At 39.4% G+C, this 69,371-nt stretch overlaps 1 protein-coding gene and 2 pseudogenes across 1 annotated transcript; 1 reads left to right on the plus strand and 2 right to left on the minus strand.

Annotated features, from left to right (window-relative positions):
• Positions 1-5,917: 5,917 nt before the first annotated feature.
• Positions 5,918-6,818, minus strand: LOC126071085 (olfactory receptor 7E24-like; annotated as a pseudogene).
• A 48,430-nt stretch (positions 6,819-55,248) lies between these two features.
• Positions 55,249-56,208, minus strand: LOC126071086 (olfactory receptor 7D4-like). Its single transcript, XM_049875377.1, has one exon. It carries the CDS (start codon positions 56,206-56,208, stop codon positions 55,249-55,251), a length of 960 nt encoding a protein of 319 aa, XP_049731334.1.
• Positions 56,209-67,456: 11,248 nt separating this feature from the next.
• LOC126071087 (olfactory receptor 7D4-like) lies at positions 67,457-68,390 on the plus strand (annotated as a pseudogene).
• Positions 68,391-69,371: the final 981 nt, after the last annotated feature.

Below are 69,371 nucleotides of genomic sequence, written 5' to 3' on the forward strand. Positions count from 1 at the left end.
AATAATAATAATATACGCATCTATTTCTTGGGGTGATTGTGCAGATGAAATGAAAAAACTACATAACACATAGCGCAGAGCCTGGTACCAGGATACCCTCCATAAAGTTTGCTGATATAGTAGTTATTGTCATCATCACCACCACTATCAACATCCTCAACTTCATGATCATTTAGAAGTACTTAAGGGACAGCTATAGTCTCTGTGGCGCAATTGGTTAGCAAGTTTTTGGGTTAACCGAAAGGTTGCCATGCAACTCAGGTTGGAAACTCTGGTGGCGTAACAGTTAAGAGCTATGGCTGCTAACCAAACGGTCAGCAATTCGAATCCACCAGGCACTCTTAGGAAACTGTATGGGGCAGTTCTACTCAGTCCTATAGGGTCACTAAGGGTCGAGACTGACTCGATGGCAATGGGTTTTTTTTTTGGTAATGGACAGTTTATTTCCTGCTCTTATAGGGACAATGCCTATGGAAGCTAAAAATGGTGTTAGAGAAGAGCAGAAGTCTGAAAGTGAGTTTTCAGACACCCGCAGTATAAAAGCATAAACTTCATAAGCCACTTAGCTGAAACTTTTTTTCTGAGCCCTCAATTCTGGCTATCCCAACTGTGCTGTTGGTCCTGATGATGAATAACAATGCTCTTGACAGTACCACATATGTTTCTATCTCCCTCAGCACTTACTGGGCTGCGTGGCATTGCCACTGGGGCATGGCAAAAGAGTGTGAATCCATTCTTCCTCCCCTGCCTGGTGGGAAATGAGGGCTGAGGCTGCTTCATTAAGACTGGCAGGAAAAGAGACTCAGGCGTGGGTGTCCAGATGTGGATGATGACTCTGGGTGGACGAGACACATGTATGTAGACTACTGGTCTGGGATGGGGACTCTGAATGGCTATATACAAAGGCTAATAATTTATAGCTGAATGGCATTGAGAATGCAACTCACAGAGCTCATAATTAGCCTAAGTGATCTGTTTCCCAATCTCTGAGGGCTCATTAACAGATGAGGGAGGAAGAAAATGAATGCCCTAGAATGGCCAGGGGAACACTTCTGTCTGGTAAATTGCAGGGACTTTAATATGAAATTCAGAGTCTTTTAATTTTTTTCTAGTTTGAAGAGTCAGTGAGTAACTTGATATTAACAAATGCAGTGAATTAATCAAATGATTTAGGGGGAATGAGGATTTCTATACTGAGAATCCAATACTATTCCCATATCTCATTTAAAATTTCTGTCTCTAAATAGACCATCCTAGCTGAGACAGCTTTTGCAAAAGAAAAGAAATATACAGGAATCCAGAACTGGGTATACATTTTGGATTCAAGCAATTCAGAAACAAATCCCTCAAATTTGATGACCATAATCTCCTTCAGCAATATTTTACAGTTGTGACAAGCCCACTGTTCTCAGAACTCTTTCCTCATTGGTTTCTGTGCTATTCTTCTGTTTTGATCCACATCCACTATAGGGACACTGGGCCAAAGACTCTTAGAATACTAAGGGCAATTTAAGATGACAAATCCAGAAAGACTGCAAAATATCTTTATGAAGGCAACATATGTAATATTTAATATCCTTCTCTCTTTAAGAAAAAAATCACTTGAATTAGAGGACATTATGAGGCACTCAAGGAGGGCAGTGGTAGAACTATCACTTCCCATGTGGCAGACCTGGGTGAAATTCCCGGCCAATGCACCCTATGTGCGGCCCCCTCCCAGCTGTAAGGTAAGGCTTGCGTGTGGCTATGATGCTGAACAGGTTTCACTGAAGCTTCTAGACTAAGACAGAGGAAGTAGAAAGGCCTGGCAATCTACATCTGAAAATCAGTCATTGAAAATCCTATGGATCACGGGAGTCAAGTAAATTAGGTCCAGAAGTTTTAACCAAAGGTACATCAAAAGTACACCTTTTAATTGATTCCAGTATTCTGACTAGAAATGGAATCCAAGACTCTGAGTTACGTCTCTCTTTGAGATTGAGAGGAATTAAATTACAAGAATAGATGAGGAAGTGGACAGCTGAGACAAAAGCCAGTATAGGCATGAGAGAAATCTGCCCATGATTATTAACTAGCAATTCTTTCTGTAATTCTCATCTGTGATCTCAGCTATCCTCCCAGTACTTGATGCAGCAATGGTCATCCTCTGGAAGAGCACAATGAATAGTTTGCAGTGATCAGGGAAGAGAAATGACAAGGTGGGTTGTCAGGAACGAATACCGGATAGATGTCCTGTGTCTGGAGTCAGACTGCCCACATTCAAAACTGGCTTCATTCCTTTCTAGTCCATGACCTAGTATAAGTTACATAAAAAGCTTTGCTCCAGTCCTCATCTGTAAAACAACAATAATGTGTGTTGCTTTTTTTGGAAGTTGATGGCACAGATGCAGGAAAACAAGTTATGTAGAACTTTTAGCTTGTATACTGGCAACAGGAGGCCTTCAATAAAGATTTGCTAAGAATGTATTTACATCATAATTCTTACCGTTATCTTCACAAATTATCATTATCACCCCCTTATGATCATTTTGGAGTTTGTGGGTGGTGCAAACGGTTGACGTGTTTGACTGGTAATCAAAAGATTGGAAGTTCTAGTTCATCCAGCAGTGCCTTGGGAGAGAGATCTGGTGATCTACTTCTGAAAAATCAGCCACTGAAAACTCTATGGATCACGGTTCTACTCTCACGCACAGGGTTTCATCTTGAGTTGGATACACATGGGTTCCTCATGAGTTGGAATAAACACATTGACGACTGATAGTGGTGGTGGTATTATTTGTACAACTTATCAAAATTCACCATTATTCTTAATCTTACATATTCTATTAAATAGAAAAAAATTGATGACACTGAATGTTCATAATAATAAAAACAAACAAAGCATACACTTATTCTCTCAGGAGTTGATAGAGATCTATATAGAAGGTCTAGTAGTGCCTCTGATACTTGATGTATTGATAACAAAATATCCTCATTTTTTCTTGAGTCGGTGAGTTATATATTTAACTTTATACAAAGTGGAGCTGTACCAAATCTAAGGTATATTTTCAGTATATAGACAAATGATATTCAGTTCCTGCCTGTAAACTGCATAAGGACCCATTTTGTAAGGATAAAATTGTACGGCCTTCTGTCAGGCATTTAGGTTAAATCACACTTTGGGTATCAAAGTTCCTCATCAGTGAAGTTGGTTTGAAGATTAAGCTTAGGCGTAAAAGGGAGAGTAATTTAAACTAGTTACCACCCAGGTTTTCAGAGCACACATTGCTGCATCAAGAACCATATGTACTATTTCTAAAGGGAAGGTGGATATCCATGTAGTGAAAGACAGAAGGATCCCCAAAACAGATTCCTCATGACAGAAGACAAAGAAGTATGGTTACAAAGTGGATTCCCAATGAGGCTCTTACTAGAGAAAGGAACAAGCCTCCCTTTGCTTAGGACGTGGCTTCTTGCTATCCTAGAATAATGAAAAGAAAAATGTTGAATTTATTCATAATGACTCGAGTAACTTTTAATGATCTTCAGGCATTAGAGTCACACAACAACTGGAAATATGCTACCATCACCTTAAGCTCCAACTTTACACACTTGACTGAAGCATATGATTGGCAACTACCCTTTTTTGGAGCACATTTGTAATCTTCTCATTGCAGACAGAAGATTTAAAAAGTTAGCTCAACAAGAGAAAGTAAAGTATTATAATAAAATGTGCAAAGACCTGAAATTAGAACACTAAAGGGGAAGAACACATTGGTTATTTATCAAGATGAAAGTATGGAATAAAAACTTCAAGCCCTCAAGTTGCAATATTGAAAGATTCTATGGGCAAAATATTGAAGGACGCATGAAGCATCACAAGAAGATGCAAGGAATACACAGATTCACTGTACCAAGAAGAATTTGTCAACTTTCATACATTTCAGGAGGTAACATATGATCAAAAACCAACGATACTGAAGGAAGAAGTCCAAGATGCACTGAAGGCACTGGTGAAAATCAAGGCTCCAGGAACTGATGGAATACCACCTGAGATATTTCAAAAACTGGTTGTAACACTGGTGAGCCCACTCATCTATGCCAAGAAATTTGAAATACAGCTACCTAACTGAGTGGAAGAAATCCATGTTTGTGCCCATCCCAAATAAAGGTGATCCAAGAGAACACAGGTATTACTGAACAATGTCATTCATATGACACAGAAGTAAAATTTTGCTAAACATAATTCAAAAGTGGTTGCAGCAGTACATTGCCAGGGAACAGCCAAAATTCAAACTGGATTCAGAAGGATACATGAAATGAGGAATCTCCTTGCTGATGTCAGACGGAACTTGCATGAAAGCAGAGTATACCAAAAATATGTTTATCAGTGTTTTATTGACTGTGCAAAGGCATTTAACTGTGCGGATCATCACAAATTGTGAATAACATTGCGAAGAATGGGAATTCCAGAACACTTAATTGTGCTCATGTGGAAGCTGTGCATAGACCAAGAGGCAGTCTCACTTACTTTGGACATATTATTAGGAGGGACTAGTCTATGAAGGACATCATGCTTGATAAAGTAGAGGGTCAGAGAAAAAAAGGAAGACCTATCAATGAGAATGATTGACATAGTGGCTGCAACAATGGGCTCAAACATAGCAAAGACTGTAAGGATGGTGCATGATCCAGTAGTGTTTTGGTCTGTTGTGCATAAGGTCAACAGGAGTCGGAACTGACTTAGTGGCATCCAACTACAACAACAATTGCAGATTTGATAACATACCTTGTTTCCCCATGTTAAAATTTACAGGTCCAATCACAATCAAGAAGAAAGAAAACACACTAGTAATTTTAAAGAACATTATTTAATATAGGAATTAGGTAAATAAGAATTAAAAGACTGAAAGGCATAAAAAAATGGGGGGGTGGGTAACAGTGAGCTAGTACCTACAGGAAGTAGTGACCATGCCAACGGATAAGAGTATAGTGAAAAGTTTGGCTTATTGGGGTTGGTGATCTCTATGGACAACTATTGGATGAACTCTTCAACTGAGTGAAATGGAAAACCAGAGTAAGTTTGGGAAGATTCTACTCTGGTAAAACAAAGCATAGTATAGAAAGATGACTTTGAAGCAGAGAGACAAAAGCTTATGTTACCAGCTCTATGGTATGGTGGGGGAAAATATTTGAAGAAGTATTACCAAGAACATTGAAAAAAATCACATCACCTGAAGTTCTTTCACATCTTCCCCCTTGTGACCTCTGATTGTTTTAAGATCTTCTGTATCTGCTCATGAGGAATAAAGCAACCAATTCATATTAGTCCTTTTTGAAGAATGATCTTATTTAGATAAGTAGTCTCCATCTTTGCCTGCCCACTTTTACATCTTGGGGTGCTTTGAAAAATCTTCTGGCTTACCACACAGCTCAGTGTAAATAAATCAGAATTTCTGGTGGTACAGCTCAGGTGTGAGTATCTTTAAAGTTAACCAGATAATTCCAATAGGAAGTCAAGTTTCAGGACTAATAACAAGAATTATTACACCTAAACTGCATAAATAGATAGATAAAAACATTGTATGGACAATAGGCACGAACTGTGGAAAGGGTGGTAGATTTTATTTTAATTTAAAGTAAGTTGTGCATTTCACCAGGATGCCTGTGTCATAGACAACAAACACAGAAGACTCCGTAGGTGTTATTAGGACTCAATTTGGGCATATATTATGATGTACCCCGGATTCCAGAATATCCCTCAATTCCTCCCAAAATGGACCAAATAATGAACATTCTGATATTAAACATAAAGGGAATTGGAAACAATGAGATCTACAAAAATTAAGGTACCAAAGGAGCATACTTTCCAGCTCCACATATTTGGTTTTCTGCCTTTTCTAATCTATAAACCAAAAAAATGGCACAGGTATTGACATTATACTGGTCTGCTGAGGAGCCTCTGCAGGGTCCTCTTGATATCCCTGTTCCTCAAACTATAGATGAAGGGGTTCAACATGGGGGTGACCACAGAGTACATCACTGAGGCCGCTGCACCACTCCTGAGAGAAGGTGAGATAGCTGAACTCAGGTATGCTCCAATGCCTGTTCCATAAAATAAGCAAACTACAGACAAGTGAGAGCCACAGGTGGAAAAGGCTTTATACTTCCCACCTGATGATGGGACTCTCAGAATGGAGGAAACACTTCGAGTATAAGAGAAAAGAATCACTGAGACAGGAACACCACCAAAGATGACACCAATAAAATACACTAGTATGTTTTTGATGGTGGTGTCAGAACAGGCAAGGTTGATGAGCTGAGAAGGATCACAGAAGAAATGAGGAATTTCTACTTCCCTGCAGAAGCTGAGTTGTGACACCATCAAGCAGTGCAGCTGGGAGTCCAAAAGGCTGAGAAAAAAAGACACCAAAACCAACAAGCAACAGAGGCGGGGGTTCTTGATGACTGGGTAATGAAGTGGGTGACAGATGGCCACGAACCCGTCATAGGCCATCACCATCAGGAGTAGATTGTCCATACATCCAAAAAAAAATAAAAAAAGACAAATGAATCAAGCAGTTGACATAGGATATAATTCTATGGTGTGTATGGATATCCATAAGCATCTTTGGGGTTGTGGCAGATGTGAAACCAATGTCAGCCAAGGAAAGATGGGAGAGGAAGAAGTACATGGGGGTGTGCAGCTGGGGGTCAGAGCTCACAGCCAGGATGAAGAGCAGGTTCCCCAGCACTGTGAGCAGGTACATGGACAGGAACATTCCAAAGAGGAGGGGCTGCAGTTCTGGATCCTGTGACAGGCCCAAAAGTAGGAATTTAGATATATGTGTTAGATTCTCTGGGTCCATGTTGCAGAGACACCTTTGGGAAAATAAAGAAAGATCAGTAAAAGGAAACAAGAAAACATGTGCCCAGCCCTCTGTTTGTATTTTGAATTCAGGAAATTTACAAGTAAAGCATTCACCCTTAACACCATACACCCCCTTCAGCAATATTTCTCAACTGTGGCAAAACTTTTCTCCCTAGAACTCTTTTCCTCATTGGTTTCTGTGATATTCACCCTTTTATAAACAAACCCACTTTGGGAACACTCAACTGAAGAATGTTGAAGAATATTAGAGGATCAAAGACTTTTACAAATAACATCACAAAGAAAGCAAAATAATAACTCTAGAAGAAATACAAGACTTCAACAGACACTTAACAAGTGAAGAGATCAAAGCAATATCAAAAGCTTCCCAACTCAGAAAAGTCCAGGACCAGATAGCTTCACTGGGAAATCTATCAAATATTTGTAGAACAAGTGATGCCAATCCTTCTTAAGCATTTCCAAAAAATAAAGAAGAAAGAACTGCCATAACTTGTTCTGTGAGGCTAACATCACACTGTTGCCAGAACCAAAGACCCCACAAGAAAACTGCAGACCAATACAAAAACTGCAACCATACCCATTGCTTTCGAGTCCATTCTAACTCAGAGCAACCCTATAAGACAGAGTAAAACTGCTCCTTAGGGTTCACAAGGAGTGTTTGGTGCTGTCAAGTCGATTTTGACTCTTAGAGATTCCATGGAACAGAGTAGAACTCTCCCTTAGGTTTTCTAGGCTGTAATATTTCTAGGAGTATATTTTCATATATTTTCTAGCTTGGAGCCACAAGGTAGGTTCGAACTGCCATCCTTTATGTTAGCAGCTGAGCACCTAACTATTTCATGACCAGAGCACCTTTCATTAGCCACTAAATCAAAAAAACCAAACCCATTGCTGTTGAGTCAATTCTGACTTACAGTGACCCTATCAGACAAAGAAGAATTGTCCTATCATGTTTCTAAGGAGTGCCTGGTTGATCTGAACAGCTGATATTTTGGTTAGCAGCCGTAGCTCTTAAACCAAAACCAAACCCAACCTGTTGCTGTTGAGTCGATTCTGACTCATAGTGGCCCTATAGGGCAGAGCAGAACTGCCTCATAGGGTTTCCAATAGCACCTGGTTGATTTGAACTGCCGATCTTTTGGTTAGCATTTGTGGCGCTTAACCACTATGCCACCAGGTTTTCCAAGCTGTAGCACTTAGGGAAATGCAAATTAAAACCACAAAGAGATACCACTTCACTGCCACTTGGATGACTAATATTAAAAAAATATATATATTGTTGTCAGGTGCCATCAAGTTGATTCTGATTCATAGCGACCCTATGTACAACAGAACTGAACACTATCTGGTCTTGTGCTATCCTCACTATCATGGCTACACTGAGCCCATCCTTATAGACACCTGGTCAATCCATCTTGTTAGGCGTCTTCCTCTCTTTCCCTCACCTTCTGCTTTACCAAGCATGATGTTCTTCCCCAGGGACTGGTGCCTCCTGAAAATATGTCCAAAGTACATAAGATAAAATCTCATCATTCTCACTTCTAAGAAGCATTCTGACTATACATCATCCAAGAAAGATTTGTTCATTCTTTTCTTAGTCCATAGTATATTCAATATTCTTCACCAACACTGTAATTCAAAGGCATCAATTCTTCTTTGGTCTTCCTTATTCATTGTCCACGTTTCACATGCATATGATGAGATTGAAAACACCGTGGCTTGGGTCAGGCACACCTCAGTCTTGAAGGTGACATCTTTGCTTTTTAACACTTTAAAGAGGTCTTTTACAGCAGATTTACCCAATTCAATGCATCCTTTGGTTCTTGACTACTGCTTCCACAGGTGTTGATTGTGGATACAAGGAAAATGAAATCCTTTACAACTTCAATCTTTTTTTTCATTTATCACGATGTTCCTACTGGTCCAGCTGTAAGGATTTTTGTTTTCTTTATGTTGAAGAATAATCCATACTGAGGGCTGTAGTCTTTGATCTTCATCAATAAGAACTTAAAGTCCTCTTGCTTTCAGCAAGCAAGGTTATGTCATCTGCATAACGCAGGTGGTTAATGAGCATCCCTCCAATCCTGGCGCCGCCTTCTTCTTCATACAATCCAGCCTACCAGATTATTTCCTCAGAATGCATATTTAATAAGCATGGTGAAAGGACACTACCTTGATGCAAACCTTCCTGACTTTAAACCATGTTCTTTTCAAATGATTGCCTCTTGGTCTATGTCTAGGTTCCACATGGGTACAATTAAGTGTTCTATAATTCCCATTCTTAGAAATGTCACCCATAATCCGTTATGACCTGTGTGGTCATATGCCTTTGCATAGTCAATAAAACACAGGTAAACATCTTTCTGGTATTGCCTGCTTTCAGCCAGGATCTATCTGACATCAGCAATTGTATCCTTTGTTCCACATCTTCTTCTGAATCCCACTTGAATTTGTTGCAGTTCCCTGTTGATGTACTACTCCAATCACTTTTGAATGATCTTCAGCAAAATTTTACTTTTGTGTAGTATTAGTAATATTTTCAGTAATTTCCACATTCTTTTGGCTCACCTTTCTTTGAAGTGGGCACAAGTATGGATCTCTTCCAGTCGGTTGGCCAGTCAGTTCCAAATTTTGTGGCATAGATGAGTGAGCACTTCAAGCATTAATTCTGTTTGTTTTAACATTAAAATTGACATGCCATCAATTCCTGGAGCCTTGCTTGTCACCAATACCTTTACTGCAGCTTGGGCTTCTTTCCTTAATACCATTCATCCCTGATCATATGCTACCTCCTGAAATGGTTGAACATCGACCATTTCTTTTGGGCACAGTGATTCTGTGTGTTCCTTTTTTTTTTTTTTAAGCTTTGTGCATCCTTCAATATTTTGCCCATAGAATCCTTCAATACTGCAACTCAAGGCTTGAATTTTTTCTTCAGTTCTTTCAGCTTGAGAAAGACCAAATGTGTTATGCCCTTTAGAAATAACAATTTGAAGCCCTGTCCATTTCAGGTGGCAATGCAAAATGGTACCGCTGCCATGGAAAACTGGTGTTTCCTTAAATATTGAAAAATAGAGCCACCAGATGAGCCAGCAATTTCACTCCTAGGCACATACCCAAGAGACTGAAAGCAGCAATGCAAACAGACACATGTCCACAAATGATCTTTGAAGTACTATTCATAGTAGCCAAAACGTGGAGATAATAAATATATATCAATAAATGAATGGAGAAAAAATGTTATTGCATACAATGGAAATACTCAGTCATAAAGAGAAATGAAGTCCTGTTACATGCTATAACATGAATGAACCTTGAAAACATTATACTTACTGAAGTAAGTCAGTCACAAAAGGACAGGTATTGTAGGGTCTCATTTATATGAAATAGGTGTTCCAGACTCAAGCCATGGTATCTTCAATCTCCTCATATGCATGCAGAATCTGAAAGCTAGACAATGAATAAGGAACACCAAAGAAGAATTGATGCCTTTGAATTATGGTGTTGGTGCAGAATATTGAATATACCATGGACTGCCAGAAGAACAAACAAATCTGTTTTGGAAGAAGCACAGTCAGAATGTTCATTAGAAGCAAGGATGAGGAGACTTGGTTTCCCATACTTCAGCATGTTATCGGGGGGACCATTACCTAGAGAAGAACATCATACTCGATAAAGTAGAGGGTCAGTGAAAAAGAGGAAGGTCCTCAACAAAATGGATTGACACAGTGACTACAACAATGGGCTCAAGTGTAACAAGAACTGTGAGGATGGTGAAGGATGGGGCAATGTTTCATTCCATAGTACATAGGGTTGCCATAAGTTGGACCTGACTTGATGGTACCTAAAAATAACAACAACAGAATAGACAAATGTATAGAGATGGAAATCAACTCGATGGCAATGGGTTTTCATTTTTTGGTTGTTGTTGTTTTGTTTTTTGGTTTTAGGCCAGAAGTGGGAGGAAAGAGAAAAGTGGAAATCATTGATTGAGAAACATTGAGTTTCTCTTTACAGTGTTGAAAATTTGGCAACATATATTAGTGATGGTTACACAAAATGAATGATGTAATTGATGTCACTGATTTGTACATGGGAAAATGTTGAATTAGCAAATGTTGTCTTATGTATATTTTCACAACAATAAAAAAGGGTAATATATATTCCTGCTCTTTTTGAAGGAAGCATGGAATAAGAAATGTCCTTCCCCGTTTAACAGAAAAAAAAAAAAAAAAAAACAGTCTAATTAAAGGAACTGATGGCAACCCCATGTGTTACAGAGTAGAACTGCTCCATAGGCTTTTCTTGGTTGTAGTCTTTACAGAAAGACATCACCAGACCTCTCTTCTGAGGTGCTGCTGGGTAGGTTCAAACTGCCAACTTTTCAGTTAGTTGTTGTTTTGTGCCATAGAGTTCATCCTGACTCATAGGGACCTCATGTGCTAGAGTAGAACTGTCCCATATGATTTCCTAGGCTGTTAACATTACAAGAGCAGATCACCAGGTCTTTCTCTCCTGGAGTCACTGGGTAAGTTTGAACCACCAACCTTTCAGGTTAGCACCCGAGAGCCTAGCCATTTGTACCACTCAAGGACTTTCTTAATCTAATAGCATTTTACATGCCTTTTATTAGAAGCATTTTATTTTACATGAGTTTTCATCATTGTTTTCTATTCTGACATACATCCTCCTTGGAAGTAAATGCTCACTTGAATGTGTGGGTTGTCTCTGAAAAGACTTTTCAAGTATTAATCCTAACCTTAGGCTTTAGTGGCCTTCAGGTTTTGATAAATATTTTTTGGTTAAATGCACAAAATCATACAACACGGCTGATTCAAAATGATATGTGGTCAACTTCCCTGTCAATGATTAAACAGTAACTAACTGCTAATGAACACTCTGTTCTCATTTTTTCATTTAATGTTCATTTTATGCAGGGCTATTTGTATTAATCCCACACCATCTCAGGAAATCATCTCATCTTTGAGGCAACTCTTTGCTCTCATTTTCACCATTTTTAGAAGCTTGATAAAAGTGCTTAACTATGTTTCTAATCTTAAATATTGAAAGCATTTGTTTTTCATCAAATTCAACTCAAAATATTTACAGTTGAGGAATTCAAGACCTAAAGACACCCCAAAGCCAATCTGAAACCCAACCATCTCCTGTCTAGTTCAGAGCTTTCCAAGTTAATCCTTCCTGGTAGGGGGATTGCAATTCTAAATTCAGATCTCTGAAAGTTCTTCAAGTCCTCAATTCTCTACTCAGGTAACAAAAGTGATATAATTTGGGGAAAATGAAAAACACAAAGGTTTGGAAAATAATATCACGAACACCTGGGCAGTTGTCTCATATGTAAAATAGGGATATTAATGGAACCAGGGTTGTTGTAAGAAAATAAATCAAATAATATACTTTTATCATTGGATGGTGCGAAACATTAATATTCTCAGCTACTAACTGCAAGATTGAAGTTTCGAATCTACCCAGAGGTGCTGCAGAAGAAAAATCCAATTTTACTTCTAAAAAATCAGCCATTGAAAACCTGTGGAGCATAGTTCTACTCTGACACACACGAAGTCACCATGAATTGGAGTCAATTTGGCAGCAACTGGTACTGGTTTATGTGTGTGTGCGTGTGGTAGTTTCTCAATCCCGGTCGATCGTTATAATTACTTGTGGAACTCTTAAAATATGTTGTTACCCTAACTACAGTCTAGAATGAATTAAATAAGAATCCCAATACATGAGGCCCAAGGTGATCCTAACATTCACCAAGTGTGAATCACTGCCTTAGAATATTGCTGTGCACTGAGTAAATACTCCGTTAAGTTTACCTATTGTTATTATCATTGGTACTCACTGCCATATTAAATATGTAAATGTTTAATAATATCTGCTTCAGAACTCATACTTTACAGAGATTTAAATTATTCCCATTAGCATTTAAGTTTCTTCTTATCTCTGCTGATCCCATTCTTCAGAACATTTGTCCGCAAAGGCAGTCACTGACATCACTTTAGGGGGGAATATTTACCTGACAACATTTCCATAATGTTAGCATTGATTTATATATTCATAAAGAGTTTTCTTAAAAACTTAACTAGTCTATCATACCATGCATGTTGCCCTTAAAATGTCCTTTACCACGACATTGTATTTTAAGTCTCTCTGTGAAGCACTTTCATCTGGTTAAAACCTAGTTTAAATAATACATCGTATTACCCGGGGGATGAACATCATTTTGTTTTTCAGTTTCTTATTAGGACAATCCTATGAAAATTCTTACGCCTCTCTCCATTCACACAGGTGAGAATATCTATAAGATATACTGATGAAGGATAGTTGTTTGAGTTGTGACAATCAATGCATGTTCAATTTTTCTATTAATTGGCAACATTTGCTTGCCCAATAGAAAAACCAACTACATGATCTTATTGTCAAGTTATAATCCGTTGCTCTTGAGTTGATTCCAACTCATAGCAACCCTATAGAACAGAGTAGAACTGCCCCATATGGTTTCCAAAGCTATAATCTTTATGAAAACAGACTACCGGAACTTTCTCATGCAGAGTTGCTAGTGGGTTGGAACCATTAATCTTTTGGTTAGCAGCTGAGCGTATAACCACTGCACCACAAAGTGTAGAATCACAAATATCCCTGAAATCAAGGTAGTAATAGTCATCATTCCAGGATAGCTCCACATGAAATCCCTATCTCTATAGGGAATAACATTTCCATCTCTCAGGTTTCCAAAGTGGACTGTAAAATGAATTGCTACTCATAGAAAAATCTGTGATCCACAATATCCATACTGCAAAGACTCCTATAAACCATGACCTCATTCAACTAATTCCTGATGAACTCACCAAATCCGAAGAGGAGGAATTGATGCTTCTGTCTCTGTTTGCTATTTTGAACCAAAGCAGGTGCAACAAGAAAAACACTCATTCAGCTAGGTGGAGGGGACAGGGCTTGGGAACAAGGTCTTTCATTCACTGGAAGTTTGGCACTTAATATTCAATCATGGTTTTCTAACAAGAGACGGAATCACTATCAGAGTAGCTGGTTTATTGATGAAATGCAGTGCCATGAAAGATTCAGTCACTTTATTGTCAATCATATGGCAGACAGGTTAAAGCCTATCTTATCTCAAGAAACCCAAGCAAGAATAAATAGAAATCCTAAAACGTGTCTCAGTCCACGTAGTAAGATTTTTCTTCCCCTTCTTTTTCTGTTTTTATTCTTATGAAAATCTACCCAGTTATTAAATGTAATGTTGTTGATCCTATTAAATGGAAAATAATAGATGCCATAGAAAATTCATCACATAGACACACACAAACCCTATTTTATCTTATTTATGTACCTGAGCAATGAGGCTCCATTTACAGACACCTAGCCAGTAGATATTCTAACCTTCCATTTCTCTTTCCTGGTGACTCCAGACAAAGAGCTTAGAGGGACACCACTAAGTCCCATTCATCTGTCTAGTCCTACTGGACATCCTAGAAAGGGAGGAAAGCACAAGCAGAAAGGCAGCCAGTACATAGAAGCCATGGTGACTATGCTTTGTTCCTATGAACTAAAAACAACAATCAATATTTAACAGAGATATTTTGTTTTGGTGGCCTATGCTGTGCCAAGTTGGTTTAGGTTCTAAGGAATGGAAATCAATGCAACTCAATCATTTTTCCTCTGAGCACTTCAACCGGAGTGACCCAGGAAGAGAAATAGCAGGTGGGGCTGACAGGTTAGAATAGTGGTTAGGTGCCCAGTGGTAAGTAGCCTGAGATCACAGGGGTTGAGCACTTGGGTACTAATCAAAAGTTTGGCAGTTTAAACCCATCAGCAACTCTGCAAGAGAAAGCTGTGGCAGTCTGCTTCCACAAAGATTACAGCCTTGGGAACCCTATGGGACAGCTCTACTCTGTCCTATAGTGTCACTATGAGTTGAAATCAACTTGATAGCAATGGGTTTGGTTTTTGGCCCAGTCAGTGATAAGGAGCAGTGGTGGTTCCATGGTAGAATTCTTACTTGTCGTGCAGGAAACTGGGTTTGATTCTCAGTCAATGCACCTCATGTACAAACTACCACCCATCACCAGGTGGAGCCTTGTGTGTGGCTATGATGTTGAACAGGTTTCAGTGGAGGTTCCAAAAATCAGCCAGCAAAAACCCTGTGGATCACTGTGGTCTGATCCACAACTGATTGTGGCACCCTGTGAATGGAATCTCGCTGCACAGATTCAAACCTGAATTCACCCCTTCCTCCACCAAAACATGATTAAAACACATAAAATTCTGTTCTCCATTCCTCACCTATAAAATAATAATAATCTCTGCACCTGTATCTTGGGGATGATTTTGCAGATGAAATGAAAAAAAGATACATAACATGTAGCTCAGAGCTTCACACCAGGAAACCCTCAATACAGTTTGGTGATATTGTAGTTATTGTCATCATCAACACCATTATCATCATCCTTAACTTCATGATCATTTAGGAGTACTTAGGAGTATGTACTTTGGACATGTTGTCAGGAGGGATCAGCCCCTGGAGAAGGACATCATGCTTGGCAGAGTACAGGGTCAATGGAAAAGAGGAAGACCCTCAATGAGGTGGATTGACACAGTGGCTGCAACAATGAGTTCAAGCATAACAATGATTGTAAGGATGGCTCAGGACCGGGCAGTGTTTTGTTCTGTTGTGCACAGGGTCGCTATGAATCGGAACCAACTCGATGGCACCTAACAACAACATTCCCTGCACTGATGATGGCAATGCCTATGGAAGCTAGAAATGGTCACAGAGAAGAGCAGAAATCTGAATGAAAGTCCTCAGGTACCCACAGTATGAAAAACGTAAACTTCATAAGCCACTTAGCTGAACATTTTATTCTGGGTCCTCCATCCTGACTATTCCAACCGTGTTGTTGGTCCTGATGTTGAAGGATAATGCCCTTGACAGCCTCTTTACACTTCCTGTCTCCCTTAGCACTCACCAGGCTGCATGATGTCTCCACTGGGGCATGGCCAAGGAGTGTGAATCCATTGCTCCTCCCATGACTGGTGCACGATGAGGGCTGAGGCTTCTTCTTCAGGGATGGCAAGAAGACAGACTCAGGCGTGGGCATCCTGATGTGGATGACAACTCTGGGAGGAAGAAACATACATATTTAGCCCACTGGACTGGGATGGGCGCTCTGAAAGGCTGTAGGAGACACAAGCTAATAATTTATACTCAAATGGTATCGAGAATGCAACTCGTAAAGCTCCTAATTAACCTGGCTGATTTATTTTCACCCAATCTCTGAGGGCTTGTTAACGGATGAGGGAGGAAAAAAGTGAATGTCCTGGATGGGTCAGGGCCCTTCCTCTTCTCAGGAGGAATCAAACCTGTATTCTCACTACTGTTTGGTAAATTGCAGGAATCTTAATATGAAGTTCATTCTCGTTCTTTTTTTTTTTTCTTGTTTGAAGAATAAGTGAGTGACTTTGATGTCAACAAATGCAGTGAACTGATCAAATGATTCAGGGAGAATGAGGGTTTCTATACCAAAAACCTGATACTATTTCCATATCTCATTTAAGATTTATATTTCTAAAGAGAACATCCTAGCTGAGATAGCTTTAGGGAAAGAAAATAGAGTTGTAAAAAAAGGAAGCAAATATTCAGGAACCCAGCAGTGGGTCTATATTTTGGATTCAAGCAATTGACAAGTAAAGCACCCAAATTTGATGACCAAAATCTCCTTCATCAATATTTCTCAGTTGTGACAAACTCATTCTTCTCAGAACTCTTTCCTTATTGGTTTCGGCACTGGTCTGTTTCGATACACATCCACCAGAGAAACATGGGGCCAAAGAATAGTAGAATACTAAGAACATATTCAGATAACAAATCCATAAAGACCGTAAAATATCTTTATGAAGGAAACTTAGAGAATATTTAATACCCTTTTCTCTTTAAGAAAAAAAAATCAATAGAGGACACTATGAAGCAGTAAGGGAGGCCACCGGTGTTTCAGCGGTCAAATTCTCACTTCTGATGTGGGAGACCCAGCTGAAATTCTTATCCAATACCTAACATGAGATGCCACCACCCAAATGAAAGTGAAGGCTTGCGTGTTGCTACGATGCTGAACAGATTTCCCTGGGCTTCCAGACTAAGACAGAGGAGGAAGGAAATCCAGGCAATCAACTTCCAAATCAGTCAATAGAAGTCCTATGGATCACAGCAGTCTGATCTGCAACTGATCATAGGGATGATGCAGGAGTAGGCAGTATTCCCTTCTGTTGTGGGTGGGATTTCCATGAGTCAGGAGCTAACAACAACTATACAGTCCAGTGGGTTTTATTTTATCCAAATGCAGTACAATATATTTTCTGGTTTGGAATATTTATAAACAATAAGAGATAGTACCACATTAACTGGACTCAATTAAAATAAAGTGTTCCTAATCAGAAATCATTTCTGTATGACAATTATATTCATAGGTTGTGAGTAGACAGCCCTTTGGATGAGCCTAGCACATATGGTCTTCCCTGTTCCTCCCCTATTAGCATCTTTGGGCTTCAGGAAAAAAACATCATACCACCATCCCCCAAGCAAAAAGCTTTGTCTAAATGTCAGCAGGATTAAAGAGATGCAATCCTGGGTGAGGCACCAAGGTGTCTGAGCACCTCCTCCTTGAGTGGTCAGGCAGGAAAAATCACCTTGTAACTGGCCATATAGGCTGGGGCTTTAAAATAGCCAGGGGAGGGGTTTTTTCTGTCTCCTCAGCTATGATGCTAATGGGCAGCATGTGGAGCTTTGAGCTTACAGCCCACCTAAGTGGACATAACTGTCTAAGGGGAGACTGGTAGGCTTCCAACACATTCCTCAGCTATGATGCCAAGTTGGTGGGCAGGTGGAGGGTAGGCATGGGAGAATGTATAGCCACTGGGTCAATTTCCAGAAGCCAGGGGGAATAGGCATGTCAAATTACATTCTGTTTATTTGTCTCACCCACGACACAAAATGGAGTGTGCATCGAAAAGTTGTCATCTCTGCCTGGACAGCTTTTGAGCCAAGGAGGACTGCATTCCTGTTGTATACTGTCCCCTTCTTATTGTATGTAATAATATCTACTTTCCATGTGCTATCATGTGTTCAGGCTCTGATAGGAAACGTGACGTTTATGGAGCAAACCATATTAGTTATTGGTGCCCTTTCTATAATGGCCTCCTGGCTCTCTAGAAATCAGGTACAACCTGGGAGTGCATTGCAGATTTGCCATGTTGTGACCCTAATACCTTGCAACATGTTTTCTCCTTTCCAAAATTAGCAATTGGGAGCTTGGCATAACTAACACCATAATGATTCTCTAAGTAACCTATAAGTTCTTTTTTTTGGCTTAGTATTTTGTACACTCTCACTTTCAGTGTCCTTTTATTTTATTACACCAGCTGCACTGGTCTCTTTCCAAAGGAGTGCAGGGACTTCTCACCCACTGCAGCCTTGGTCTCCCTCCTTTTCTTTGTTCTCTTGGGAGATGGCTTTCAGCCCTCAAGATGGCCGCTATGAAGTCTGCCTGGTACCTTTGGTTTGCAACTTTCTTTCTTGCTCATTATCTCCATCAGAGTAAACTTGGCAGGCCAGTTCCTCCAGCAGACAGATTTTTATGGTTTTTTTTTTTTTCTGCCTATTAGAAGCATAAAGATTAGAGTCCAGTTGTCCAGCAACCATATCTTTAATTTAATAAGGAGTTTCTTGCAGTTATTTTGTAATGTATACTCATCCGACTATCTGTGGGTTACGTGCTTGAAGACGTGTAATCCTTGCAAAAATCATACATAAGCTCTGATGTTGGAATTGCTTTTTGGACCCCAAAAAAACAGCCTGCATTGCTGCCACACTCTCCATTGGTGTCACCATCTAATAACCTTTCTCTCTCTTTCTGACTTAGAACACATTTCATTGGCTCAACTGCTCCAGGACACAGACCCCAATCAGGTAATAAATTTTGGTGCCAAATGTGGGGTTCACATTACTCTGGCCCTGGTTCCATCTCCCTAAGGACTGAGCCTGGGAAGGACACGGGAAGAGAGAGCGTCACCCCTCCTCAGGTTGTGGAGGTCTCTTGACTTGCGGTAGCCTGGAGGTTCAGTGACAGGAGGACTCCACAGCAATGAGCTCTAGACAGGAGGAGAAATTTTCTGTCTGCCAAGGTAGGTAACTGAGTACTGGGTGGTAAATCCTCTGTTAAAGCTGCAGGTGGCATTTGTTCTCATAGACTCCTTTCAAGAATGGGTGGCTAGGTCCTGTGAGGTTGGACAAGAAACCAGTGAGATTCCCCATTGCAAATGGGTACCCAGGGAAGTAAGATCCTGGCTGATAGTCCACTTATTCTTTCTAACTGGACTTATTTCAGAGGGGGCCCTCTAACTAAGAGATGGCTTAAAATTTTGTGTAAGCTAGTGTGGTCTCAATACAAACTTCCTGTTGGGGTCAGATGGTTCATGGATAGTTCCAGGGGTTTTGACACTATTCTGCAGTTTGATCTACTTTGTATCATACTAACAAGTGGGATGAAAAGCTGTATGTAGAATGTTTTATGATGTTTAAGGAAAAGAATAAACCTCTGTTTTAGCCCCTCTTGTGCAGACCAAAGGAAAGGGATGAAGAAGCTTTGGATGTTCTTCTAATTCTCCCATCTCGAAAAACCCTTTCAGCACCCATTCATGACCCCTCCCAGGTGGCCAGGGGATGAGGATGGAAAGGCAGTAAAGGAGTTATAAGAGATGGGGCAAATTTGGTTTCCGTGCCTCACACTAGAAGTCGGGCTCAATTGAGCCTGGCTCTTCTGGGAGGGCTTTACCCACTCTGGGAGGTGCCAGATTCCACAGCTGAAGGGCCACTTCAGATGATGTGAGTCCATAATCCATTCCAGCTTTTGATTTGTACAGTTGAAAATGAACCCTCTATGGGTATCGGTCGAACCTGCACGCCATGACTAAGCATTTTTCCCACATTTTTTGCTACCCACCATCCTACATGGGCTGATTGTCAGACTTTATTAGATGCACTCCTCATAGCAGAATAAAGACAAATGGTCTTAGCAGAAGAAAAATACAATGAGGAAGGGGTTATAGATGGAATATCAGCAGATGAAGCTAAGGAGCCAACGTGGGACCCGAATACAGCAGAAAGCAAATAGAGTCTCATGGCTTACCGAGGGTCCTTTCTGTATGGGCTAAAGCATGGGGTGCCTAGACAGATAAATTTCAGTAAGATCAAAGAGATTGCTCAGGGATCAGAAGAAAACCCATCAGCCTTTCTGGAACGGGTCAGGACAGGATTCCGCAAGTATACAAACATTGATCCGGGAATGCTTCAGAATGGTCCACTGATCAGTATGACTTTTATTGGGCAGAATGCTCTTGGCATTCAAAGAAAATTGCAGAAGGTAAAAGGAGGGCTAGGGACCCTGTCTTTAACTCAGCTAGCTGAAATTTCATTAAAGGTCTTTACCAACAGAGATCAGGTAAAAGAGGCTGAGAAAAGGAAAGAAAAAGATGAGGACATGAAGAAACAGGCCAACCTACTGGCAGCTGCTCTGTGATCATCTGGAGAAAGACGATGAGACCCAGGTAAGGATGGGCACCAACTAAAGAAAAACGAATGTGTACTTTGCAAGGAGGGACACTGGAAAAATGAGTGTACCAAATAAAAGAATGGAAAAGGGCCAGGCCAGATTGAAAGGGAGGAGAAGATTTTTCACGGAGTTAGGAAAGAGCAGGAGGAGGGCTCTGAATGATGGGGACTGGGGGAGACAACTTTTAACTTCCCTGCTACCAATCCCCTAGTAAAAGTTATGGTAGGAATTCAGCCAGTAAACTTTTCGATTGATACCAGAGCAGCCTTCTCAGTAATCACCCAGAAGCCTAAACGGACTGCCTCAATCAAGTTGTCTGGGTTACTGGAGAAGAGGTGACCAGGCCATTTTGTAGTCAATGGACTGTGAGAGAGGAGAAACCAAACTGTCCCACCAGTTTCTATAGTGCTTGAATGCCCCATCCCCCTTTTGGGGTGGGATTTCCTAAGTAAAGTGCATGCTGAAATCTCTTTTGATGAAAAAGGCTTGTCTCTGACAGTACTGCCAGCAAACACCTGGAAAGTGCAAGCAGCTCCGTTAGCCCTCACCCAACAGTGCTATCCCTGGTGTCTGTCTCTATCCACGCACGGTTCAAAGAGTGGTTGATGCCGTAGTCCTGTGAGTTTCGGCCAGTAGCCAGCCAGAATGAACTCAGACTCTCCTCCCTGTTGTCATGGAGCCGTTACCCAATGTCATGCCTCCTCGGATTAAACAGTATCCACTGAGAGTTGAGGCTTATCGGGGACTTGAGGAATTAATCACTTGATACCTGGAGTGCGCCTGTTGTGAGAGTGCTGATCCCCATTTAACACTCCTGTTCTGCTAGTGAAGAAGGCATCAACAGGTGAGTACCACTTTGTTTAAGATCTGTGGGCTGTTAACAAAGTTTTGAAGACCCTACAGCTGGTAGTCCCAAACTCATGTACCTTACAATCAGCCCTCCCACCTTCCTGTTACTCATATTACTGTTTTGGACTTAAAAGATGTTTCTTTTGTATCCTGCTGATCACTGAGAGCCAGCTGATCTTTGCTTTCAAATGGGAAGGGGGCAAAGGAAAGAAACAGCTCTGTTGGACTGTGCTACCCAAGGGTTTAAGAATTCCCCCACCAGTTTTGGAACAGTGCTGGCCCAAGATCTAGAGTGGTTACCTCCCCCAACTGAGGGGTGGTCCTACAGTGTGGACGACCTCCTAATAGGAAGCGAGTCTGAAGAAGACTCTGTTACAAATACTGTGACTGTCTTAAATGTCTTGGCTGGGTACCAAGTGCCCCTCGGAAAGTTATAAGCTAACCTCACGGAAGTAAAAGACCTAAGTTTCTTCATTTCCTAAAGACAAAAGCATTTACTACTTGAAAAGATAGAAGCCACCTGCTGCCTAGCTCCTTCTAAGGCACATAAACAACTCAGAGGATCCCTAGAAATGGCAGATTTCTGTCACATCTGGATCCCTCATTTTGGGGTCTTGGCACAACCCCTCTATCAGGCTCCTCAGGGGGCAGAGAGCTATCCTTTTGAATGGACTCCTAAGTGTCAATGGGCCTTTAGTGATTTAAAATCCCAGTTGATGAAAGCCCCAACCCTGGGACTGCCAGATTATCAAAACCCTTTGAATTATATATAGATGAAAGAAGAGGAGGAGCCATTGTGCATTAACACAGTTTTGGGTGCCATGGAGACGCCCTGTTGGCTATTTCTCTAAAAATCTGGACTCTGCCTCCGAGCAGTTGCCACAGCTAGCATTATCGTAAAAAAGCCTTACAAGTTTACTTTGGCACATGATACTATCACATTTGTCCCTCATGCAGTGACCATAGTATTGGAGCAGAAAGGACATTTGTGGCTCACCTCCAGTTGGCTAGCACTATATCAAACCCAGCTTTTGGGGGAATCAAATTTGACTTTATACATCAGTTCACAGCTAAACCCAGCCTCCCTGCTGCAACTCCACCCCTGAGAAGAAAATATTCATGATTGTAGGTCCTTGATGTTATTTATTCAAGTCCACCGATCTGCAAAATGAACCCCTGCTCAATCCAGATGACACCTGGTTCACTGGTGGTAGTAGTTTTGTGCAAAAGGGACTCTGGTGTGCAGGATATGGGATTGTCTATTTATCAGCTGCTACTGAAAGCAAACCCATACCAGCAGGCATCTCGGCCCAGAATGCTGAATTTGTGGCCATGATAAGAGCCTTGGAATTGGCAGAAGGTAAGAGAATTACAATATACACAGATTCTAATTTTAATTTTAAAGCTCTGCATGCACATGGAGGCTTATGGAAAAAAAAGAGGTCTCCTAAACACAAGAGAAAAAATTATTAAGTATGGAACTGAACTGTTGCAACTTTTGGACACTGTACTAAAACCCCAACAGGTGGCAGTAGTGCACTGTGAGCTCCCCAAAAAGGAAACACCACAATAATAATACAAGGAATAATAATACAAGGAAACAATACAGCCCTTCGGAAGCTAGATGGGTGGCTGTGAGTGCCCAGCCAATTAGCACTCTCCTTCCAACCATCTCCATACCAGATGAACCTCCCCAATATACTCAAGAAGATCTACAGAAAGCCCAAGACTGGGGTGCCACCCAAGAGAGTCAGGGCTGGAAACACACCCAAGACAGTAAGATTTTCATTCCGCCCAATCAACTTTTTAAAACTTTTAAAAGAAACCATGTTTGATTGGGTAACAAAATATGCCTTGGGAGAAAAGCTCATCACAGCCATTCAACATGTAGTTGACACTTGCTTACTTTGTACTGTCGATAATCCAAAGATTCATGGGTCCAAGATTTCTGGCCCTCAAGGAGTAGGACAATTTCCAGGTGAAGTATGGCAAATTGACTTCTGTGAAGTGTTCAAAATTGAACATTGGATGAAATATTTACTGGTGTGTGTAGATTCTTATAGATTCTTAAACCCACTGCCGTCGAGTCAATTCTGACTCATCGACTCGACGGCACTGTTTTTTTTTTGTTTTTTTGTTTTAATACAGATTCTTTTTCAGGATGGGTAGAGGCTTTTCCCCGCTGGATCGAGATGGCTAGAGAGGTAACCAAGGCCCTTCTGAAAAAAATCATCCCCTGCCCTGGGCTTCCGAGAAGTCTCAATAGTGAAGATGGCACCCATTTTGTATCTGCAGCAGTACAACAGCTTTCAGCTGCCTAAGGAATAAAGTGGAAACTCCACACAGCATGGAGACCCCAATCTAGTACAAAGGTCGAAAGAATGAATCAGACCATAAAACACCATCTTAATAAACTGTGTCAAGAGATGAGGCTGCCCTGGATAGATGTTCTGCCAACGGCTCTACCCCAAGTCTGCATTGTACCCCGGGGAAACTTAAAATCAGTCCATTTGAAATACTTTATGGGAGACCATATTATCTCAACAAACTCTCCCCATAATCCTCCACCCCGCCCCCTAATGTAATAATGTCTAAATATTTACTTTCTCTGACCAAAATGCTTTCCCAGTTACATCGGGCAGTGTGAACCGTGCAGAAGTTCCCTCTTGAGATAACTGCACACTCTTTTCAGCCCAGAGATCAGGTGCTTCTCCAGATGTGGAAGGACCTCCCTTTACAGCTCAAGTGGACTGGACCCTTCACCGTACTACTCAGCACTCATATAGTCATGAAACTTGCAGGAATTAAATCGTGGCTCCATCATACCTGGCCTATAGTGACAAGAAGGCGTAGAAAGTCCACCCCATTGGCAGCCTGAAGTTAAGACTTTCTAAGGTTAAAAAGTAAAAATGTTTTTGATACTAAGTTGAATGGAATTACTATTAGGTACCAGAGAGACTTCTGCCCAGGGAATGCCTATCCCTCAAATAGACAATGACCCTGATCCTTTGTTAAGGGATGAAAATTTTTGGATCTATATTGCTAGAGAAGTGTTAAACATTACTGATTTCTGTCTGGATGGGGGTTGCATGCCAACTCTGCCTTCAAGTCCTGTCTCATTGGGGTTTGTACTCCTGTAGAGGTTTTGAGAAATTTCATCATTTTTAAGCACACAAAGAGTTACAATATTCTGATATTTATAGTTGGGGGCCCATTACAAGAGTCAAAGACAGAGAGATGTATACTCTTCAGGTCTCCTTGGTAGCTAATGCCTCTAACTGTGTGATGTTCTTGAAATGTCAAACAAACTGTTGATTTAGGAAGGAACAACCATATGAATTGTGGTTTCATTCACAGAGTGACATATGCAACTGCTCATGTTAAGCTTCCTTCAGGTTGTGTGGAACTACTGCTTAGTCTTGTATCCCTGCTAATGGTACCAATGGCCCTTGTTCAATGAAGTGTTTGGCTATGAACTTGCCTCAAAAGATATTCCTCTGATATAGGGTTACTAGAGGACTTGTCCTCGATATAACCTGTAACGATAATCTATGCTTGTTAAGTGAAGGTGAATGTATTTCCCCTGCTGCAACATTGGTTGGTATCCCAGGTTTAACAACTGGGGCTTATTCAGAAATAGAACATCTGGCTTGCCTCACTATACAATTGATGAATGCCACATCATGAGCCATAGATGCTGTCAGCCAGGAACTAGGACAAGTCGTGGAAGCCATTTTAGAAAATAGAGCCACCTTAGACTACCTGCTTCTACAGTACAAGCACAGGTGTCAAAAGTTCAAAGGAATGTATTGTTTTAACCATACAGATAACTCTGAATTTATTGAACAAAGGGTGAATTATGTAAAAGATGAGGTACAAAAAGTAAAAATTCATGAAGGATTTGATTTTTCTTGGCTAACCTCTTGGCCGGTCAATCTTACTTGGCTAAAAATCTAATTTATTAGTGGAATCAGATTGGTTGCTCTAGGCCTATTAATCTATTGTTGTCTCCAATTCATGCTTATGTGTGGGATGGCATTCTCTGTCTCAAATCAGACCATCCCATGAATGGCTCAAACCCATTGCAGGTGAAAGGCTTAATCTTTAGCTTGAAATTTTCTGATCTAAGGGACTAGGTTGAAACTTGGGACAGATGTATATGGCTACCCAAGCTTCAAAAGAGAGAGATATATGATGCTACTACCTCTCAACATGTTTTCTCCTTTTCCAAAATGAGCAATTGGAGCTTGATATAACTAATACCATAATGATACTCTAAATAACCTGTGTTTTTTTTTTTTTAAGCTTGGTATTTTGTACACTCTCACTTTCAATGTCTTTTTTCTTTTTTAAAAAATTACACCAGCTGCACTGGTCTCTTTCCAAAGGAGTGAGGGGCCTCCTCTGCTCTTGCAGCCTTGGTCTCCCTCCTCTTCTTTGTTCTCTTGGGAGATGGCCTTCAGCCTGCAAGAAGGCAGCTAGGAAGACTGCCTGGCAGTTTTGGTGTGCAACTTTCTTTCTTAAGTAAACTTGGCAGGCCAGTTCCACTAGCAGAGAGATTTTTATGTATTTTTTTTTTTTACCTGTTACAAATGTGAAGATTAGAGTCCAGTTGTCCAGTGTGCATATCCTTAGTTTAATAAAGAGATTCTTGTAGTTGTTTTGTGATGTATACTCATCCAACCATCTGTGGGCTCCGTACTTGAAGATATGTAATCCTTGAAAAATGATATATGAGCTCAGATGTAGACATTGCTTTTTGGGACTCCAAAAAGACAGCCTGCTTTGCTGCTAGACTTCCCATGGGTGTCACCTTCTAATAACTTTTCTCTCTGTTTCTGCTTTGGAGCACATTTCATTGGCTTGAGTGCTCCAAGGCACAGGCCCCAGTCAGGTAACAATGTTGCACTGCAGTTATGGTACAGCAGAGCAGGGTCTGATGATGTTGTCTCTTATGTGCTTTCATTACTCTTTGGTTTTCTGACATCTGTCTTCCATAGAGGTAAGCATTCACACAAATATGTGCATTGTCTTGAAAAATCTTTCAAATATAAATCCTAATCAAATTTTGATGGACATCAAATTTTGATGGACATCAAATTTTGATAAATATGTATTTTCTAAATGCACAAAACCATATAGCATCATTGAACCAGGAGATGACATAATATACATCAATGAGTAAACAATAATTAACTTTTAAGAAACTTTTTTTTCTTATTTTTCATTTTATGTAATTTATTTGTATCAATGTTGAACCATCTCAGGGAAAGCTGGTGCCAAGTTCACTTTACCTTTGTTTCCATTCTGTATTGGCTTCAGAAAGTGTATTAGATGTATTTATTATCCTAAATATTTGAAAAGCCTTGCTTTCTTATGATACCAACCCTCTTATTTACTGTTGAGGTATTTAGCATCAAGGAGGTCACAAAGCCATATCTGAAACCCAGCCATCTTGTGCCTACTTAAGAGCTTTTCAAGTCAATCCTTCCTGTTAGGGAGATTGCACTTCTCCTCATTTCAGCTCCCTGAGAGCAATTCAGATCTTCATTTTTCTTGGAATGTCACAATTTGATTTAATTTGGGAAAATAAAAAAGTGAAAAGAACAGAGAATAATATGAAAAACACATGGGTAGTTTGCACATTTATAAAAATGTGAATCTTAATTGAACTTAACCTTTGGGGTTGTTGTAAGACACTAAATTCAATAATACATATAAAGTGCTTAGACCACTAGTTCTCAAAACTAGTTGATCATTATACTTATGGATCTGTTAAAATACAGTAATTAATTGGTCACAGCCAAGAACAAATTAAATCAGATTCTCTGCATGTGAATTATTTGGTTATCAAAATGTCCTCCCAGAAAATACTTAGGAATAAATCTTACCAGAGATGTAAAAGACTTATACAAAGAAAACTACAGTACACTTCTGCAAGAAACCGAAAGAGACTTACATAAGTGGAAGAACATACCTTGCTTATGGAAAGGAAGACTTAACATTATAAAAATGTCTATTCTACCAAAAGTGATCTATACATTTAATGCAATTCCAATCCAAATCCCAAGGACATTCTTTAATGAGATGGAGAAACAAATCACCAACTTCATATGGAAGGGAAAGAGGCTCCAGGTAAATAAGGCATTACTGAAAAAGAAGAACAAAGTGGGAGGCCTTACTTTACCTGATTTTAGAACCTATTATACCACCACAGTAGTCAAAACAGCCTGGTACTGGTACAACAACAGATACATGGACCAATGGAACAGAATTGAGAATCCAGACATAAATCCATCCACATATGAGCAGTTGATATTTGACAAAGGCCCCAAAACAGTTAACTGGGAAAAAGACAGTCTTTTTAACAAATGGTGGTGGCATAATTGGATAGCCATCTGCAAAAAAATGAAACAAGACCCATACCTCACTCCATGCACAAAAATGAACTCAAAATGGATCAAAGACCTAAATATAAAATCTAAAACGATAAAGATCATGGAAGAAAAAAAAAAGGGACAATGTTAGGAGTCCTAATACATGGCATAAACAGTATACAAAACAATATAAAGAATGCAGAAGAAAAAATAGATAACTGGGAGCTCCTAAAAATCAAACACCTATGCTCATCCAAACACTTCACCAAAAGAGTAAAAAGACTACCTACAGACTGGAAAAAGTTTTTAGCTATGACATTTCTGAGCAGCACCTGATCTCTAAGACCTACATGATACTCCAAAAACTCAACTGCAAAAAGACAAGTAACCCAATTAAAAAATGGGCAAAAGATATGAATAGACACTTCACTGAAGAAGACATTCAGCTAGCTAACAGATATATGAGGAAATGTTCACTATCATTAGCCATTAGAGAAATGCGGATCAAAACCACAACAAGATTTCATCTCACTCCAACAAGGCTGGCATTCATCCAAAAAACACAAAATAATAAATGTTGGAGAGGCTGTGGAGAGATTGGAACACTTCTACACTGCTGGTGGGAATGTAAAATAGTACAACCACTTTGGAAATCAATTTGGCGCTTCCTTAAAAAGCTAGAAACAGAACTACCATACGATCCAGCAATCCCACTCCTCAGAATATATTCTAGAGAAATAAGAGCCTTTACACGAACAGATATATGCACACCCATGTTTATTGCAGCACTGTTTACAATAGCAAAAAGATGGAAGCAACCAAGGTGCCCATCATTGGATGAATGGTAAATTATGGTATATTCACACAATGGAATACTACACATTGATAAAGAACAGTGAGGAATCTGTGAAACATTTCATAACATGGAGGAACCTGGAAGGCATTATGCTGAGTGAAATTAATCAGTTGCAAAAGGACAAATATTGTATAAGGCCACTATTATAAGAACTTGAGAAATAGTTGAAACTGAGAAGAAAATATTCTTTTGTGGTTACTAGAAGGGGGAGGGAGGGAGGGTGGGTGAGGAACTTTCACTAATTAGATAGTAGATAAGAACCACTTTAGGTGAAGGGAAAGACAGGGCACAGTACAGGGGAGGTCAACACAATTGGACTAAACCAAAAGCAAAGACGTTTCCTGAATAAACTGAATGCTTCAAAGGCCAGCGTAGCAGGGACAGGGATCTGGGGACCATGGTTTCAGGGGACATCTAAGTCAATTGGCATAATAAAATCTATTAAGAAAACATTCTGCATCCCACTTTGAAGGGTGGCGTCTTGGGTCTTAAACTCTAGCAAGCAGCCATCTAAGATGCATCAATTGGTCTCAACCCACCTGGATCAAAGGAGAATGAAGAACACCAAGGACACAAGGTGATTACGAGCCCAAGAGACAGAAAGGGCCACATGAACCAGAGTCTACATCATCCTGAGACCAGAAGAACTGGATGGTGCCCAGCTACAACCAATGACTATCCCGACAGGGAACACAACAGAGAACCCCTGAGGGAGCAGGAGAGCAATAGGATGCAGACCCCAAATTCTCATAAGACCAGACTTAATGGCCTGACTGAGACTAGAAGGACCCCGGTGGTCATGGTCCAGACCTTCTATTGGCCCGGGACAGGAACCATTCCTGAAGCCAATTCTTCAGGCATGGATTGGACTGGACAATGGTTTGGAGAGGGTTGCTGGTGAGGAGTGAGCTCCTTGGATCATGTGGACACTTGAGACTATGTTGGCATCTCCTGCCTGGAGGGGAGATGAGAGGGTGGAGGGGGTTAGAAGCTGACGAAATGGACACAAAAAGAGAGAGTGGAAGGAGGGAGCAGGCTACCTCATTAGAAGGAGAGTAATTGGGAGTATGTAGCAAGGTGTATATGGGTTTATGTGTGAGAGACTGACTTGATTTGTAAATCTTCACTTAAAGCACAATAAAAATTGGAAAAAAAAATGCTGCCCAGGATTGAGAACACTTACTTTAGAATACTGCCAGGCACTTAGTGAGTAGTCTATTGATGTTACCTGTTATTTTTACCATTCATATACCCCTTCCCCATATTATATTAAATGTTATATTAAAAATAGAAACATTCAATAGTATTTGTCCTGACTATTAGTGGATGTTTGCAGCTGTTTCTTCTCATTTTGAGTCGTGCCACATCAGCAAATGAAGGTCCCAAAAGCTTTACTCCATCCATGTCATTAAAGCAGACTCTACTTTGAGGAGGCAGCTTTTCCCCAGTTATCTTTTGAGTGCCTTCCAACCTGGGGGGCTCATCTTCCAGCACTATATCAGACAATGTTCTGCTGCTATTCATAAGTTTTACACTGGCTAATTCTTTTCGGAAGTAGATTTCTGGGTCCTTCTTCCTAGTCTGTCTTAGACTGAAAGCTCAGCTGAAACCTGTCCTCCATGGGTGACCCTGCTGGTATCTGCATACCAGTGGCATAGCTTCCAGCATCACAGCAACACACAAGCCCCCACAGTACGACAAACTGACAGACACGTGGGGAAGTCGTCAAAAATGAAATGGAACGCGTAAACATCGATATCCTAGGCATTAGTGTGCTGAAATGGACTGGTACTGGCCATTTTAAATTGGACAATCATATAGTCTACTATGTCTACTATGCTGAGAAAGACACCTTGAAACGGAATAGAGTTGCATTCATCGTCAAAAAGGTTTCAAGATCTATCCTGAAGTACATCGCTTTCAGTGATAGGATAATATCCATATGCCTACAAGGAAAACCAGTTAGTACAACTATTATTCAAATTTATGCACCAACCACTAGGGCCAAAGATGGAGAAGTAGAAGATTGTTGTCAGCTGCTGCAGTCTGAAATTGATCAAACATGCAATCAAGATCAATTGATAATTAACTGATGATTTTAATGCAAAAGTTGGAAACAAAGAAGAAGGATCAGTAGTTGGAAAATACAGCCTTTATAATAGAAACAAAGCCAAAGATCGAATGATAGAGTTTTGTAAGACCAACAACTTCTTCATTGCAAATACCTTCTTTCACCAAATGACAACTATACACATGGACCTCACCAGATGGAACACATAGAAATGAAATTGACCACATGTGTGGAAAGAGACGATGGAAAAGCTCAATATCATCAGTCAGAACAAGGCCAGGGGTGACTGTGGAACAGACCATCAATTGCTCACATGCAAGTTCAAGCTGAAACTGAAGAAAATCAGAGCAAGTAAACGAGAGCCAAAATATGACCTTGAGTATATCCCACCTGAATTTAGAGACCATCTGAAGAATACATTTGTCACAATGAACACTAGTGACTGGAGACCAGATGAGTTGTGGAATGACATCAAGGACATCATACATGAAGAAAGCAAGAGGTCATTGAAAAGACCTGAAGAAGAGAAGACCAAGATGGATGTCAGAGGAGACTCTGAAATTGGCTCTCAAACGTCGAGCAGCTAAAGCAAAAGGAAGAATTGATGAAGTAAAAGAACTGAAAAGAAGGTTTCAAAGGGCCTTTCGAGAAGACAAAGTAAACTGTTATAATGACACGTGCTGGAGATGGAAAGCCAAAAGGGAAAAACACGCTTGGCATTTCTCAGGCTGAAATAACTGAAGAAAAAATTCAAGCCTCGAGTTGCAATAGTGAAGGATTCTATGGGGAAAATATTAAACGACGCAGGAAGCATCAAAAGAAGATGGAAGGAATACACAGAGTCATTATACCAAAAAGAATTAATCGATGTTCAACCTTTTCAAGAGGTTGCATATGATCAGGAGCCAATGGTACTGAAGAAAGAAGTCCAAGCTTCTCTGAAGGCATAGGCAAAAAACAAGGCTCCAGGGATTGATGGAATATCAATTGAGATGTTTCAAAAAACAGATGCAGCACTGGAGGTGCTCACTCATCTATGTCAAGAAATATGGAAGAGAGCTTCCTGGCCAACTGACTGGAAGAGATCCATATTTATGCGTATTCCCAAGAAAGGTGATCCAACCAAATGTGGAAATTATAGAACAATATCATTAATATCACATGCAAGCAAAATTTTGCTGAAGATCATTCAAAAAGGGCTGCAGCAGTATATCGACAGGGAACTGCCAGAAATTCAGGCTGGTTTCAGAAGAGGACGTGGAACCAGGGATATCATTGGTGATGTCAGATGGATCCTGGCTGAAAACAGAGAATACCAGAAGGACGTTTACCTGTGTTTTATTGACTATGCAAAGGCATTCGACTGTGTGGATCATAAAAAATTATGGTAACATTGCAAAGAATGGGAATTCCAGAACACTTAATTGTGCTCATGAGGAGCCTTTACATAGATGAAGAGGCAGTTGTTCGGACAGAACAAGGGGATACAGATTGGTTTAAAGTCAGGAAAGGTGTGGATCATGGTTGTATTCTTTCACCATACCTATTCAATCTGTATGCTAAGCAAATAATCCAAGAAGCTGGACTATATGAAGAAGAACGGGGCATCAGGATTGGAGGAAGACTCATTAACAGCCTGTGTTACGCAGATGACACAATCTTGCTTGCTGAAAGTGAAAAGGACTTGAAGCACTTACTAATGAAGATCAAAGACCAGAGCCTTCAGTGTGGATTGCACCTCAACATAAAAATACAAAAGTACTCACAATTGGACCAATGAGCAACATCATGATAAATGGAGAAAAGATTGAAGTTGTCAAGGATTTCATTTTACTTGGATCCACAATCAACAGACATGAAATCAGCAGTCAAGAAATGAAAAGACGCATTGCATTGGGCAAATCTGCTGCAAAGGACCTCTTCAAAGTGTTGAAGAGCAAAGATTTCACCCTGAAGACTAAGGTGCACCTGACCCAAGCCTTGGTATTTCCAATTGCATCATATGCATGTGAAAGCTGGACAACGAATAAGGAAGGCTGAAGAAGAATTCACACCTTTGAATTGTGGTGTTGGCGAAGAATATGGAATATACCATGGACTGCCAAAAGAACAAACAAATCCGTCTTAGAAGTACAACCTGAGTGCTCCTTAGAAGCAAGGATAGCGAGACTGGGTCTTACGTACTTTGGACATGTTAGGAGGGATCAGTCCCTGGAGATGGACATCATGCTTGGCAGAGATCAGGGTCAGCAGAAAAAAGGAAGACCGTCAACGAGGTGGACTGACACAGTGGCTGCAACAGTGAGCTCAAGAATAACAATGATTTTAAGGATGACTCAAGACGGGGCAGTGTTTCATTCTGTTGTGCATTGGGTCGCTATGAGTTGGAACTGACTCGACGGCATGTAACAACAACAAAAATAGTATTTGTTTCAGAGACCAAGTTTTAAATGCACTTTAAATATTACCAATAAAAACTTGAATATCCTAGCTATCTCTGCATATTCCCATTCCTCTGCACAGTGATCTGTCAAAGGTAAGCAGTGTCACACATCTGGTGGGTGCATTTCCATCCAGTGTTTCCATAAAATTAGTATTGACTTATGTATCCATAAACATTTTATCTTGAAAATGTGTGTAAATGCTACACACATTGTCTCCCAAGAGTTCTCATTTAGTACACCATTGTGTTGTTAGTGTCCCCATGAAGTATGCACACATCTTTCAAACACTTTAAACCATGCATGGTATCTGAGAGAGGGACATCATTTTATAAGTCCATTTTTTTTTATTATGCTCTAAGTGAAAGTTTACAAATCAAGTCAGTCTCTCATACAAAAACTTATATACACCTTCCTATGTACTCCTACCCGCTATTCCCATAATGAGACAGCACATCCTTCCTCTCAACTCTGTATTCTCCGTGTCCATTCAACTGGCTCCTGCCTTCTCATCTCCCCTCCAGACAGAAGCTACCCACATAGCGTCATGTGTCTACTTGAGCCAAGAAGCCCACTCCTCACCAGTATCATTTTCTGTCTTATAGTCCAGTCCAATCCCTGTCTGAAGAGTTGGCTTTGGGAATGGTTCCAGTCTTGGGCTAACAGAAAGTCCAGGGACCATGATCTCTGGTGTCCCTCTACTCTCAGATTATTAGGTCTGGTCTTTTTATGAGAATTTGAGGTCCCACTGTTTTCATGCTCCATCAGGGATTCTCTGTTGTGTTCCCTGTCAAGGCGGTAATCTGTGATAGCGTGGCACCATCAAGTTCTGGTCTCAGGCTGATGTAGTCTCTGGTTTATGTGGCCCTTTCTGTCTCTTGGGCTCATATTTACCTTGTGTCTTTGGTGTTCTTCATTCTCCTTTGCTCCAGGTGGATTGAGATCAATTGATGCATCTTAGATGGTCACTTTCTAATGTTTAAGAACTCAGAGGTCACTCACCAAAGTGAGATGCAGAACATTTTAATACATTTTGTTATGCCAGTTGACCTAGATGTCCCCTGAAACCATGGTCCCCTAATCCCCATCCCTGCTACGGTGGCCTTCGAAGCATTTCGTTTATTCAGGAAACTTCTTTGCTTTTGGTTTAGTCCAGTTCTGCTGACCTGTCCCGTGTTGTGTGTTGTCTTTCCCTTCACCTAAAATTGTTCTTGTCTACTACCTAATTTTTTTTTTGGTTTGGACTATCTAATTAGTGAATACCCCTCTCCCTTGCTCCCTACACTTGTAACCATCAAAGAATACTTTCTTCTGTGTTTAAACTTTTTTCCTGAGTTCTTATAATTGTGGTCTCATACAGTATTTGTCCTTTTACAGATTCCTCCATGTTATGAAATGTTTCATCCTTGTTCTTAATTATTGTGTAGTCTTACATTATGTGGCTATACCACAGTTTATTTACCTATTTATCCGTTGATGGGCACCTTGGTTGCTTCCATCTTTTTGCTATTGTAAACAGTGCTGCAATGAACGTGGTGTGCATATATCTGTTTCTGTGAAGGCTCTAATTTCTCTAGGATATATTCTAAGGAGTGGGATTGCTGGATCATATGGTAGTTCTATTTCTAGCTTTTTAAGGAAGCGCCAAATCGATTTCCAAAGTGGTTGTATCATTTTACATTCCCACCAGCAGCACATAAGTGTTCCCGTCTCTCCACAACCTCTCCAACATTTATTATTTCGTGTTTTTTAGATTAATGCCAGCCTTGTTGGGGTAAGATGGCATTTCATTGTAGTTTGGAGTTGCATTTCTCTAACGACTAATGATCCTGAGCAATTCCTCATGTATCTGTTCCATTCAATGTTTACGTAACATTAGTATTGACTTATGTAGCCATAAACATTTTTCTGAATGTCTGAATGTCTTCTTTGGTGATAAGCCCATTCATGTCCTTTGACCATTTTTTAACTGGGTTATTTGTCTTTCTGTTGTTGAGTTTTTGCAGTATCATGTAGATTTTCGAGACCAGGCACTGACCAGATTTGTTGTAGCCAAAAACTTTTTCCCAGTTTATAGGTAATTTTTTTATTCTTCTGGTGAAGACTTTTGATGAGTGTAAGTGTTTGGATTTGGGGAGCTCCCAGTTATCTAGTTTCTCTTCTGGTGTTTGTGCATTATTAGTAATGTTTTGTACACTGTTTATGCCATGTATCAGGGCTCCTCCCATTCTCCCAATTTTTTCTTCCCAAATCTTTATAATTTTAGATTTCGGTCCTTGATCCACTTTGAGTTAATTTTTATGCATGGTGTGAGGTATGGGTCTTGTTTCGTTTTTTTGGAGATGGATAGCCTGTTATGCCAACACCATTTGTTAAGGAGGCTGTCTTTTCCCCAAAGTTAAAAGACTTTGGGCCTTTGTCAAATATCAGCTGCTCATATGTGGATGGGTTTATGCCTGGGTTCTCAATTCTGTTTCATTGATCTCTGTATCTGTTGCTGTACCAGTACTAGGCTGTTTTGACTACTGGGGCAGTATAAAAAAAAAAAAAAAAAACTGGAGCAGTATAGTATGCTCTAAAATGAGGTAGAGTGAGGCCTCCCACTTTATTCTTCTTTTTCCGTAATGCTTTACTTATCCGGGGCCCTGTTGCCTTCCATATAAAGTTGGCGATTTGTTTCTCCATCTCATTAAAGAATGTCATTGGAATTTGATAGGGATTGCATTGTATATATAGATTGCTTTGGGTAGAATAGATATTTTTAAAATATTAAGTCTCCCTATCCATGAGCAAGGTGTGTTTTTCCACTTATGTATGTCACTTTTGTTTTCTTGCAAAACGTCTTGTAGTTTCTTTGTATAGGTCTTTTACATCTTGGGTTAGATTTATTCCTAAGTATTTTATCTTCTTGGGGGCTGTTGTAAATGATATTGATTTAGTGAGTTCCTCTTTGATGTTTCCTTTGTTGACGTAGAGGAATCCAGCTGATTTTTGTATGTTTATCTTGTATCCTGGTAATCTGCTGAACTCTTCTATTAGCTTCAGTAGTTTTCCTGAGGATTCTTTAGGGTTTTCTGTATATAAGATCATGTCATCTGCAAATAGACATACTTCTACTTCTTCCCTACCAATCTGGATGCGCTTTATTTCTTTATCTAGCCTAATTGCTCTGACTTGGGCATGCTACACAATGCTGAATAAAATTGGTTATAAAGGGCATCCTTGTCTGGCTTACTTTCCCAAGGGGAATGTTTTCAGACTTTCCATTTAGGATGATGTTGGCTGTTGGTCTCACATAAACACCCTTTATTATCTTGAGAATTTTTCCTTCTTTTCCTACTTTGCTGAGAGTTTTTATCATGAATCGGTGTTGGACTGTGTCAAATGCCTTTCCTGCATCAATTGATAAGATCATGTGGTTCTTGTCTTTTGTTTTATTTATGTGATGGGTTACATTGGTTATTTTTCTAATCTTGAACCATCACTGCACACCTGGTAATAATCCCACTTGGTCATGGTGAATTATTTTTTTGATATGTTGTTGAATTCTATTGGCTAGAATTTTGTTGAGGATTTTTGTATCTAAGTTCATGAGGAATGTAGGCCCGTAATTTTCTTTTTTGTGGTGTCTTTACCTGGTTTGGTATCAGGGAAATGCTGGCTTCATAGAATGAGTTTGGGAGCATTCCGTCCTTTTCTATGCTCTGAAATACCTTTAGTAGTAGTGGCGTTAACTCTTCTCTGAAAGTTTGCTAAAATTCTCCAGTGAAGCCATCAGGGCCAAGGCTTTTTTTAATTGGGCATTTTTAAATTACCTTTTCAATCTCTTCTTTTGTTGTGGGTTTATTAAGTTGTTCTGCCTCCGTTAGTGTTAGTTTATGTAGGTAGTGTGTTTCTAGAAATTCATCTATTTCTTCTAGGTTTTCAAATTTGTTAGAATACAATTTTTCTTAGTAATCTGATAATATATATTTTTTTAATTTCAGTTAAGTCTCTTGTGATATCACCCATATCATTTCTTATTTGGGTTATTTGCTTCCTCTCCTGTTTTTCTTTTGTCGGTTCGGCCAATGCTTTATCGATTTTGTTAATCTTTTCAAAGAGCCATCTTTGGTCTTGTTAACTCTTTCAATTGTTTTTCTGTTCTCTATTTCATTTAATTCTGCCCTAATTTTTATTATTTGCTTTCTTCTGGTGCCAGAAGGTTTCTTTTGTTGCTCTATTTCTTCATCGTAGGGGTAGTTCTTTGATTTTGGCCCTTTCTTCTTTTTGATTGTATGGATTTATTGCTATAAATTGACCTGTGATGACTACTTCAGCTGTGTCCCAAAGGTTCTGATAAGAAGTGTATTTGTTTTCATTGGATTGCATGAATTTCTTTATTCCATCCTTAATCTGTTCTATAACCCAGTAGTTTTTGAGCCAGGTGTTGTTCAGTTTCAATGTATTTCATTTCTTTTCCCTGCTTTTTCTGTTGTTGATTTCTACTTTTATAGCCTTATGGTCATAGAAGATGCTTTGTAATATTTCAATGTTTTGGATTCTGCTAAGGCTTGCTTTATGACCTAATATGTGGTCTATTCTCAAGAATGTCCGTATGCACTAGAAAAGAAAGTATACTTGACTGCTGTTGTGTGGAGTGTTCTGTATATGTCTATAAGGTCGAGTTTGTTGATTGTGGCATTTAGATCTTCCATGTCTTTATCAAGCTTCTTTCTGTGTGTTCTGTCCTTCACCAAAAGTGGTGTGTTGAAGCCTCCTACTATTATTGTGGAGCTGTCTATTTCTCTTTTCGATGCTGTTAAATTTCAATGCTGTTAGAGTTTGTTTTATATATCTTGAAGCCCTGTCTTTGGGTTCATAAATGTTTTATATAGTTATATACTCCTGGTATATTGTCCCATTATATAGTGTCCTTCCTTATCCTTTGTGGTGGATTTAACTTTAGAGTCTGTTTTGTCAGAAATTAATATTGTCACTTTTGTTCTTTTTTGGTGGTTGTTTGCTTGATATATATATATTTCCAACCTTTGAGTTTTAGTTTGTTTGTGTCTTTAAGTCTAAAATGTGTCTCTTGTAGGCAAATATGGACAGATTGTGTTTTTTTATCCATTCTGCCACTCTCTGTCTCTTTATTGGTACATTTAGTCCGTTCACATTCAGGGTAATTATGGAAAGGTATGAGTTTAGTGCTGTCATTTTGATGTCTTTTTTTGTGTGTTGTTGTCTTTTTTCTATTTAATTTTTTGTGCCAAGTAGTTTTCCTCATATATTGTCTTTTCTTCTATTTCATTGTAGCTGATTTTGTGTTTGCTAAGTGTTTATGTTTTTCTTGTATTTTATTTTGATGTGTAGGATTGTTAGTCTCCTTTGCAGTTACCTTGTTATTTACCCCTGTTTTTCTAAGTTTAAACCATACTTTTATCTCTTTATAGCGCCTTGACTTCCTCTCCATATGAAAAATCTATGACTATATTTTTTTAGTCCCTCTTTGTTGATTTAATGTTCTCATCTTTTACATAATGACATTGTTGTTTCCCTGTTTTGAGTGTTTTTTTTTAAATCTTGATTTATTATGTGGTTTTCCAATCTGGGTTGATATCTGGTTGCTCTGTTCTGTGTTCTAGTCTTGGGCCGTTATTTGATGTTATTGATTTTCTAAACAGAGAACTTCCTTTAGTATTTCTTGCAGTTTTGTTTTGGTTTTTGCAAATTTCCTAAACTTCTGCTTATCTGGAAATGTCCTAATTTTGCCTTCATATTTGAGAGATAGTTTTGCTTGATATATGATTCTTGGTTGTCAATTTTTTTCCTTCAAGGCCTTATGTCATTCCATTGCCTTCTTGCCTGCATGGTTTCTGTGGAGTATTCCAAGTTTGTTCTTATTGACTGTCTTTTGCAGGTGACTTTTCATTTATCCCTAGCCACTCTTAAATTTCCCCCTCTATCTTTGGTTTTGGAAAGTTTGATTATAATATGTCTTGGTGACTTTCTTTTGGGATCTACCTTGTGTGGAGTTCGATGAGCGTCTTGGATAGATATTTTCTCATCTTTCATGATATAAGGGAAGTTTTCTGCCAACAAATCTTCAACAATTCTCTTTGTATTTTCTGTTCTCTCTACCTGTCCTGGTACTCCAATAACTCATAGGTTATTTCTCTTGATAGAATCCCACATGATTCTTAGGGTTTCTTCATTTCTTTTTTTAATTTTTTATCTGCTTTTTTTTCTTGTACTGTGTAATACCCATATCTCAGATATTTTTTAAAGTATGCAGTAAAAAGTATTACTGTCTTTAGAAAGCCCTATGGCCTACAAGATTCCAGCTATAAAGTAACCCGTAAGCCACTTGGCCCATTCCCTTAATTCACAGACCAACTCACTAAGTTGTAAGAAGAAGAATCATTCATTCAGCCTCCATTTGCTCATCTGAAACCAAAGCAGGTTTTAAAAGAAATACTACCATTCTGCTATAGTTAAGGAAATAGAAGACTGAAATAGGCATCAGGAGACAACGATCTGAGTCCAAATATTTCAGACATTATGTTTAGAGTGCACTTAAATCTCTCAACCTCTCTGAGCTGGACATGGGGAGAATAACACCCATCTCTAGGATAGATGTGGCAGCTAATGAAGATTTGGCACTTCATAAATATTTGGTCATTGTTTATTCAACCAGAACTTGAGTAATTATGGGAGTCTTATATTTACTGATGAAATACTATCCCACAAAATATTTAATATCCTTTTATATGATTATATGAGAGTGGTAGATGCCTATCATGTCCCAGGAAAATTGAGCATAGAGTCGTTGAAATCTTATTAGTTGTTTAGGTCAACACTATACGATATTTCCCGCTTTTCTTCCTCCTTTTTTTTCTCCATCTTTATGAAAATTTTCACAACTTTTTGAAAATAATTGAGTATTGTGCATTCAGTTAAATGAGCAATAATAGGTCCCATAGAAAGTCCATGATATAGACACATTTGTGTCTTATTTTATCTTTAGTCCTAGGGGGCACCCTTGGAGGGATGAAAGCTCAGTGTATGAACTCCATACAGCACCCTCTGTTTCTGTGAAACAAAGAAGGGTATATTCCATATTTAACACTGATTTGTTATTGTCATTATTTTAGCCTACTGTGTGCCAAGCATGGGATAGGCTTTGCAGAATCATGAATGAATGAAACTCAGTTGTTTCTTTCTAAGCTTTCAATATCTACTTGCATAGAAATGGAAATAAACTGAAGGTATGGTTTTCCTTGGAAAACCATACCTTCAGATCACAAGATATTTCAGTCAAATAGCCTGAATCTGAAACATAATACAAATAATAACAATATTTAAAGATCTTTGCAACTCAAAAGTGAAAAGGATAGGCAAGTTACCCCTGAGAAAAGGGCATTCATTTTTCTTTTCTTTCTCATCCATTATTATTAACAAGTCCTCAGAGATTGTGATAACATGAACGCTTTTGGCTAATTATGAGCTCTTGGCATTGAGTTCTCAAGGCCATAAATCTAGATTTTATTTTCCTATTACTACATGCATCCATCATATATCAAATTACAAAGATAGTATTTATTATTTATTTAATAATTATTCAATGAAGTTGTAACAACTAAATATTAACTCAGATGACAATGAAGAGGCCAAGAGATACTAAGAACTTGCACCATGGCACACATTTCACGAGTAGAGCAGACATTATTCAAAACTAACTTGTCAGCCTCTGAGACCCATATACTAAACTTTTTCACACGTTTTAATTTCCTCCAGATTCCCAACTAGAAATGGAATCAAAAAGATTCTGAGATATGTCTTCCTTTGAGATTGAGAGGGTCTAAATCTCAAGAATGGAAGAAGTGGATAGCTAAGACAAAATTCAGGAACAGGGGCAAGAGTAAGTTCTTCCCAGAATTATCATCTGCCGATTCCTTCTGTGATCCCCGCTTGTGATCTCAGATATCCTTCCTATAGTTGATGCAGCAAGGGATACCCTCTGGAAGAGAACAGTGAATAACTTGCAATGACCAGGGAAAAGAAATGGCCTTGTAGGTGGACAGGGCAGAATATGGCCCGGTGTCCTGTGTCTAGAGCCAGACTGTACAGATTCAAACCTGGCTGCACCCCTTTCTAACCCAAGACCTGGTACAAGTTACATTAAAAAGGCTGTGCGTCTGTCTTTATTTGTAAAATGACAATCTGCATTGCTCTTTTTGGACGGTGGTGGTGCTGATGCAAGAAAATAAGTTACAAGGAATTTTAACTCAGAGTCTGGCACAATGAAGCCCTCAATAAAAAAAAAAAAAAAAATCCTGATAATGTAATAACATCATCATCATCACCATTATTATTATCACCCTCTTTATGGTCAGTTTGGAGTCCTTGGATGGCACAAAGAGTTGAAAGGTTCAGTTGCTAATTTAAAGGTTGGAAGTTCAATGTCACCCAGAGGTGCTTTGGAAGAAAAGCCTGGTGATCTACTTCCAAAAAATCAGCTATTGAAAACCCTATAGAACACAGTTCATCTCTGAGACACATGGGTCACCATGAGTCAGAATCAACTCAGTGGCAACTGGTGGTGGTGATGATATTTATAGAACTTATCAAAATACACCCATTATTCTATGGTTTTTCATCTTGCAAGTAATATACATTTGTAAAAAAATTGATGTCATTGAATGTTCACAATAATGAAAACAAACAAGGCATACATTTATTATCTCAGATGTTGATAGAAATCTACATAGAAGGGCTAGTAGACCATCTGATACTGGATGTATTGATATTAAAGTATCTTCACTTTTTCTTGTGAGTCAATGAATAACTTATTCAATATTAAACAAAGTGTAGAAATACCCAGTCTATGCCCTAACTAAGCTAGCTTTTGAGTATAGAGACCAATGACATTCAGTCCTTTCCCTAAAACTGTTCAAGGTCTCACTGTGCAAAGATGAAATTGTAAGAGCTTGTGTCAAGCATCCAGATTAAATACACTTTGAGCCTCAAAGGTTCTCATCAGCAAAGTTGACTGGAAACTCAATTTTGTGGTAAGAGGCAGAGTAAACTAGTTACTGCACAGATTTTCAGAGACCATATTGCTGCATCAGGAGCTATGTGTGGCATCTCTAAACGAGAGACAGGAGTCCAAAGACAGATTCACCAAGAGAGAAGACAGTGAAGCATGGTTCCAAAGCGGAATTCCAAGGAGGATACAACTAGAGAGAAGAAAGAGCCCTCCTTTTCTGAAGATATGACCTTTGCTGTCTTAGAGTAATGAAAAACAGATAAAGTTAAATTTATTCATAATGGCTTGGGTGACTTAATGGTTCTCAGGCACCATTAGAGTCATATAACAAATAGAAACATGACACCTCCACCTTCAACTTCAACTGTACACCCTTGACCAAGGCATATGATTTACAACCAAGCTTTTTCCCGAGCACATTTGTAAGCATCCAATTGCAGACACATGACAATATATCTTTACTCTCCATGGTATGATTTATTAGTTAGAATGAATAAAAAAGAAAGAAACCACACTAGTTATTTTAATGAAGATGATTTAATATAGGTAATCAGTTAAATAGTTATTCAAAGACTGAAAGGCATTAAAAAAAAAAGAAAGTGGTAACACAGAGATACTACCTGCAGGAAGTAGCAACCACACCAAAGAACTAGGAGTTGGGTTTATTGTGGTGGGTGTGTCTTGGTGATCCTTATGAACAACTATTGGATGAACCTGACAAGAAAGCCAGATGGAAAATCAGAGCAGCGTTGTGAGTATTTCTACACTGGCATCACAAAGGGATATACAGAAAGGGGAACTTTTGGAGCAGAGACATAAGAGCTCAATAACCAGCACATATGACCTGTTATATGGTATACAGGGAGAAGATATATGAAGAAATATTACCAGGAATATTGAGAAACACCATATTGCCTGTTGCTAGGGTAAGTTGTTACCAAACCTTGTGGAATGATGTCAACAACATCCTACATGAAGCAAACAAGAGGTCATTAAAAAGAGAGGAAAGAAAGCAAACACCAAAATGGGTGTCAGAAGAGTCTCTGAAACCTGCTCTTGAATATGAAGTAGATAAAGTGAATGGAATAAATGATAAAGTAAAATAGCTGAACAGAAGATTTCGTAGGGTGGTTTGAGAAGGCAAAAGAAAGTATTATAATGACATGTGCAAAGACCTGGAGTTAGAAAACCAAAAGTGAAGAACATGTTCACCGTTTCTCAATCTTAAAGAACTGAAGAAAAAATGCAAGCCTTGAATTGCAGTACTGAAAGATTCTATGGGCAAAATACAGAATGGCAAAGGAAACCTCAAAAGATGGAAGGTATATACAGAATCTCTATTCCAAAAATAATTGATCTACATATATCATTTCAGGTGATAGCATATGATCAAGAGCCAATGGTATGAAGGAACAAGTCCAAGCTGCACTGAAGGTATTGGCAAAAACAAGGCTTCAGAAATTGACGGACTACCCATTGAGACGTTTCAACAAAGTGATGTAGCCCTGGAAGTGCTCACTCACCTATGCCAAGAAATTTGGAAGAGAGCTACCTGGCCAACCAATTGGAAGAGATCCATACTTATGTCTATTCTAAAAAAGGTGATTCAAGAGAATGCAGAAATTATTGAACAATAAATTTTCCTGAAGATCATTCAAAAGCAGTTGCAGCAAGCAGTACATCAACAGGGAACTACCAGAAATTCAAACCAGATTCAGAAAAGGATGCAGAACAAGGGATATCATTGCTGATGTCAGATGAATCCTCACTGAAAGCAGAGAACACCAGAAAGATTTTACCTGTATTTCATTGGCTATGCAAAGACATTCGACTGTGTGGATTATAACAAATTATGAATAACATTGCGAAGAATGAGAATCCCAGAACACTTAATTATGCTCATGATGAACCTGTACATGGATCAAGAGGCAGGGATTTGAATAGAGCATGGGAATGCTGTGTGGTTTAAAATCAGGAAAGGTGTGTGTCAGGTTTGTATTTTTTCACCATACCTACTCAATCTGTATTCTGAGCAAATAATGTGAGAAGCTGGACTACATGAAGAAGAATATGGCTTCAGGACTGGAGGAAGACTCATTAACAACTTGTGTTATAAAGATGACGCAAACTTGCTTGCTGAAAGTGAAGAGGACTTGAAGTACTTATTAATGAAGATCAAAGACCACAGCTTTCAGTATGGATTACGCATACACATAAAAAAAAAAAAGATTCATAACTGGCCCAATAAGGAATCATGATAAATGGAGAAAAGATTGGAGTTGTGAAGCATTTCATTTTACTTGGATCCACAATCAAAGCCCATGTAAGCAGCAGTCCAGAAATCAAACAATGCATTGCACTAGGTGAATATGCTGCAAAAGACTTCTTTAAAGTGTTGAAAGCTAAGATGTTACTTTAAGGACTAAGATTTGCCTGACACAAGCTATGGTGTTTTCATTTGTCTCATAGGTGTGTGAAAGCTGGACAATGAATGAGGAAAACCAAGGAAGAATCAACGCTTTTGAATTATGGAAGTAAAGATGTCGAGAATTCATCTCAAGTACTTTGGGCATGTTATTAGGAGAGGGCAGTTCCTAGAGAAGGACATCAAGCTTGGTGAAAAAGAAGGTCAGCTAAAAAGAGGAAGACTCTCAGTGAGATGGATTGACACAGTGGCTGCAACAACAGTCTTAACATAGCAAAGTTTGTTGAGAATGGCATAATACCAGGCAGTGTTTTCTTTTGTTGTACATAGGGTTGCGATGAGTTGAAACTGACTCAAAGCACCTAACAACAACCAACAGCATCAACAATTCTTCTGGAAGCCTTAGATTGAAAGAGATTGAAAATAAAACAAAGAGGACAGGTATTCTCCCTATTCCAATGAAATGTTTTCAAATCCACTATTTTTTTCCAAATACTAATGGAAACCCTGGTGACGTAGTAGTTAAGCCCTATGGCTGCTAACCAAAGGGTCGGCAGTTTGAATCTGCCAGGCGCTCCTTGGAAACTCTATGGGGCAGTTCTACTCTGTCCTATAGGGTTGCTATGAGTCAGAATCGACTTGATGGCACTGGTTTTTTTTTTTTTTTTTTTAATTAGGAAGTAGTTCCAATGGTAAGTGCTTTTTAGGTAACAAGTTTTAAAAGATAAATCCAGAACTCCTAGGGTTGTTTTAATAAACCATTCAATACAAAATAACAGAGCAGGAGGGCACCCACCTTATCCACCTGTTTCCTATATAGCTATGGAAAGGAGGCAGTTACTGGCAGAGACCAGGAAAACAATATAAAATATTGCTTTATAAAATATTTATGGAGGGGGCGGAGCCAAGATGGCGGACTAGGCAGACGCTACCTCGGATCCCTCTTACAACAAAGACACGGAAAAACAAGTGAATCGATCACATACATAACAATCTACAAACCCTGAACAACAAACACAGATTTAGAGACGGAGAACGAACTAATACAGGGAAGCAGCGATTGTTTCCAGAGCCTGGAGCCAGCGTAACAGTCAGGTACGGCACAAGCACAGAGAGCGGCTCCACCCCCCTGAACTAACCCCGGGAGGGGGACCAGCCGGTTCCACAGGCGGCGTGGGACGCAGCCGGTAGGATAAGTCCCCGGGAGGCAGTGACTGGTCTTGGAGCAGAAAGAGCAGCATCCGAGCCGGGGAACCGTCCCGCAGGGATTTGGACTGGATGCAGGCGGCTTCATTAACATCTGAATAGCCTGAGCCAGAGGGAGAACTCTGATAAGGATCTGACTGCATTTTTTTTTTTAGCGGATTTTCTGGAAAAACTAGTTTCCCAGTGATGGCTCGGAGACAACAATCCATATCAAACCACTTAAAGAAGCAGACCATGACAGCTTCTCCAACCCTCCAAACAAAAGAATCAAAATCTTTCCTAAATGAAGATACAATCTTGGAATTATCAGATACAGATTATAAAAAACTAATTTACAGAATGCTTAATGATATCACAAATGAAATTAGGATAACTGCAGAAAAAGCCAAGGAACACACTGATAAAACTGTTGAAGAACTCAAAAAGATTATTCAAGAACATACTGGAAAAATTAATAAGTTGCAAGAATCCATAGAGAGACAACATGTAGAAATCCAAAAGATTAACAATAAAATAACAGAATTAGACAACGCACTAGGAACTCAGAGGAGCAGACTCGAGCAATTAGAATGTAGACTGGGACATCTGGAGGACCAGGGAATTGACACCAACATAGCTGAAAAAAAATCAGATAAAAGAATTAAAAAAAATGAAGAAACCCTAAGAATTATGTGGGACTCTATCAAGAAGGATAACTTGCGGGTGATTGGAGTCCCAGAACAGGGAGGGGGGACAGAAAACACAGAGAAAATAGTTGAAGAACTCCTGACAGAAAACTTCCCTGACATTATGAAAGACGAAAGGATATCTATCCAAGATGCCCATCGAACCCCATTTAAGATTGATCCAAAAAGAAAAACACCAAGACATATTATCATCAAACTCACCAAAACCAAAGATAAAGAGAAAATTTTAAAAGCAGCCAGGGAGAAAAGAAAGGTTTCCTTCAAGGGAGAATCAGTAAGAATATGTTCTGACTACTCAGCAGAAACCATGCAGGCAAGAAGGGAATGGGACAACATATACAGAACACTGAAGGAGAAAAACTGCCAGCCAAGGATCATATATCCAGCAAAACTCTCTCTGAAATATGAAGGCGAAATTAAGATATTTACAGACAAACACAAGTTTAGAGAATTTGCAAAAACCAAACCAAAGCTACAAGAAATACTAAAGGATATTGTTTGGTCAGAGAACCAATAATATCAGATATCAGCACAACACAAGGTCACAAAACAGAACGTCCTGATATCAACTCAAATAGGGAAATCACAAAAACAAATTAAGATTAATTAAAAAAAAATACACATGACAGGGAATCATGGAAGTCAATAGGTAAACGATCACAATAATCAAAAAGAGGGACTAAATACAGGAGGCATTGAACTGCCATATGGAGAGTGATACAAGGCGATATAGAACAATACAAGTTAGGTTTTTACTTAGAAAAATAGGGGTAAATAATAAGGTAACCACAAAAAGGTATAACAACTCTATAACTCAAGATAAAAACCAAGAAAAACGTAACGACTCAACTAACATAAAGTCAAGCACTATGAAAATGAGGATCTCACAATTTACTAAGAAAAACGCCTCAGCACAAAAAAGTAGGTGGAAAAATGAAACTGTCAACAACACACATAAAAAGGCATCAAAATGACAGCACTAAAAACTTATTTATCTATAATTACCCTGAATGTAAATGGACTAAATGCACCAATAAAGAGACAGAGAGTCACAGACTGGATAAAGAAACACGATCCATCTATATGCTGCCTACAAGAGACACACCTTAGACTTAGAGACACAAACAAACTAAAACTCAAAGGATGGAAAAAAGTATATCAAGCAAACAATAAGCAAAAAAGAAGAGGAGTAGCAATATTAATTTCTGACAAAATAGACTTTAGACTTAAATCCACCACAAAGGATAAAGAAGGACACTATATAATGATAAAAGGGACAATGGATCAGGAAGACATAACCATATTAAATATTTATGCACCCAATGACAGGGCTGCAAGATACATAAATCAAATTTTAACAGAATTGAAAAGCGAGATAGATACCTCCACAATTATAGTAGGAGACTTCAACACACCACTTTCGGAGAAGGACAGGACATCCAGTAAGAAGCTCAACAGAGACACGGAAGATCTAATTACAACAATCAACCAACTTGACCTCATTGACTTATACAGAACTCTCCACCCAACTGCTGCAAAATATACTTTTTTTTCTAGCGCACATGGAACATTCTCTAGAATAGACCACATATTAGGTCATAAAACAAACCTTTGCAGAGTCCAAAACATCGAAATATTACAAAGCATCTTCTCAGACCACAAGGCAATAAAACTAGAGATCAAGAACAGAAAAACTAGGGAAAAGAAATCAATTACTTGGAAAATGAACAACACCCTTCTGAAAAAAGACTGGGTTATAGAAGACATTAAGGAGGGAATAAGGAAATTCATAGAAAGCAACGAGAATGAAAATACTTCCTATCAAAACCTCTGGGACACAGCAAAAGCAGTGCTCAGAGGCCAATTTATATCAATAAATGCACACATACAAAAAGAAGAAAGAGCCAAAAGCAGAGAACTGTCCCTACAACTTGAACAAATAGAAACTGAGCAAGAAAAGAATCCATCAAGCACCAGAAGAAAACAAATAATAAAAATTAGAGCTGAACTAAATGAATTAGAGAACAGAAAAACAATTGAAAGAATTAACAAAGCCAAAAGCTGGTTCTTTGAAAAAATTAACAAAATTGATAAACCATTGGCTAGACTGACTAAAGAAATACAAGAAAGGAAACAAATAACCCGAATAAGAAATGAGAAGGACCACATCACAACAGAACCAAATGAAATTAAAAGAATCATTTCAGATTATTATGAAAAATTGTACTCTAACAAATTTGAAAACCTAGAAGAAATGGATGAATTCCTGGAAAAACACTACCTACCTAAACTAACACATTCAGAAGTAGAACAACTAAATAGACCCATAACAAAAAAAGAGATTGAAACGGTAATCAAAAAACTCCCAACAAAAAAAAGCCCTGGCCCGGACGGCTTCACTGCAGAGTTCTACCAAACTTTCAGAGAAGAGTTAACACCATTACTACTAAAGGTATTCCAAAGCATAGAAAATGACGGAATACTACCCAACTCATTCTATGAAGCCACCATCTCCCTGATACCAAAACCAGGTAAAGACATTACAAAAAAAGAAAATTATAGACCTATATCCCTCATGAACATTGATGCAAAAATCCTCAACAAAATTCTAGCCAATAGAATCCAACAACACATCAAAAAAATAATTCACCCTGATCAAGTGCGATTTATACCAGGTATGCAAGGCTGGTTTAATATCAGAAAAACCATTAATGTAATCCATCACATAAATCAAACAAAAGACAAAAACCACATGATCTTATCAATAGATGCAGAAAAGGCATTTGACAAAGTCCAACACCCATTTATGATAAAAACTCTTACCAAAATAGGAATTGAAGGAAAATTCCTCAACATAATAAAGGGCATCTATGCAAAGCCAACGGCCAATATCACTCTAAATGGAGAGAACCTGAAAGCATTTCCCTTGAGAACGGGAACCAGACAAGGATGCCCTTTATCACCGCTCTTAGTCAACATCGTGTTGGAAGTCTTAGCCAGGGCAATTAGGCTAGACAAAGAAATAAAAGGTATCCGGATTGGCAAGGAAGAAGTAAAGTTATCACTATTTGCAGATGACATGATTATATACACAGAAAACCCTAAGGAATCCTCCAGAAAACTACTGAAACTAATAGAAGAGTTTGGCAGAGTCTCAGGTTATAAAATAAACATACAAAAATCACTTGGATTCCTCTACATCAACAAAAAGAACACCGAAGAGGAAATAACCAAATCAATACCATTCACAGTAGCCCCCAAGAAGATAAGATACTTAGGAATAAATCTTACCAAGGATGTAAAAGACCTATACAAAGAAAACTACAAAGCTTTACTACAAGAAACTCAAAAGGACATACTTAAGTGGAAAAACATACCTTGCTCATGGATAGGAAGACTTAACATAGTAAAAATGTCTATTCTACCAAAAGCCATCTATACATTTAACGCACTTCCGATCCAAATTCCAATGTCATATTTTAAGGGGATAGAGAAACAAATCACCAATTTCATATGGAAGGGAAAGAAGCCCCGGATAAGCAAAGCACTACTGAAAAAGAAGAAGAAAGTGGGAGGCCTCACCTTACCTGACTTCAGAACCTATTATACAGCCACAGTAGTCAAAACAGCCTGGTATTGGTACAACAACAGACACATAGACCAATGGAACAGAATTGAGAACCCAGACATAGATCCATCCACGTATGAGCAGCTGATATTTGACAAAGGACCAGTGTCAATTAACTGGGGAAAAGATAGCCTTTTTAACAAATGGTGCTGGCATAACTGGATATCCCTTTGCAAAAAAATGAAACAGGACCCATACCTCACACCATGCACAAAAACTAACTCCAAGTGGATCAAAGACCTAAACATAAAGACTAAAACGATAAAGATCATGGAAGAAAAAATTGGGACAACCCTAGGAGCCCTAATACAAGGTATAAACAAAATACAAAACATTACCAAAAATGATGAAGAGAAACCCGATAACTGGGAGCTCCTAAAAATCAAACACCTATGCTGATCTAAAGACTTCTCCAAAAGAGTAAAAAGACCACCTACAGAGTGGGAAAGAATTTTCAGCTATGACATCTCCGACCAGCGCCTGATCTCTAAAATCTACATGATTCTGTCAAAACTCAACCACAAAAAGACAAACAACCCAATCAAGAAGTGGGCAAAGGATATGAACACACATTTCACTAAAGAAGATATTCAGGCAGCCAACAGATACATGAGAAAATGCTCTCGATCATTAGCCATTAGAGAAATGCAAATTAAAACTACGATGAGATTCCATCTCACACCAGCAAGGCTGGCATTAATCCAAAAAACACAAAATAATAAATGTTGGAGAGGCTGCGGAGAGATTGGAACTCTCATACACTGCTGGTGGGAATGTAAAATGGTACAACCACTTTGGAAATCTATCTGGCGTTATCTTAAACAGTTCGAAATAGAACTACCATACAACCCAGAAATCCCACTCCTAGGAATATACCCTAGAGATACAAGAGCCTTCATACAAACAGATACATGCACACCCATGTTTATTGCAGCTCTGTTTACAATAGCAAAAAGTTGGAAGCAACCAAGGTGTCCATCAACGGATGAATGGGTAAATAAATTGTGGTATATTCACACAATGGAATACTACGCATCGAAAAAGAACAGTGACGAATCTCTGAAACATTTCATAACATGGAGGAACCTGGAAGGCATTAGGCTGAGCGAAATTAGTCAGAGGCAAAAGGACAAATATTGTATAAGACCACTATTATAAGATCTTGAGAAATAGTAAACCTGAGAAGAACACATACTTTTGTGGATACGAGGGGGGGAGGGAGGGAGGGTGGGAGAAGGTTTTTTTATTGATTAATCAGTAGATAAGAACTGCTTTAGGTGAAGGGAAAGACAACACTCAATACATGGAAGGTCAGCTCAATTGGACTGGACCAAAAGCAAAGAAGTTTCCGGGATAAAATGAATGCTTCAAAGGTCAGCGGAGCAAGTGCGGCGGTCTGGGGAACATGGTTTGCGGGGACTTCTAAGTCAATTGGCAAAATAATTCTATTATGAAATCATTCTGCATCCCACTTTGAAATGTGGCGTCTGGGGTCTTAAATGCTAACAAGCGGCCATCTAAGATGCAGCAATTGGTCTCAACCCACCTGGAGCAAAGGAAAATGAAGAACACCAAGGCCACACGACAACTAAGAGCCCAAGAGACAGAAAGGGCCACATGAACCAGAGACCTACATCATCCTGAGACCAGAAGAACTAGTTGGTGCCCGGCCACAATCGATGACTGCCCTGACAGGGAGCACAACAGAGGACCCCTGAGGGAGCAGGAGATCAGTGGGATGCAGACCCCAAATTCTCATAAAAAGACCAAACTTAATGGTCTGACTGAGACTAGAGGAATCCCGGCGGCCATGCTCCCCAGACCTTCAGTTGACACAGGACAGGAACCATCCCCAAAGACAACTCATTAGAAATGAAAGGGACTGGTCAGCGGGTGGGAGAGAGACGCTGATGAAGAGTGAGCTAATTATATCAGGTGGACACTTGAGATTGTGTTGGCAACTCTTGTCTGGAGGGGGGATGGGAGGATAGAGAGAGAGGGAAGCCGGCAAAATTGTCAAGAAGGCAGAGACGGAAAGGGCTGACTCAAGAGGGGGAGAGCAAGTGGGAGTAGGGAGTGAGATGTATGTAAACTTATATGTGACAGACTGATTGGATTTGTAAACGTTCACCTGAAGCTTAATAAAAGTTATTAAAAAAAATATATATTTATGGAAGCTTTTTGACAGGACCTGGAGCACAGCCTGACTCCTATGTCATTGGGAATGCCATATACTCAACACAATCTAAGATTCCTATGATCAAATGGTCTCTGTCTTTGTACTCATGACTTTCTAAAACTGGATTGAGATGACAATTATACAACTAAACAAATTTACTTAAGCCATTGAATTATAACAATGGATTGGTTTTATGGTCTGTAAATTATACCTCAATAAAGCTCTTAAAAAAAAATTTTTAGAAAGTTTTCCATGGAATTATCCAAGGTGAGTTGAAAATATTTATCTTTTTTTACAACAGTTTCTCCTATGCATCAATATGATTATGCTTACCACTCTGAATTGAATTTTTTTTTTTATGCCTTTCCAATCTCCTCTTCAATTTGTACATAGTAGATAAGTTAATACACATTTGAGTGCCCAGCTACCACCACTGACAGCTCTGATGGGGATCACAATAGAGGGTCCTGAACGGAGCTGGAGATAAATTTAGAACAAAATTCTAACTGAAAAAAAGACCAGATTTACTAGTCTGACAGACCCTGGAGAAATGCCAAGAGTATGGCCCCTGAACACCCTTTTAAGTCAGTACTGAAGTCACTCTTGAGGGTCACCCTTCAGCCAAAGATTAGACATGAGCATAAAACAAAATGAGACTAAATGGGCACCCCAGCTCAGGGGCAAGGACAAGAAGGCAGAAGGAGACAGGAAAGCTGATAATGAGCAACCCCCGGTGACAGGGAGAGTGTTGACATGTCGTGGGGTTGGCAACCAATGTCACAAAACAATATGTGTATTAATTGTTTAAAGAGAAACTAAATTGCTCTGTAAACCTTTATCTAAAGCACAATTTAAAAAAAGGAAGAAATACACATTTGATTAAATTCAGTGGGATCAAAGTGAATTGAACTCATATTGAACAAGACTTTTCTCACTAACCAGTTATGGTTTTTTAGTAAATTGCTTCTTTCTTCCTTTTTTTAAAGTTTTGCTTTGGCCCCAAAGTCCCCAATTCCTTTCATGACCTCCTTAATATCTGTCACAGTCTTTATCAACTGCCTTAGTTTTGGTTCCTGCAGAAGCAGATACTGAGACAAGAATTCAAATGCAAGTAATTTACTTGAAGGAGCAAGGAATATAGATGGGAGAGAGGAGAAGGGATGCAGGGAAGAAAATACATCCAACAAAGTTTGTATTGTCAGCTACAACAGTGAGTGAGCAGAGCTTTCATCCGGTGAGAAAATTTTGGAAAAAGTGCTAAACCCACACTCAGAATTATCCCAGGTAACATGGTATATCCTACACCTCTCAATGAAGGCTGCCCCTGGAAATACATAATTCTCAGTCACTTCTGCCACCATGCATCAGGAAAAATAGGTTCCAGCTGGTGCTGTCGATTGGAAGTTAGGCTGGTGAGCAAATTAGAGATGGTGAGAGGATCCAGGGAATGTGGAAGGAGCATTGACAGTATTTACTACTCCAGCTTTCACTGGACAGAATCAATTCCACCAATATTCCTGTCAAAAAATGAAGTTCTGAATGCATTCCACAAGTGTGCAACTACCATTCCTGATGACACAGGGAGTCCTGGAAAATTAAACCATGTGTGAGAATAACTCTTTTTCCATTGTATTCATTACTACAGGTTTTCAGACCTGGAGGAGTGTGTCTTAAAACTGCAATGATGAGGCATAAAGGTTAAATACACTAAGGAAAGGGAGAAAGTAAAGAAGAAGGAAGAAAGGAGAAAAGAAGCAAGGAAGGACCACAAAGAATGAATCAACATCTCAGATTATCCTAGGCAGTATATTACTATGAATCATCTGAAAAAAATCATCTAACAAATCTAGATTCCCTCCCTTGAAGTTGAAAATCACATCATTGTTCTTATGAAAAGTAGGATTGAAAAAATAGGAGTATTAATTCAGTGATAGGTTGCCAGATTTGAATCCATTTGTCTAGTCATCTAGTGCTGCTATCACAGAAATACCACAAGTGGATGGCTTTAACAAAGTGACGTTTATTCTCTCCCAGTCCAGTAGGCTATAAGTTTGAATTCAGGGCCCTGGCTGCACAGGAAGACTTTCTTTCTCTGTGGGCTCTGGAGGAAGATCCTTGTCATCAGTCTTCAGTTGGTCTGGGAGCATCTCAGTGCAGGAACCTCAGGGCCAAAGGACACACTCTGCTCCCAGCACTGCTTTCTTGGTGGTATGAGGTCCCCGGCTCTGCTTGCTTCCCTTTCCTTTTATCTCTTGTAAGACAAAAGGTAGTGCAGGCCACACCCCAGGGAAAATCCCTTTACATTGGATCAGGGATGTGACCCAAGCAAGGGTGTTACATCCCACCCTAATCCTCCTTAACCACAGGCAGACATTATGATTTATAACACACAGGAAAATCACAAAATGGAGGACAACCACACAATACTGGGAATCAAAGTCTAACCAAGTTGACACACATTTCTGAGGGACACAATTCATTCTGTGATATCATCTTAATCTCAGACTCTTCCTCTGAAAATGGAGTGAATGAGAATATATCTCAAAGAAACATTATATGCAAATCAACAAGTGCTGTTCACATGAGGCAAGCACTTGGTTATGACTCTTGCATGATTTTAATTTTATTTCTTTTAGGAAAAAACAACCAAATTAAAGTGAAGAGCAACAGTGCTTGAGAAATTAACCTTTGGGGAAACCATATCAGCACTTAACGTGGTAAATGCAACGAGACAAACCTAAGGTTGGAATTTTCAGGAATGCCTCTAAGAAAGCTGACCAAAGAAAGAATCTTATGGATAGCATATAGGAAAGAAGAGCCAAAAGGATTTAGAGAGGAAAGAGTTGAAGAAAAATGGTCCAATAATAAGTTGAAAGCAAAGTCATAGGTGCTTTGGGATTGGGAGAAATGAGGCACACATTTTTGGAAGAAAAAAGAATCAGGATATTTAAATTCATAACATTTGGCTTTGGGGACTATGAGGCTCATTTAGCCAGGGGCCAGTGGCCAACATGGAAAAGAGGCTGCTCTACAGAGGAGAATTCTCAGGGCTCCCTTCACATCCTTATTCCTTAGGCTGTATATGAAGGGGTTTAGCATGGGTGTGACCACAGTGTACATCACTGAGACAATAGAGCTTCTCTGGGAAGAATGGGTTACAACAGAACTGAGATACACACCAATACCTGTCCCATAGAACAAGGAGACCACGGAGAGATGAGACCCACAGATGGAAAATGCCTTATACTTGTCCCCAGCAGAGGACATCCTCCTTAAGGAGGAGACAATCTGAGAATAAGAGAAGAGGATCCCTAAGAAGGGAAACACAACCAGCAGGGCAGTCAACACATACAAGAAGATGTTATTGATGAGGGTATCAGAGCAAGCCAATTTGATAATCTGAGCCAGTTCACAGAAGAAATGTGGAATTTCAGTGCCTGTACAGAACTTCAGCTGCCTTATCAGTAGAATATGAAGCAGACAGGCCCAGAAAATGATGACCCAAGACATCAGAACCGACAGGACACAGAGCCTGGAATTCATGATGACTGTGTAGTGTAAGGGGTGACAGATGGCCACAAATCGGTCATAGGCCATAATGGTCAGGAGAAGATTGTCTAGTCCAACAAAAATCATGAAGAAATACACCTGAGTGAGGCATCCTATGTAGGAGATGTCTTTGCTCTGTGTCTGGATGTTCACCAGCATCTTTGGGACCGTGGTGGTGATGAAACAGATGTCAACAAAGGACAGGCTGGAGAGGAAGAAGTACATGGGGGTGTGAAGGTGGCAGTCAGAGCTGACAGCCAGAATGATGAGCAGGTTCCCAAGCACAGTGACCAGGTACATGGACAGGAAGAATCCAAAGAAGAAGGGCTGAAGCTCAGGATTTTCCGAGAGGCCCAGCAGGAGGAATTCTGCAACTTTTGTTTGGTTTTCTGCTTCCATGTAGCTAATATGTAAGCTGAAGAAGGTAAAAACAACATTCAGTGAACTGCCAACTGGCATCTCAGCTAGTCATCACCTTTACAATACCACCTGCATTTTGTTATTGAGTCCTTCCAATGACAGTGACTCTGTCACAGGTAACCCTTTTCCATTTCCAATGTGTATAATTATTCAGACACTTTAACTTAGCAGAAATCTCTCTTTTCAGCTTCTATTCACTGGTTCTAATTCTGCTATTTGAATCTATGCACGTAATACAATTTCTTCTTTGATGTGACCCTTCCAAGCTAAATGGAAACTTGTGAATTTCCAAGTATGTTCTTTTTCCTGAAAATCCCCATAACATCCTTCATTCTGGTAGCTCTATATTAGTGATTAAAGATCATCTGAGTTGAAAATTCATGTCTTAAATGTGACCTGGCACATTCTACTGACATCACAGTTAACTCTTGGTGCCTTATATTTTTCTTGTTTAAAAATCTGGTTATTACCATTACCTTCTTTGTGAGGTTTAGAAATGCCTTTGTGAACAGGAGGAGCTCAATTAAGAATAGCAACAACAACAACAAAAAACCTCATTGCCATCGAGTCAATTCCAACATGTAGTGACCTTATTGGACACAGTAGAATTGCTCTATAGGGTTTCCAAGGCTGTAATCTTTACAGAAGAAGACTGCAACATCTTTCTCCTGTGAAGCAGATGATGAGTTCAAACCATCTGTCTTTTGATTAGCATCCGAGCACTTAAGCACTGTGCCTCCAGGATTCCCAACTCATAATAGCTATTATTATTCTTATTATTAATCTGTTCCTTTTATGACAATTACTTTAGATATATAATTGTTCCAACCTACAGTATAAAGCTGTGATTACAAAAATGAGTGTTTGAAAAATAATGCCTGAAATAGAATTTTGGCTTTTCCAACTTCCTGTATGACCATGAGAAAGTTACTTAATCTCTCTTAGCTGCAGATACCTCACTTTTCCAGTGGGATTAGTAAGTATTCCCTACATAATGAGATTGATGAGTGAATTAAATGAGATGATGCACGTCATTCTTCTAGTGTGGTGCCTGTGATATACTGTAGGCACTTGATAATTGTGAGCTCCTGTTTTTGTTGCCACAATAAATCTGTCTTGCATGTCTATCATTTATCAATATTCCCTTTATACTGGGCCATCCATCAAGCAAGGATGGACTTGTGATGACTACAAACACAACAGGTCTGTTACCTCTTTTGACCTCCATGCAGCATTTCCAATTAGTGAAGATCTCTATGGCTCCCTATTTCAGAAACCACCTGCCACATGGATTCTTCCAAGAAGAGGAAAGGCCATGTGGACTATGTAGACAAGAGGACTGAATAAAAGCATAAAACTATTAACATCAAATACAAGGCATATGTGTGCTCATGGGTACATGCTCTTTAATGAGGGTTTGTTATATTAAAATCAGTGGAGCTAATTACAAATACAATGAATAGACTGGATAAAAATTATTAAAAACTACTGTAGAACAAATCATGCTGAAGAAAATTACCACCTGACACCCTTTTAGCACAGTAATGAAGTCATTTCTGAGGTTCATCCTTCAGCCAAATATTAGACAGGCTCATAAAACAAAAGGAGACCAGGGCAAGGATGAGAAGGCAGGGAGGACAGGAAAGCTGGTAATAGGGAACCCAAGTTCCAGAAGGGAAGAGTGTTGCCACGTATTGGGGTTGGCAACCAATATCACGAAAGCATAAGTGTGCTCATTGTTAAATGAGAAGCTAGTTTGTTCTGTAAACCTTCATCTAAAGTACAATAACATAAAGAAAATTAAAAGTCAAACTTAAGATTTGAAAATAAATATTTACTTTTTATATAAAAGAAAAACAGTTGGCTTGTCCAAGCATAAAAAATGAATAAAAAATGAAAATTAATTAAAAAGAGAAAAATCATTGAGGATATATAATTTAGTCTGGGCAGGTGAGTAGGAAAGGCATCTCTGAAATAGGATTAATTGAGCAGAGAGAGGAAGAATCGGTAATTGCCATTCAGAGGAAGTAAGGAAAAGACAAGCACAATAGACTGAGAAAACAGAAGGCTTGGTTCCCTGCGGGGCACTGAGCTTGGTTATGGAAGGGGTTCCAGAGTCCAGTGAGATGGAGAGGATGAGGGCTACGAAAGACAGAGCTTGTGAGGCCCACAAATAAAACAAGCAATACTATTCCTTAATGTGTCTCTTATGTGAGTAATTTTATGTTTACTTGTGCATAGGTGCTTGTGACTTTGTTTGCCCATCATTGCCTTAACTCAACATAGAATGGCTGCTTTAAATCCACAGCCAACAGGATAACCAAAAAAAAACCCAGTGCCCTTGAGTCGATCTTGACTCATAGCGACCCTGTAGGACAAATTAGAACCGCCCCACAGAGTTTACAAGGAGCCTGGCGTATTCAAACTGCCAAACCTTTGGTCAGCAATTGTGGCACTTAACCACCATGCCACCAGGGTTTCCAAAATACTAGAATATTTGCACTAAGTTCATGAATAAGCCAAGGCAATCTAACCTCACTTTAGTCATTTTCCTGAACATTTAAGATGAGAAAAGGAAATGGGTCTGAGTACTAAAATCTCAGAAATAATTATACTATTTGTAGGTGATATTGTAGACACTAAGAAGAAATGGCATAAAAAACCAGAACTTTTAAGTACTATCAATAAATTGGCTGGATATTAAAGAAATATTTAGAAACCAGTAGCTTTTCATTTGGAGCAAGAATAGTTGGGGAATATATAGAAAAACCCAGTCAGGCATTAGGAACAAGACAGATAATACCTCCCGTACAATATAATAGATGTTCATCCAGCAGGTAATGGATAAATTCCTGGATATAGGAAATCTGAGAGCAATCTACAATTTATAAAACAGAGTGGAGAAGTGATGTTTGGTGAGAGAGACAAGATAAACTGTCAAAACTGGTTGAGTCCGAGGTTCTCTGGAAAATTACACATTCAAGAAATGGCCATTACCAACTGTCTTGTAGAGAGGCTCTAGATTTCAGAAAGACAAAAAGGAAACAGAATGAGAGCTAAAAAAGACTGGCTGCAATGGAAACTAGTTTTGAAGTAAGGGTAGTCCACCTTCCTAAACAAATATGGGAAATTTCAGTATCCTTACCAGAGAGATGAAGCCCAGTACTCATTTTTCTACCTCTTTTCGTTCTTACTCCACCAGTCCTGAAGGGGACACACTAACTCTTTTTGACGTTATCACTGAAGCTGTTTCCCTTCTCCATGTTCGGTCTCTGGGAAGACCAATTTGGTTTTCATCAAGACTGGGATCAAATATTCACAGGGCAAGGGGCAATGAGGACATATTTAAAGTTTCCAGAGTCTCCAGGGTTGAATCTCAGGGGTCTTCATTAAATAAATTGTTCTATTGTCTTTTCTCTCTCTGAACAATTCAGTTGCCTTGGGTAATAAAAAGATAAAATGGAAAATTTTCTGCCAATTTTGTCTGTTTGTAGCTAAGGGGGCAGGGAGGTGAGATAGATTTATTTCCTCCATGGGGAAATTCTTCTAACTTGAGTTTGATTTTAAAGTAACCAGCTGTCCCCTGAGAAAAGCTTAACTTCTACAAGGTACCAACCTAGGAACCAACTGTCTTAGAATGAAATCCCACCCAGGGAAGTATCTGCCTTAAAAAATATTTGGAGTCTTTATGGGTTACTTGATGTCCTCAAGGTTATGGAGACAAAGAGGTCCTGTCTGAAGAAAAGGAAACTAGTACTTAGTTTTAATGATGTTAAAGAACTAATAAGGAGTGAAATATATTCCTTGACATAACACTTAGTGCATGGAAGACTGTGTTGATCTTAGAGAGGACTCCATTTATTTCCTGGCTCTCTAAATAAACTGGTAAGGACAGAAATAATTCAGGTAGGGTGTCTGAAGAGTGACTGAGTATTGAGGAAATGTAGGCGGGAGGTATAGACCTATTGTACAAAAGTTTGTCAGGAAACGGAAGAAAGAGAGAGAAAATATACCCTAAAGTGAATGGGGAGTATGGGAGAATTTCATCTTTTTAATTAGTGGAAGATATGGGAAAGTGATTAATTTCAAAGAGGCTCATTATATATAGTGCAACATTTGAATGTATAGGCAGTTATGGCTACATAATTTGCAGGATGCAGTATACACTGAAGAAGCCCTGGTGGCACAGCGGTTAAGAGTTCAGCTGCTAACCAAAAAGTAGGTGATTAGATCCCACCAGCCACTCCGCAGGAGAAAGATGTGGTAGTCAGCTTCTGTAAAGATTACAGGAAACCCTATGGGACAGTTCTACCTATAAGTCAGAATTGACTCAATGGCCATGGCCATGGGTTTGGTTTAGCATATGCTGTAAATCAATGACAATAATGTTCTGTATCCCCAACATGTATAATATCTGGGTCTGGAAATCAAGACGTGGACGTATAAACGGCCAAACCAAATGTCACTCCCAGCGAACTACTTGGGGAGATTGTGCTTCAGGTTTCCTCATCTCTGGCCTCTTCAGGTCTATAAAGTGTTAATTCCTCAAGGAAGTGTTCTTCTTCCACTTTATATTCCCAGCAGAAATATCTCCACATTCTCACTATTATTTTCTCTTTATTGTTATTATTAAGCCATCCTCAGAGAAGTGACGTGGTATCTCATTGCGGTTTGATTTGAATTTCTTTATTGACTAATGATGTTGAGCATCTTTCATGTGCTTCTCGACCCTTTGTACATCACTTTTAAAGAAATATCTATTCACACCCGTTGCCCACTCTTTATTACGTTATTTGGATATTGTTGTTCAATTATAAGAGCTTCTTTTATTCCTTTTTATACCAACTTCTTTCCTTCTATACCATCTTGTTACCTTCCACCAGAGCACTGCTAAACTAATACCTTGGGACGACCCTATGGTACAGCCTAAAGTAAACTAACTACGGAAGCATCAAGGTTCTGTGAGACTGCCTGACGCCTCATCGCCTAGGTTCCTTTGACTTTGCTCATTTTTATAAGCCATGTTTCTCACTTTGTTATTGAGTCTGGAAGTTAGTAGATATTAATCCTATAACATTTATTTCCCCCTTAATTTTTGCCGATAGGCAAGGGCAAGGGTGGCATTTTCTATAAATATCTTTTAGGTCTAGTTGCTTTTTAATGTTGTCAAGTTCTCTATTTCCTTTCCTTTTTTTTTTTTTTGTCTAGGTGTTCTAATCATTATTGAAAGTTGTGTATTGAAATCTTCAACAATTATTGAAGAACTTACCATTTTCACTTCAATTCTGTTAATATTTGCTTCATTTATTTTGGTACTCTGTTTTTAGGTGCATTTGTTTATAATTGTTATATTTTCTTAGTGAATTGGCCCTTTTAGCATTATTTAATGTCCTTTTCTGTCTCATTTAACAGCTTTTGACTTGCAGTCTATTTTTTCTAATGTTAGTACAGTGGCTTCATCTCTCTTTTAGTGACATTTTTGCATGGAGCACTTATTGAACTTATTTGTGTTCTTGAATCAAAAGTAAGTGTCATTTACAGCATGATGTTGCATCAGGATTTCTTTTGAGGCTTTGTTTTTGGTTTTTGTTCTTTTATCCATTCTGCCTATGTCTGTGTTTTTATTGGGGATTTAACCCATTTACAAAATCTGATGAGCGACAAAGAAGGGATTATATAATGATAAAATAGTCAATTATCAAGAATATATAACAATTATACACATACCTGCACCTACCAAAAGAGCCCCAAATATCTGAAGGAAACACTGACAGAACTGAAATGAGAAACAGACCCAAAAAATTAATAGCTGGAGACTTCAAACACCACCCTCAATAATAGACAGAATATCAAGAAAGAAGGCCAATAAAGGGGAATTTCAACACTAGAAATATATTAACTTCCATATCACTAAACTTTCATGTCAATGTGTTCATTCTTTTCATTCTAGAAATATTACCTTAGTTAAATTGTATCAAGGATGAGAGATTTGTGTTAGACTAGAAACTGACGTAAAAAAAGTTTCACAGTTAATGGAAAAGCAAAATGTGGTCTGTACGTAGAATGGAATATTTCGGTCATATAAAGAAATGAAGTCCAGATACATGCTACTACACAGATGAACCTTGAAACACTATGCTGAATGAAGTAAGTCAACCACAAAAGGAAAAATACTATATGATCTCACTTATATGAAATATCTAGACTAGGCAAATATATACAGATCAAATTTTATTTATTTGCGGTTAATAGGGTGGTAGGGACGATATAAGAGGCAGTCATTGTTTAGGTGGCACTGAGTTTCTGTTAATGACAATGAAAAATTTGGCCATGGATATTGGTGGTGATTGTACAATATGATTGATGTAACTAAAATGTACCTGTGAAAAATGTCAAATTGGCAAATGTAACGTTATATACATATATTAACAACAACAACAACAAAAAAACTATTAATTGTATTTAATATTGGCACCCATTTTATGTCTAAGAAACTGAAATTTAGACAGGCTGGAAAACTTATCCAAAGTTTACAAAAATAGTTAGTAATTTAACAGTGATTCAAACCTAGACTATGTGACTCTTTCAGTGAAACACCTACCTGCACCCTTTCCATGAGGTTGCTTGGCTTGCCCACAGCTTGGTGAGTGAGTTCCAAGAATGACTGTCCCAAGAGACAATTCCCACTCATAATGACCCTACAAGACAGAGTTGAACTACCCCACAGGGCTTCCCAGGAGGGGATGGTGGATTCAAACTGCCAACCTTTTGTTTAGCAGCCAATCTCTTAACCACTGTGCCACCATCCTACCATAAATACGTTCTTTGCTTACGCTTGTGATGTTAATGCTAGTTAACTAAAGAAAAAGAAAGAAACCTACCTGACATCCAGTGGGAGAGTTGCTAAATTATAATTTGGAAAACATATCTGCCCTCTCTCTGAAGGCATTAGGTTTTTTTTACTGTATGGTGGACTGTCCCTCGTGTCTTGTTCACTTGTGATTCCTTGTGATCCATGGCGTTTTTACTGCCTGATTTTTGGAAGTAGATCACTAGGCCTTTCTTCCTAGTCCATCCTAGTCTGGAAGCTAAGTTTTATAGTAATTGGCCTAAAGCATTCAGTAAAGACTTCATGAATCAATTCATGAATGCATGTCCATGTGCAATGCCCCTATCACAATCTCCCAGATCCACTAATCCAACATCCTAATTCTTTAGCTCTTCAGTCTTCTTCTAAGGATTACCAAAAGGGGACAGAGAGGTCATTGGGACATTCTGGAACATGCCATTTAATGCCCTAGGGCAATATTTCCATAAGTGTCTGATCATTTGGAACGCTTTTAAAAGTAGATTCTCAGGCTCTTTCTCTGGAGATGTCGATTAGGTAGGTCTGAGATAGGGTGGGATAGGATTGGAAGCTATATATTAACAAGAGCCCCAGCTGATTTTTTTGATAAAGGTAAATTAAGGAAACACTGTCCTACGGCAGTGACTCTCAAAGGATTGTCCCTGGGGACAAGCAGTGTCAACACCGCCTGGTAACTTATCAAAAATACAAGTTATTATGCCCAAACTCAGACCTACTGAGACAGGAACTTGGAGGTAGGGCCCAACAATGTGAGTTGTAACAAGTTCTCAAGGTGATCCTGGTGCAGGCTAAAAGTTGGGAACCATAGCCTTAGTGAATCCTGGGATGCTTGCTTCTCAGCCATCTACCTGATGAGAAAACTGCAACTCAGAAGATGCTGAAATTTGTCCCCAGGAGGACATACAAGCAAAACTGGAGTAGTTTTTCCCAGGGGAAAGGGATCCAGGAGAGAAGGACCCAGCTGACCCCATAGCTGACCCTTGGGATAGAAATTGGTAGGTCACAGACCCCTCCCTTTGTGGCCCCTGCCCCTGAGAAGACAAACTGATCCATTGACCAATTTATCTAATAAGCTTCAGAGGGCATTCAGCCCCTAGGGTCACCTGTAACACATCAATTTATAGTCACCAAGGCTCCAATGTACCAGACCCAAGACACTCATGCCATCTCCAGGAGAAATCAGCCAAGCCTTATACCACACTCCTGGCTCTGTCTCCCTGCTCTTCTGGGGGGCAGATCCATGGTCTTCATCACCCATTCTCCATGAGAGAACAAGATTCACAAGAGTTGGCCCCTGTGCTGGGTCTATGTTGTCAAGCTTGCATAGCCCAGTAAGTGTTGTGGGAAAGGGGGAAAAGGATGGTTGGGGGGAAAGGGCATTGAATATTGTTAGCATAGGGCAGGGACAACCATATCATATCTATGAAGTGGCTTTAGGAGCTAATTGCTTAGAATGGAGACTGGCTAGACTACTTGCTTGCATAGCAAGCTCTCACTTCATTTGATATTATTGGATGGTTGACAGAGATTGTGAGAGAGGGCATCAACCTCCAAGCCACTCTTTGATGCCATAGCACTGCTATGAACCTCACTGTCTAGTGATATAGTGACCACTCTGAGTTTCCCCCCAAGTACTGATTAAGGAGTCTTGATCTCTTCCAGTTCTTTTCTGTTACCTGGCACAAGGACTCCACGGCCTAGACCAATCTTTTCTGATATCTTCTCTGTCGCTCTCATTTCCTTGGGAATTTATTCTTGTTTCTCAAAAAGGTCTTTCCCTTCCCCCTCCTTCCTCACCTCTATCCATGGTTCCTATCAGAGACCTTAAGAGAGAAATTTGTGTTCACTTGTATCTTGGGCTGTGGTGTATAAAGATTGGGGTGAGGTGGCTGAGAGAGGAAGGCAAAGGACATAGGCAAACCCAACATTTATCACCTATTGGCATCCTCTCCTTTTGCTCTGGGAACATTCCAGGTGATACTGAAAATTGCATATCCCTTTCCTATTGCTGCTGTTGTTAGATATTATTGAGTTAATTCTGACTCATGGTGACCCCATGTGTACAGAATAGAACTGCTGTTTTCATGGCTGTGACCTTTCAGAAGTAGATCACCAGGTCTGTCTTCCAAGGTGCCTCTAGGTGGGTTTCAACCACCAACCTTTTCGCTAGTAGTCAGATGCTTAACTCCTTGCACCACTCAGGGACTCCACCCTTTCCCATAGTTGGCCTTGATTTTGCTTGGGTGTCAGGTCTCATCCTTAAACACGGAATGCTAGCAAAAACTGGCATCATTTCTTCACCTCTCCTGGCCTGTATTTCTCTTCTGTAAAAATAAAAGAATTGTTCCTTCAATTATCTTAGAATTTTCCATCCCTCCCTTGGCCCTTAGTTTTCCCTGCCTCAACTCCATCTTATTACTCCAGGCACAAGGGAACATTGTGAGTTGGATCATGCTACTCTTTGTTGCAGCCCCTCCACAGCTCCCACCCTGTATCCATTATTCTCTTCAAGGCTTCCCAGAGATATGGTCCCTGTCCCTCTCTCCAACCACATTCTTTACCATTTCCATCTCTTACTTTGTGCTTTAGCAACAGCAAGCTGCTAAAAGCACTCTGTGCCATACTGCTTCTTGCTCCTAGACTTTTCCTTTGCTATACTCTGCCAGAAAAGCCCCTACTCAACCCTCTACCTGATAACTCTTCACCAGGTGTTTCTTCCTCCAGGAATCTTTCCCTGGAATTGGAGCATCTTCTCTGTACTCCATTCTTCAGATCACCCTTATGTTAGCATTTAACTCGTTGTACTACACTGGCCTGTTTCTGCATTTGTCTCTAACTCTGAAAGGGAGGTTTCCTAAGGGCAAACACCACAGCATTAATCTTCCTACCCCCAACAGCTAACACTTGTTGTAGTTTTTAGTTGACATGGAGTTGGCTCCAACTCTTGGTGCCCTTATATGTAACAGAACTAAATGTTGCCTGGTCCCATACCATCCTCAAGATTGTTGGTATGTTTGAGTCCATTGTTATGTCTCTTGTGTCATTCCATCTCATTGAAGGTCTCCCTTGTTTTTGTTGGACCTCTACTTTACCAACCATGATGTTCTTTTCTAACAATTGGTTTTTCCTGATGAGTCCAAAGTAAGCTAGTCAAACTAGGGTGCTTGTCAATCATTGAAAAAGTCCCAGAGCTATTTCCTGTGAAGTGTTTCTTTAGGACTGGCTAAGTATTAGCTTCTGAACCACTTGAACGACCTATGTAAATGACAAATGACCTTCCCAATCTCTAAGTTCTAACCCCTGATTCTAAGATAGAAGGTTTTGAGTGTGTGGGAAATTTCATCTTTTTTTTTTTTAATTGGGGTAAAATTCATATAACATCAAATTAATCACTTTGAAGTGAACAATTCAGTGGCTTTTTAATACATTCATAATGTTGTGCATCCACCATCTCTATCTAAAACATTTTCTTCACCCCAAACTAAAGCGTCATTCACGATAAACAGCCAAATCCTTCCTCCCTCTTCTCTCAGCCCCTAGAAACTATCAATCTGCTTTCTGTCTCTGAATTTACCTATTCTGGACATTTCATGTAAATGGAACCATACAATGTGTAATTTCTTCTTATGGTGATTGTTATTATTCACAATATCATGACCCATTTGTATAATAATTTAGATACTGCTACTGCAACCTCAGATGGCAGTTTATGAAAGAAGTAATCACTGTATGCATTTGAATCCCAGGAACTCTGAACAAACTCTGCAGCAGCCAGAACCCTTGTTTTGTCCATCAAAACAAGGTTGATTATCTGTAAATATTACAGCCAAGAAAACCTTATTGAGCAGTTCTACTCTGAAACACATGGGGTCCCCTTCTCGCTCTGAGAAACAAACCTAAATCCTACTCATCCTGCAATACTTTCTCACATTTCTTCACCACTCAGACATGGTTATTTATTCTCCTCTAAGTTACAGCTCTACCTCCAGGAAGGCAGATAACTTGGAACAAGTTCCTAAGGTTCACTGGGCCTCACATTCCATATGTGTGTTAGAGTGAATGTGGACCATTTTTCTCCAAGGTTCAGTGTTGCCCTCAAATTTGTAGATTCGGTGACTATAAACCAGAGATAAAGGGGATAGGTGAGTGTCCCACAGGCCAAGGGACAAGATCTGGCCAACATTATGAAATATTGCATACAAAAAATGACAGAAAGTAGGATTCCTAAATTTCGTAATGTTAAAGCTTTTATACTTAATTCTTGACTTGAAGAAATAAAGTAGGGAGAATGTGGAGTCTACCCAGTGTCTATTTCATGTTCTTTCCCCTCCTCAATTTGCCAGCTGAAATACTGGCAACATGGAACCAGGAAATCAAAGAAGCACTTCAGAATTTTTCCTCCTGGGATTTTCCCAGGACCCAGAGAATCAACCAATTTTATTTGGAACATTCTTGTCCATGTTTGTGGTCACTGTGCTTGGCAATCTCCTCAACATCCTGGCCATCATCTATGACTCCCACCTCCACACCCCCATGTACCTCTTCCTCTCCAATCTGTCCTTGGCTGACATCTGTTTCACTTCCACCACCATCCCAAAGATGCTAGTGAACATCCAGACCCAGAACAGATCCATCACCTATGCAGGCTGCATCACTCAGATGTATTTTTTCATGGTTTTTGGAGGCATGGACACATTTCTCCTGGCTGTGATGGCCTATGACCGGTTTGTAGCCATCTGTCACCCCCTGCACTACCTGGTTATCATGAACCCCCGCCTCTGTGGTCAGCTTGTTCTTGTGTTCTGGTTCATCAGCTTGATGTACTCCCTAATGCAGAGCTGGTTGGTGCTGCGGCTCTCGTTCTGCACCAATTGGATAATTCAACTCTTTTACTGTGAACTTGCTCAGGCCCTCACAATTGCCTACTCTGACACACTTGCCAATCATATCCTGCTATATATAGTGACTGGCCTTCTTGGCATTGTTCCCTTCTCAGGGATTGTTTTTTTCCTATACTTGAATTGTCTCCTCCATCATGATAATCCATGGGAAGTATAAAGCATTTTCCACCTGTGGGTCTCACCTCTTGGTGGTTTCTTTATTCTATGGGACAGGCTTTGGTGTCTATCTCAGTTCTGGAGCATCACCTTCTTCTTGGAAGGGCATGGTTGCCTCAGTGATATACACTGTTGTCACCCCAATGCTGAACCCCTTCATCTATAGCCTGAGGAACAGGGACATCAAGAGGGCTCTACAAAGACTTCTCAGGAGAATACTCTATGTTCAGTGCTGAGAACATTGGCTCTTGGGTCTTTTGAGCTGGTATTGAACTAAAGAAATCTTGCTTCTTAAACACAGAGGAGGAATCCCTGGGTGACACAAATGCATTGGCCGAAAGGTTGGCAGTTCATACGTACCCAAAGAAGTCTCAAAAGACAGGCCCAGCAATCTGTTTCCAAAAGATCACAGCCTTGAAAACTTTACTGGGCACAGTTCTACTCTGCATGTATGGAGTTCCTGTGAGTCGGAATCAACTCAACAGCAATTAATAACAACAATCGCATAGAATTTTGCTTCTGACCAACCCTCCAAAACCTCCTTTGGTCAGATTTACCTTGCGACTGCTTCTCCTGGACCTCTTATTGTGGCTCTTCTGTTCTCCTCAACTCTACTTCCCTCATCTCCTTCTTTGATGTTTTACTTGGTGAGCCTTAGCCTAGCATTTGCTGTCCTGAATGTCAATACCAGACACCTCAAGCACTGACTCGGAACTGTTACACAAGACTTCATTTTATTGATACCATTGCTAGGGCTTGCCAAATCTATTCATCCAACATTTATTAAGTACTTACAGTGTGTGAACACATTCTAGGTTTCTGGGTTACAGCAGTGAAAAAAAAATAAAAGACTAAAATTCATGTCCTCAGAGAGCTTAAACCTGGGATTGTGGAGTTTATCAGGTCACTTCTATGTCCAAACATAAAATACAGTGAAGGATAAATTATTTAGTTGGTCACTAGTGAGGTTGAAACTTTCTTCATATATTTATTTGATTTCCAAAATAAGCTATCTGAATGTATCACTAGAGATAGAAACACCATAGTATCCAGAATATTAGAGCTAATCAGGCCTAATAATTCATTCAACCTACTTATCTTATTTTGCAGGTGAATTCATCTAGGCCCAAACACAGGAGTACAGCCAGTGACAATGCCTGGCTGAAAGGGCACACATTTTCAAATATGTTGCTAGGACAGGGCACTGGCTTACGATC

Source organism: Elephas maximus, chromosome 3 (assembly GCF_024166365.1).
Source record: "Elephas maximus indicus isolate mEleMax1 chromosome 3, mEleMax1 primary haplotype, whole genome shotgun sequence".
Classification (NCBI taxonomy): Eukaryota; Metazoa; Chordata; class Mammalia; order Proboscidea; family Elephantidae; genus Elephas; species Elephas maximus.

What these genes read in the sequence shown, in the direction of transcription:
- LOC126071086 (XM_049875377.1), bottom strand. Translation starts at nt 56,208, where the DNA reads ATGGAAGCAGAAAACCAAACAAAAGTTGCAGAATTCCTCCTGCTGGGC.